This window comes from Amblyomma mixtum, chromosome 2 (assembly GCF_055824585.1).
Source record: "Amblyomma mixtum isolate Tamu chromosome 2, ASM5582458v1, whole genome shotgun sequence".
Lineage (NCBI taxonomy): Eukaryota > Metazoa > Arthropoda > Arachnida > Ixodida > Ixodidae > Amblyomma > Amblyomma mixtum.
In genome coordinates, this window is record NC_143013.1 from 100,678,332 (window position 1) to 100,750,420 (window position 72,089).

The following is a 72,089-nucleotide window of genomic DNA, read 5'->3' on the forward strand; positions in this document are numbered from 1 at the left end:
GCCTTTGGGACTGGGTTTCTGATAACAGCCTTACGTGTCCAAAATCTGGATCAGCCACTTACCTTTGCGCTCAGTCTAAATCTGCTTTAGATCTTACATTCGCCAGTCCTGGAATTGGCATAATGAATTGGTCGACTGTTGATTGCGGCTCCTCAAGTGACCATATACCTGTTCGTTTTGATATCTTATGTCGTGTAACTCCTGCGGCTCGTCCGTTGCGGACGCATGTTAATTATGACAAATTTGAGACGATGTTGCGCTCTGCCCTCGCGTCAGTTTCTAACATCGCCGAAGATCACCAGTCAACAAGCATATGCCTGGCTTTAGAGGATTGCCGGAAAAAATCGGAGTTCCTGGTGTGGCCCTCAAATGGGAATTCCTCTAATCATTGGTGGAACGCGGGCTGTACGAGGGATTACAGGCGGAGGAAGGCAGCATGGAAAAAGCTTCTTTATAACCAATGCCCAAATAACTGGAAAGATTATAAATTCATAGCAGCCACCTTTAAACGCACAGTTTCTCGTGCGTAAGAGAAATATGACTCTGAACATTTTGATTTTCTTTCAAAGTCAGGCAGCCGACGGGCATTATTTGGCTTTTTACGGTCCAGGAAACAGGTCCTGCCTTCTCGTGATTTACAGTCATTAGTTATGTCTCCAAAGGAAGCTATCGAGGTGGTTGAATCAATTGCCGCGGGCTTGCATAAGCGGTTCTCGTCTCTATTTCCTTTGCGTCCCATGTTGTTTGCGCACAGGACGCCAGATAATTATTTCACTAAAGTCACTCTTTCGGAGCTTTCTCAAGTTGTTCAAAGATTACCAGCTTCTGCTCCCGGTCCTGATGGTGTTACTTCAAAGATGCTCAAGATTCTATTTGAGGCGTCTCCGAACTCTTTGTTACACCTGGTCAACTATTCTATCAAACACGCTTGGATCCCTTCTGAGTGGAAGCTGGCCAAGGTGATCCCTTTACTTAAAAACCAGGGTGGAGGCTATGAATTGGAAAATATTAGGCCTATTTCTCTAACATCAAACGTGGTAAAATTCATAGAAAGGGTGTTACTTATGCGGGTTTCTGCCTTTGTGGACCGCAGAACTATTCTCAGCCCGTGTCAACCCGGCTTCCGGCCGCGATGTTCGATATGGCATGCACATGTAGATCTTGAGAGTCGTATTCTTCTAGCTCGTCGTCAACGCCTGTATGCTGCTTTGGTTACGCTCGACGTCTCTAAAGCTTATGACAGTGTAGAGCATTCCATCCTAATACACAGGCTACAGTCCCTCCAGTTTCCGGAATATTTAGTTGCTTGGATATCTGCGTTTCTCTATAACAGGGAATTCTTCTGCGTCCATAATGGGGTAAAATCCGAGAGGTACAAACAGACGAGAGGTGTTCCGCAGGTAGCTATCCTTTAGCCTGTGCTGTTCAATATTCTTCTGAGCTCCATTCTTCTCCACCACCATGTTCGCACTTACGTCTATGCGGACGACATAGCATTTTTTGCGGCTGCGCCAGATATACATTCCCTCTATGATCAGTTGCAATCATATTTGAGTTCTCTTGAGCACTGGTTGAGCAGTTTACACCTCACATTAAATGTTAACAAGTGTGCCGTCCTTGTTTTTCCTCTACGGAATCCTGTCGTGCTCTCTCTTTCATGCAAATTTCAACCAATTCCTCAAGTTCAATCCCTAAAATACCTGGGCGTTATTTATGACGACAAACTCACCTGGCGGCCTCACATTGACCATGTTGCTGTAAAAGGGACTCGTGCCGCAGGCATGTTACGGAGGTTATGTAGTCACAGGTACGGCATGCGCAGGGATACGCTCCTAATGATTTACGTATTGTATGTTAGGCCAATTTTAGACTTTGGATCTGTGTTGTTCTCAGGCTCGGTTTCATACAAACTTCGTCCTCTCATCCTTTTGGAGAGGGAGGTGCTTCGGATGTGCCTTGGCGTCCCCAAATTCGTGGCTACCAATGTGCTGTACCTTGAGATCGATACGCACCCCATCACTCCTCGCGCACATTTATCCAGATCTTTACAACCCAAATTGCAAACACTGTGGCCAACGTGCTACCTACGATCACATCCTGTGGGACTGCAAAATAGAGCCACCTCCGGGTGATCTAGTTACAGCTCCTTCTCTCGAGCGGTGGGAGACCGTGCTGGCTAGCTCTGACCCCAGAACGCAAGTTTTGGCGGTGGAGTGGGCTGACAAAGTCGTCGAGGGCTATGTACTCTCGACCACTTAACGCGACCTCTTGCCAAGCTCTTCCCGGCGAATAAAATGTTTTACAATCAATCAATGAGGCCCGCATTCCTCCTCTGTTAACCCGATTTCACTTTCTAACTGAGCAGACTTTCCTCAAAATCTTTGAATCCCATTTTCACCGTTCGCAAAGCATTTTCTGTTGCCAGCCGACCACCTTTTTTGGTGTCCACTGGCCTCGTTTTCATACCCCACAGGCTGTGTTCGTGCAAAGGCTGCTTGAGCCTTTAAACGTGCAGATTTGCAACATCCTTCCAGCATTAAGCAGTGGGTCCTCTGTCCACATTGTTTTCGACAACATTTTTCCTCAAAACACGAAACTTTTACCACCCCGTATTTTAAATGGTCTATTAGAGGATCATTTAAGGTCCCTACCTACAAAAATTGCAATAGCAACCGATGCCTCTCAGTGCAACGAAAAGGCAGGGGTGAAAATTTACTGTCCGAGTTTAGACTGGTCCTTTTCGCTGCGCCTTCCGGATTACACCCCTATTTTTCAAGCTGAGTTTCTGGCAGTAGTTCCTGCTCTGCGCAAGCTTGATCCTTCTATTTCTGCAGTGGCAGTCATTACCGATTCTTTATCTTTGTGTTCGTCCCTCGCGTCGCATGTTGACTGTCCCACTTTAAGCACTTTTTTATCGCTTCTTGCTTCGCATTTGAGCCTTGTTCACTTGATATGGGTACCCGGCCACAGCAGCGTGACTGTCAATGAGATCGCGGATAACCTTGCAAAGGCTTCCCTAGGCGGCCCTGTGTTGCCCATCATCCCGGCTACAGCGTATATCACAGCATCTAGGTTCCGGCGACAAGCGTTATTAAGCGTGCAAGACACAACACTTTTAACATCGGTGGAATATCAGCATCTGAAATATTCATGGAGCAGGAAAATTTGTCCATCTCGGCAGCTAGAAGTATCTCTGACGAGGTTGCGCTGCCGCATCCCCCCTCTAAATTTCTATCTGCACAGATCTGGTTTGGCGTTATCTCCCCTCTGTGCATTTTGCCGTGAGCCTGAATCTATCGATCATTTTTGGCTCCATTGTCGTCGTTTCACCTCTTTGAGAAGAAGACTGCTGGAGTTGCCCTTACAGCAACTTGGCCTCAGTTTGAGCAGCCCACACTTGCTATCATTTGGTGCCACCACACTTGGGTTCAGCCACAGGTCTGTTTGTGACGCTGTTCAAAATTTCTTGCTGGAATCTCATCGAGTACCTTGCTAAAGCTTTCAGTATTTTCTTTTTATGCTTCATTTCTTTTTTCGAATTATTCTCTTTTCTCTTTTTCTCTCTCTCTCTCCAATCCAAACTCCTTTATATAGATATATATATATTTTATGATTATTATTATTATTATTATTTGTTTTTAGTTTTGTTGATTTTTTTTCCATCCTCTCCGTGCTCTTCTTGTGGTAGACCCCCCGGTGTTCCTCTCCCGTGTGCTTTCCTTTTGCCTTTACTACGTACAGGTGAATACCAACCTTTACCATCCGATTCTTGGCCGATCCCCCAGAGTGGGTATGTGCCATTCTGTCGTAGGCTACAACAACAACAACAACAAAGACCAGGACCGACACGGTAGACCTAAAGGGGACGTCATCCCTCCTCTCGCGCCCTTTATGACGTCACACTCCTTTCCTCGACACGATGTTTACCCTGACAACACGGACATTCGTCTGCATATTGTGTAGGGAAAATCTTGTGTAGTTTGTGCAGGTGTGGGTAGGTACCGGTTTGTAGTCTGCGCCAGTCTACCGCCTCCTCTTTGGTGAGCCTTTTGTGTGGGGCTGGGTAGCGTTTCCGCTGACCCCTGTAACGATCGAGTATGTCTGAGTACGTGGGGGTAACTGGGTCAAAGATGCCTGTGGTGCAAAGTGTTGAGTCTGCTCGGTTGACGTACCCTCGAGCTAACTCGTCTGCTGCCACGTTGCCCCTCATCTCCTCATGTCCGGGAACGCACACTATACTATGTTTAGTGTTTTTGTGTCTTCTCGTCGTGTGTAGGATATGATTGGCGATGCTGCCTCTTGTGTAGTTTCTGCATGCTTGTTTGGAGTGCGTCACTATAGTGAGGTTGTGTCCTGCTGCGTTGCCGTGCGATATTGCCAGAGCAATGGCGGCTTCTTCAGCTGCTTCTATGTTTGGGTTGTTTATTCTTGCGCTGGTTATTTCTTGCTGCGCCGAGCCACGATGGCAGCAGTCAAGTGCGGCATCCTGAACCAAGGATCGACCACGGCGCCCAGTGACCCGTAAGGGTCAAGAACACCAATTTATTAAAAATAAAGTTTTTTCCATCCATCCATCCATCGACACAATGTACTTAAAGATGCAAGTCAACATCCCCCTGTAACCCCCGAAGAAGGAGCCGAGACGCTTCAAAACGCACGGATTTTTAAATTGTATGTTGGCGTTGTCTCGTAGTTCAGTGTCAGTTATCGAACCCAAGCAAACAGGCATTTTTGCGGAAATTTTTGCTTTCAACATATTCGTTGCTTTAAAATCTCCAATGTCGGAACGTATACCCTTGTGTTTGGCCGCCGACGAAGTTACTGTGAGGCCGCTTGACAATGTTGACGCTGTGGAGAGTGATTAGCGTTGTATTGTTGGACGAGAGTATTCGTATGAAACAATCACGTGACAGAAAATACACAATAATAAGGTACACAGAGCCGCCGTGGTTTCTAAGCGGTTATGGTGCACGGCTGCTGACTTGAAAGGCGTGGGTTCGATCCCGATCCCGACTTAATGTCGTCTCATTAAAGGGTGCTTTACGCTCTGTCAATTTCTCGGGCGCATAAAATGTCAGACATTGTCCTAACGCTACCGTGCTGGTGCCTGATGATAGTTCCTACATGGTACGCGTGAAACCACCGGTGAAGTAAACGAAAATTTTAAAAAATTCCCTCGCCGAGACGGCGAGGTCAGGCTATGGCTCTGAGCAGACGTGACGTACTACACGATGGCTCACCGCTGTTCCCACCAGGTGCTTACTGCTCACGTAACTAAACGAGTGCATGTTGGTTTGTTTAGTGGTCTCAGCTGCTGTGTATACGTACCAATGAACCCGGCAAAGCGCGAACGAATTCCTGCGGCGCGGTAATTTAGGTGTACCACCAACTACACGGCAATTTTTTTTGCAGGCTTTAATTTCCACGACAGACATTTTCATGAATATTTTTTCCACGTGCAGGAGTGCCAAGGAATCAATCGCATTAAGAGTAGGAAAGGTCACATAATACTCAAACATGTTAACACTTTGTGGTTTTCACTAGTATTTGCTGAGATTTTTTACCTATAATTTGCGACTGAAACTGCTGTTTTTAACGACCTGAAGGGTACGTTTTGATTTTCTTTGGACGTCGTTCTGTGACGCCATTTATTTGCATTTAGCAGGGTGCCAACGCTCTTTGTGTTTTCGGTTCAAAGCTAATAACATACATCCATACAACGCTACTAGGAAGCCTTCATCGATTATGCCAGTAGCTAAACTTGGCTTCCAAACCTGCATATCAGTAAGACCGTGTTATAATATCTAGCGCATCTTTACGCCATCAATGAGGAGGAATTGGCTGGGTGAATCCGAGGTCATTGTAAAACAGTAGCAGGTTCCGAGTTTGCTTTTTTGCCTGAAGGTGACACGATGATCGGCAAACACCCATTTTTGGCGTTATAGCGTTTCTTCTTTGATGCCTTGGCTTTGAGGGTAAACCGCGATGTGTTCTTACTCAAGAGTCATTTCCTTTCAACACGGCTGTGGATGCAAGGTGGCTCCTCGCGATCGCTGTGGCGTGGTGTCGGAATGTCTTTAAACACCGCTCACGCACCGGGTGGAGTCCTGGTCTTCACGGGCGAGTTGTGAGTACTATTTCCCCGTGTCTTATTGTGGCTGAGGAACCCAAGCCGCAGATTTTAAGTCTTAAAGATCCCGAAATCAGAATCGTACTGCGTGTAACAATGGCTCCTGCTCAATTGACCAATCTGCAGCTTGGCCCTTTAGAAAAACAAGAAATTATTTCTGTCTATGGCGCACACTAGCTCTTGCACCACGGATTCCGTGCTCAGTAGCCCTACCAGAGTTCATAACTCAGAAAGAAAGCAGAAATCAGCGTCGAACTAGGGTGTGTGATGTTGTTCTGTGTGCTGCTTTAATCTTCAAGATAGAGCCCCCTAACGATGTTACTGAAGGAGCCAGCTGGTACAAAAATTCCGCATCATTGCATTTCTTCGCCTCGCTAAAATGAGGGTCGTTACCTTCTTCCCACAGACATATCCACAACGAAAGCGAAAATAAAAGCACCCCTCTCAATAATGTACAATGGTTTAAAGAACAATAAAATAATAAAAACAACTGAACAAAAACAATAAAAAACAACTGTAGAAGAAGAAGCAGATGAAGGGGAGAGCTTCGCCAATCCCCCCACGTGGGTATGTGCCATTATAAAGAGGTGAAGAAGAAGAAGAAGAAGAATAAAGCCGTCAAACTCTGACCGATCCCCCACCATGGGTATGCGCCATAGCTTCAGAAGCAACAGCAGTAAACATCTTGAAGCAGCTGAGAACAATTTTTACTTCTCAAGCCGGAACCCGCAGGCCTGCAGAAAAAAAATTCAGGGGTCACTTCGACTGCTTAAAGTGCGTAGAGGAGAAAGCGTTTTCCGCACCATTTTGACTGCCTCTGTGGTACTCGTGACGTCACCACTGAATGACGCCACACATAATTAATGACTAATTACGAAGTAATGGCAAATTGCTAATTAATTACTAATGATTGATTAATGCCTAAATACTAATTAAATGTGGATTAAAGACGCTTAAGCTTCGCCTTTAGGAGTGGAACGCGACAGCGTGTTGTAGCGCTGCCGGGGAGACCACGGAACGCCGCCACCCGTTGAACGCGATGCCTTGCCCTTTGAACGCAACGCTTTTTGAGGAAAGGAAATGCCGCAGTAATTCTCCGTCATCTCGGTGGACACCTGAACTGCACTGTACAGGAAGGAAGAAAGTGGGAGTGAAAGAAGAAAGATAAAGAGGGGCCCTAATGAAGAAAATGAAAATTGTATTTGAAGAAAATAAATTACGCAGCAACTGTCTCGCATATCTCGGAGGACACCCGTCATTCGTTTGTAGAGGAAGGGAGGAAGTCCGAGTGTACGAAGAGAAAGAGGGACCGTAATGAAGAAAATGAAAATTGTATTTGAGGAAAGGAAATTACGCAGTTACTGTCTCACATATCTCGATGGACACCTATGATCGTCGATGAGTCACCCCAGGCGCTGGATGTAACGCCGACGGACGGACGGAAGTATGAGCCATTCAAGGCTTTCAGCTATCGAAAGGTGTCATGACCGCAGGTATTTGAACTCCGAGCTGATGAACACATCATGCAGCCTGATCCTGCGTATCTGTCCTCGCTTCGGCGAGCGCGGCTTCGGCCGCTTATGTTTTTTTTTTCAGCAGCGTCCGCTCCGGCGGACGCAGTTGTTGCTGCGACGCGCGTCTTTTCTTTCCTTTTTCCCTTTCCTCTGATCTCTATCTGCACGTGGCAGCGGTGGTGGCTCGGCTCGAGCCAGTAGGCAGGCCTGTGCAATTTTCTTTTCATCCTTCTCTCAGTCACAACAGTCACAACAAAAACACATCATGCATTCATAGCGGCATATCGCCCCATGGACGTTTCTTTACAATTGTGCAAAGTACCTGAGCTGATTCATTGCGAGCGACCCAAGGGTTTGAGGACAATAACCCTATCAGGGATGTCGTCAGTTCTTCCGCCTGTCTGACGCTGCGCTATTTTTCACTACTGAAAGGGCAACGGACTACCCTCTGGTCGAAATTATTTTCTGCCTCTCTGCTAGCGAGGCGTCGTCCCCGGAAGGCGCGGCCGTATATATTTTTTTAGAAGACTCTTTATTAGCCTATTTATAGCCATCGCAATCAAGCTACTTTGCCATGCTCCTTTCCTTCTGTTCCTTCCTCGAGATTTTTCTTTCTCGCGCCTCGTCGAGTTGGCTCCGCAAGAGCAAATCGCCCTTCCTCCTTCGATGTTAGCCGAAGGCGTGGTGTCTGTTGGAGTGCGTCACATGTCTCCGTCATGGCCCCGCCTTGAAAAGAATTCTTTTTTTGGTTTTTGCTACCCGGTCTATTTGAGGGGGAGGGGGCGGGGGAAGCGATGGGATGTGTCTCCCAAAACCCTATTTTGCTCTTTGAGTCTCCTCGCGGTGTTTCGTCGTGTTTTTTTGGTCTGTGTCCTTCTTCTGCCCAGTTTCTTGAGTCGTGGATTAGTCGTCTGGAGCGAAGTGTCTTCCGCAAACCATCATATTGTGTCAGGAAGCCCGATGCGTTGGAGCCAGACACGACTCAACTCATAATCTCCTGGCAATCTGTGCCGGATCGTGGTTCGACTCCAGTCGCAGCGTGCGGGTGTTGACCGTCGACGGGGTGAAGACACCGCATGAGTGCACACCGTCCTGTGCAGTCTGTGGGCAAGCCCACGCCACCAACTCCCGGGACTGCACGGGGAAATTCAGGCAGCTCAAGGTGCCCGGCCGCAAGACTAGGCGCCCAGAGCTCCCTGGAAAACAGCGACCTGGCCGGCAGGCAAGTCATCCCAATTCAGGTGTCGGTGGCGGAACGCCGCGTGGAGCTGACGGCATCGACAACAAAACGTCATCATCATCATCCTCGGTGAAGTCACCACCCGGGAACAAGACTACGCCCCCAAAGCCACCGCCCAGCGGCAGGGACGCTGGCCACTTCCCGGCGTTCAAGACAAATGGCGCTGCCGGCGCCCGGGCATCAGCGTCTCAACACGGCAAACAACAGGTGAGCAGCTGGGCTGAGATCGCCTCCTCCTCCTCCCATTCCCCCTCCTCCCCAGTTACCGTCTCCGCACTCGATGCGGAATACAAAAAACAGATCGACGTGCTCCGGGCACAGAATGAGCTTTTGCTCAACAAAATTCAAAATTTAGAATCAAAATTGGCGTCCGCCGCTCCGATCCCGCAGAACTCGGACGCAATGGAGAGCGACGCGGAGATCTCGCCTGCCCTCGTGACAGCCATCTCCGCGATGGAGGAGCGCTTAACCTCTAAATTACGATCTATGATCGAGACCGCCATGGACCAAATCTTGACCAAGGTCAAATCTGCCATCCCCGCGGTAGTATCAAAACACATATTGGACAACCCCCGCCTCCTCCGTCGGACGGGGCCCATTAGGGACGTATCCCGTCCTTCAAAATTCAACCGTCTGATTATTGATTAGGACAATGAGGACAGCTGCCCCGCTCCTTCCGTCATCACCCCCTTGATGGCGCAAGTAGCTGGCTCTGAGGCAGCCAATCCCTCCTCCTCCCCCCCCCCCCCCCAAGAATTTTAAATCATGGTGGGACACCTTAATCAAAGGAGTTCCGCCATATCCAATTCGGCCGTGTCAACTTCAATAACACAGTGGAACTGTAGAGGCTTTAAGGACCGCACTAAGCGGGCCAATTTCCGCCTCTACCTTGAAACTTTCGAGTCCTTACCAGCCGTGGTTGCCCTCCAAGAGCCAGGCCTGGGCGCCACAATTTCAAATTACACGACGTTCCAACAGGACCCCGCGTCTTGTCTTCTCGTTCACAAAGACTACACAGCCAACCTAGTGGATCTCGACCTCCAACTAGAGTACTCTTATGTAATGGTGACTCTCCTACCAGTCCGCCGCAGGGACCCACCGTTGCATATACTCAACGTGTACTGCTCTCCCAAACTAAAGCGAGTGATTTTTGCGGACCTCTTTAGCCGCGCGCTAAGAGTAGCGGGCCGCGATCCCCTGCTGATTGTGGGCGACTTTAACGCTCCCAGTCAGCAGTGGGGGTATCGCAAGGAGGAGTCGCGCGGGCGTAAGCTGGCGGAGCTTGCGTCCACGTTGGGCCTCACCCTCCACACGGACCCTGTCCACCACACCCGGCTAGGAAATTCCGTGACACGGGATACGTGTCCGGACTTAACCTTCACTCGCAACATACGACACGCAGACTGGCTCAACACAGAGGAGACCCTCCGTAGCGACCACTGCATCATTAACACTACACTACGCACACGCCCCCTCAAGCGTCCAAGAACACAAGCCCATATCCCAGATTGGACGAAATTCAGGCAAAATTTTAACTCACTTGATAATACACCCATTTCTGCGCAAGGCTACACAGCATGGTCCCAACAGCTGCTGGCACACCTTTCCTCGCATGAAACACAATCCAGCTCTCAGAGGCGGTCACGGACGTGGATAACCACCTTCTACACCTCTGGGAAGCCCGTCGCAGCCTCGTCCGCCGTTGGCGACGGCAGAAACACAATAGAAAGCTTAAAGCTCGAATTGCCGAGCTTACCCAGAAAGCGGCAGAGTACGTGGCCCAACTCGCCGACTCCAACTGGGTAGACAGATGCAACACGGCCGCGCGACAAATGTCCAGCCGAAACACGTGGCGTCTCTTTCGAGCCCTAATCGACCCAACCCAAACACGATCCGAAACACAAAAACATTTGCACCGAGCCCTGCACGCTTTTCCTGGCAACTCGACTCAACTGGCACAGAAACTTCGGGACCAGTATCTGTGTACAGCCCAAGACCCCCGTGGATCTGCGTACTCTTATGCAGGCAGAGAGAACACGGAGCTGGATCAACCTTTCCAGCTCCATGATCTGCGGGCGGCTCTCGCCAAAATGAAACGGGGCACTGCGCCAGGACGGGATAAGGTCACCGTCAAGCTTTTGACGAACCCGCCCGATTTTGGCATACCAGTCCCTCCTGGAATACGTAAATGCGATTTGGCGCGGGGACACCCCCCTGCCAATCGAATGGAAAACGGCTTTGGTCACATTTATTCCTAAAGCTGGCAAACCAATTGACACAGATAACCTCCGCCCCATCTCTCTCACCTCATGTGTGGGCAAACTAATGGAGACGATGGTGCGGGATCGGTTATCTACAAGTCTTTGCGAGCACCATGTTCGGATTCCGCCCACACAGATCCGCACAGGATGTACTCCTGCAACTCAATCGGGAAGTCCTTGACCCCGTCGAATGCCCCCATAATGACCGGGTAGTACTCGCCTTGGATCTTAAAGGGGCATTTGACAATGTAACACATGAGATCATACTCACTAACCTAAGTCACCCGACTGTGGCTTCAACACATTCCAATGCATAAGCCAATTTTTAATGGATCGTCAATCCTACATTCGAATTCAAGATAGAGACCATGGTCCTTACCTACTCGGCACGCGGGGAACCCCTCAAGGCGCGGTACTTTCCCCGCTGCTCTTCAATCTGGCCATGATGCACCTGCCGGCCCAGCTGAGTGGTGTCGCCGGCGTGCAGCACGCCCTGTACGCCGATGACATCACTCTGTGTGCCACGCAGGGCAGCACAGGAGACATTGAAACCAGCCTGCAAACAGCGGCGACGATAGTAGACCGCTACGCCCGCCGCTGCGGTCTTCAATGTTCCCCTCAAAAATCGGAATTTGTGCACCTCCGCCCCTCACAGAAGTGCACAACTAAAATATCTCTCTCTCTTGAGAGTGGTCCCATACGCGAAAGTGATGAGATACGGGTACTCGGACTCTACATCCACAAACACAGGCGGCCAGACACTACATTGGCCAAACTCCGTAAGGTGGGGGACCAGGTGGGCCGCATGGTCCGCCGGGTTTCCAACAAACGCGGAGGGTTACGAAGTAAGGATGCCTTGCGGCTGGCAAACGCCTTCGTAACTAGTCGAATTCTCTATTCGACTCCTTATCTCCACCTACGGAAACAAGAGGAGGACGCCCTTGAGGTCATCCTTCGCAAAATTGTTAAACGTGCCCTTGACCTCCCTATCACTACTTCAAACAGCCGGCTTATGGCTCTTGGGGTGGTGAATACTTTCCGGGAGCTCCGGGAGGCGCACCTTACAAACCAGTACACGCGCTTGTCGCTAACGGAGTCGGATCGCCGCCTTCTTGCTCGACTCCATATCCAACACACCCCTCCAATGGAAGACAGGTTTCGCATCCCGGAACTGTGGAGACGTGCCCTCCACGTGCGGCCTCTTCCGGCAAACATGTCACATGAAGACCATAATGGTCGGCGCCTGGCACGAGCGGAAGCGCTAGCCCGATATTATGGCAACAAAACAGGTGTATACTACGTGGACGCCTCCGGCCCTCACCACGGGGGATGGTACACGGCCGCGGTAGTTCACAACAGCAACACAGTTAACGGCCTAACTTTTAGAGCTCGCAGTGCAACACAAGCAGAAGAGGTCGCGATTGCTCTCGCGGCCTCACATTCCAATTCAAAATACATAATCACCGACTCGCGAGGGGCCTGTCGGAACGTCGAACAAGGCTGCACTCCCTTCCTAGCCTATCGAATATATCAAAATTGCATACGGGATACGGACCCCCCACACCGTTACCTCATATGGGCCCCTGCTCATCAGGGGTTGGCAGGAAACGAGGCAGCAGACGCAGCCGCCCGCGCGCTCTCTCACCGGGCTGTTTTCTCCTCCCCATCCGATCAGGAACCCGATTTTAATCCGGTCTATACATTCAAAGATATTACAACATATTATCAAAATTGTCATCGCCTTTACCCTAGCCCATGTAAAGGCCTGAAGAAGGCGGATGAGCGGCTCCTTCTCCGCCTTCTCACCAATACTTTGCTGTGCCCGGCAGCGCTAAAACATTTTGACCCCTCCTTTAGCGGCAGCTGCCCACACTGTAGTGCAGTGTCTTCCGACACCTATCACATGGTGTGGGCCTGCCCCTCCAACACCGCTATTCCCCCCATCCCCAACCCAACCCGGGAGGACTGGGAGGCGACCCTGCTCGGCTGCCACGACTTACAGGCCCAACAAGCCTTAGTCAGGCGCGCCCGGGCGGCGGCAACCGCCACTGGGGTCCCATACTAGGGACCTCCACCCAGTGTTTGTAAGGATCGGTCCCTTACGGGCTGATCCAAACATACCTCCAGTTCATTCGTAATAAATGTTTTCACCACCACCACCATCCAACGACGAAACAGCGTCGTTGCATTTTCTCCGCACACTGAACGATCGAGATGCGCGATCGGGTCGACCACCTAAACTTGTTAGCGAGCGCATCCTTTCATCTGTTCGTGAACCCCAGTTAGCGAGCCACATTTTCATAATTTTTTTTTAGGCCCTCCCATGGTTTCACGACCGGAGGGGCGGGAGTCGGTCTTGTTCGAAACACACGGCGAAGCGGCTCGCCTATGCCTTCGTGACCAGCCGGATCCTCTACGCCGTGCCGTACCTACGCACCACCAAACAACAAGACGAGCGCATTGACGCCATCATCAGGAAGGCAACAAAGCGAGCACTGGACCTCCCGGTGGCTACCTCCAACGCCAAACTGAAGGCTTTGGGAGTGGTAAACTCCTATGAGGAGTTGCGGGAGGCCCACCTCGTGAACCAATATACGCGGCTATCGCAGACGGTGCCTGGGCGCCGCCTGCTAAACCGCTTACACATCCAACACACATGCATACCAGAGGGGACGGAGAACATCCCGGTGCTGTGGCGCCACATGCTCTTGGTCGCTCCGCTCCCGCGTAACATGGACATGGCTTCACATGAAGGCAGACGACAAGCGCGGGTTCGCACGCTTGAGAGGCAATATGTCTATAAAGAGGGCGTCTATTACGTGGACATCACAGGGCCGTCGCCCGCGGGATTCTTCACGGCTGCCGTAGTTCACCGGGGAATGAATGTCGATGGGCTATCTTTTCGGGCCCCAAATTCAACACGAGCGGAGGAAGTCGCAATAGCTCTCGCAGCCTCCGATCCAAAATCGAAAACGGTTATCACAGACTCTCGCCGGGCCTGTGAACATTATCTTGCAGGCGAAATATCACCTCTTGCCTCGCAAATTCTAAGACGCGCTCTCGCCGATCCAACTCGCACAAAAGTGATCTGGGCTCCTGGCCACCAGGGTCTACGCGGCAATGAGGCCGCTGATGCGGCCGCCCGAGCGCTCACACACCGGGCTCCTCATCCTAGCTCTCCTGGCTCAGAAGCTCATAAACCGCTTCTGCGGTTCCGCGAAATCCTAATTTATTATTGCGACAGCCACCGTCTCTACCCGGCACCTGCCAAGGGGCTGAGTAAGGCGGAGGAGCGAACTCTGCGGCGCCTGCAGACAGGAACCCTTCTCTGTCCTGCAATAGCAAAACACTTCGATCCGAACACAGATGGGCGCTGCCCGCACTGTGGAGAGATCTGCGATATCTTTCACATGGTGTGGGCATGTACTCAGCATCCTCACCTTCCCCCCTCCCCCACCCCCACCCGAGAGGCATGGGAGACTGCCCTCCTCAACTGCTCCACACTGGAGTCCCAAAGGGCTCTGGTCAAGCGGGCGCGAGACGGGGCCTCGTCATGTGGTGTCCCGGACTAAGGATACCGACCATGCAGCAGGGTTTTTTTTTACCCTCGAGCTCTCTTTGATTAAAGTTTTTCACCACCACCACCACCCGTCTGCTTTTCTCCGTGTGTGCTTATGTGTTCTGGGTGTTTGTGTCTTTTCTCTGCTCCTAAGCTCATGTCGTTCAACAGAGTCAAGGTGTGGACAAGATGCACGAACGATAAGCGATGTGTGTGCGGAGCGGTCGAGTGTGTGAGCGAGGGAAATGCTCTACTACGCACGACACGGCATACGCACAGAACACGCTGAAGCATACATGAACTGGCACAAGTAACTGAAACCTTGTTGGGGGTTTGCATAGAGGATAAAAAAAACTGAGGAGAGCGCGCACGCAGAGGGCTCTCTAATGGTGTGATCACGGCGGAGGGAGAACCGACTCTCTCCGTTTTACTATTTTTTTTTACTTTTTATGACTAGGGTTCAAGGTTGTCGCCGGGCGCTTCCTCCGGTATTTTTTTCTTGCCTTTGTAGGCATGTGCCAGAATGGAAGGCGCTGCGGAAAGCCTGCGCGACGGCGCGACACCCCAGCTACGCCCACCCTTCGCCCGTCAGTCAGAACGACGGACCAATGGAATGCATTTAGCGAAAGTTTTCCGCATGACGTCAAACCAAAGGCTCAGGAGCCAGAGTAGAGGACGAGGACGTTTGCTTCTGGAAGGAAAGAACGAGCGGGCTTTGATTTCAATTTTTACAGCTTTTCGGGGCGCGCATGGGTCTAGTATTTAGCAGATGTTATCTTCGGTGCCTCATCTATGCAGTGGGCATGTTTTTCAAAATGTCCAGACCCTAGTCAGTTGCCCTTTAATACTTCAAATTGCGTGGGCGCATCATTTCAGATGCTCCTTAAACAATGCACTTCGCAGCCGTTGAAATAAGGTCTGCTAAACGCAAACAGATATTACCGCTGGTAGTGCAACTTGTTTCCGAGGCTTGCTTATCATCCCTTCCAGGGGATCTGATGGGATTTAAAAATCATAACACACTACAAGGCGTTATCAGGTACCTGCCAAACTTTATTTCTCAGCCTTCGGTCGGGAATTCTTGTAAGATAGCGTCGCATGTGGGGAAGAAAAATTTACAGTAGCACTGGCGAGATTTCGCTTTCGCTAGGCATACGTGGGGAAACAGGGTGCCAGCAACAGTAAGATAACAGATTGTTTGCTTGACCTACGTTCCGTACTATGCTTTCTGATACGGTCGCAGTTTCCCCTACAAGGATGTCATTCCTTCGTCTGCATGCAAATGGCTGTGCAATACGCGGAAGTGCATCGGCTACCTGCTTACGCTAGTTTTCCTTTTTCTTTTTCTTGCTGCACTGGGCAAGGAAGGCACGCTTCAGTCGACGTGCCTACAAGCAGCGGGTGGGCAAGGGTAAGCCCAAGTTTTTTTTTTTTTTTAAGCGAAAGCTTCACAACGGGACATTCTGCTTCGATCGCCGTGTGCCTAGTTTTGAAGCGAAAAGCTTCACTAGACTAGTCAACACCGCACTTCGCGTGAGCCGGAGCCCAGATTTGCCACTTCTGCGCATGCGCGAAACCGAGTGACGTCACACACGGCGCAGGTGACGCAGCCGTCGCCGCCGACTCGTCACTACTTAAAAAAAAGAAACTGCGTCGAGGCTGGGAAACCATGGCCTTCAGCATTTAAAGCGGAGACGCTACCACTTCGCCACGAAGGCTTTTCTTCATTGCCTGTCTAGAAATAGAAACAAAAACTTTTCACAGAAATGTTAAAACGCGACAGCGACACGTCGGCTATCGCGACAGGTTTAAAATTCATTCAGCAACACAAGTTAGTCAAGTGATGTAATCCACTCATGTGGATCGGGCAGTGCCCTGTAAGCTTCCCTAAGGAGCACCACACTCTCAATGAAGTTTTCACGCACAGGACGTTTATTGGGAACAGCATGTCGAACTTGAACCCTCGTTTTCCGCAGGCTGTGGAGGCCCAGGAGCATGATTAAATCCAAGGGAATGCCCTCACTCTCAACTGGTAGAAACCGTATCCCATATGGGTCTACAGGAAGTTCTTTTTTGAGTTTTCCCTGGAGGACGTCCCAACGAAAGATTGGGTCCCAGCAGTCCAGAAAGGCGTGCTGTATTGTTTCAGGTTTCTTGCAAAGAAGGCAGTTTGTTGTCCAAGGAACGAATATACCTTTTTATTGCAACCAAGTTTTAACTTCTAGTGTGTTGGAACGTAAGTGGAAGAAGAAAGTTTTAACCGAGGGCATAACTGGCATTTTTTTCACACGTTTTAAGACGTCTTGTCCAGGGCATCCACGGTGTGGTAAATGATACATTGGCAATGGTATTATCACAACTAAAAGGTCCTTATAGAGTTTCCTTTTACACACATTGCTCAAGTCGTCCATTGAAAAACGCACGTGCAACATTCTGTACGACAGGACAACTTCTCGCATGAACCTTGTCACTGCGCCACTCATTACCTCACTGGAGGACACTACAAACTGAAGGAGCATTTTGCGCGTCTGTCGTGTCTGGATGACAGTCCGCAAGAAGGCATCTCCCTGGTCGCGAAGAAAAAATTGCGCGAAACAACCTGTCGCAAAAATAAATGCACAAACCCCAACCCACCAGCCCTGACAGGAAGAAACAGATTTGTTCTGCGACATTTTTCCCACGTTGATGACCACATGAAAACTGCAAAGACGCGGTTGATTTTCTGGATGCTAACCCGAGCAGCAGAAAGCACATTCATAACATACCATATCTTGGCAAGAAGTAACACATTGCACACATAAGCACGCGAAAACATTGACAGTGGCTTGCCTTGCCACGCGTTTGCTTTCTCTCTCGCCCTCTCCGCTTCGCTGCCCAAGTAATGGGGGGATCACGGTATTAATCAAGTGGTACACCCAGATACTGAGTCGGCAAGTTTGACCATTGCGAACGAGACAAGTGCTGAGGTGTGACGTCCCAGTCGCTGTGCCAAAACCCAGTGCTCTTTTCCCAGTTCACTTTGCAGCCTGTCTGTTGACAGAATTTTTCCACAACGGTAATAAGCTCTCGAACAAAAGACCGCGATGTCATCTGCGTATGCTAGTATCGTCACGTGCGCTGACTGTAGCCTAAAACCACTTACACGGTCGTTGTTTATGATCGCCAAGCAGAGAGGCTCGAGGTAGGCCGCAAACAATAAGGATCATAGGGGCAGCCTTGCCTTACTGAAGATCTCACGCAAATACTGTCAGTGAGCTCCCCATTAACAATTATTCTCGTCGTGCTGTTCGCGTACGCCATTCGAACACCCTCCAAAATGACACGGCCAATGTTTGAGTGTTCCAATAATAAAAACAGGGCATCATGTGAAATCCGTTGAAAGGCTGTGGCGAGGACCAGTTGCATTATTGCCACACGGGCACCAAGCCCGTCACAGCATTCCAAAACTGTCCGTACAACGTGTACGTTTGTTGCGATGTCACGGCCTTTAATGCCACACGTGTCCGTGTCAAAGTGTTCTACCAACTCAGAAGCTGAAAAAATGGGAGTGTCCACCGCGATTCCAGTCTGTCTTGTCGCCGAATCTGACTACCCTGCTCCTTCGATACCTTCTTAACGGAAATATTGCGTAAGCCGTTATTGCCTTATTGCTCGCTTAGTACACTGACAGGCTTCTAAACGGCAACGACAGGTTCATAGCAAAAAGCATAGAGCCTTGTCACTAGTTGCCATAATGGCATCCATGTTTATTTGCATTTAAACTTTGGTAGGCACGGAGAATCACTATTGTTTACCATATTTCTTTATTCCTTTGTACTGACATAGTGCATGATTGCGTCTGCTATGAATGAGGCTGACTGATGCGTCCTCTCTCAAACTCAGAATCCTGCTTTACTGCGATGGCGTGGAGGTGACCTTTGAAGGAGCGGATGCGAAAAAGTTCCAGGGAACCACGAAAGGGCGCATCTACCTCACCACACACAGGGTGACCTACTTCACTGCCTATCTCTGTTTCTATTCGCATGTTCAAATTAGGGAAAACGCCACTGCTTTCCGTATTACTGGTTTTTCTGGGCAGAAGGCAGCCATGAGCCCCAACTGTGTGTCGAGCAACGGCATCTTTTTTTTGTGTGTGTATTATCACAGCGATAAGAGAGCTCTTTCTCGTGGTAAACGGGTCATGTAAAGGCCCGGTTTTTACCCATGGAATTCGGCAGAATGGAGAGATAGGCTTTTTAGGCCTAAGGCTCAGGTTGGGTAAGCAACACACCTGTTGGACTTACTTCTGGCGTGGAAACAAAGAACTGCTGCCCTGTGTTCTTTTCCACTCGAAGACTGCCAGAAGACCTATTGCATTGCTCTGCGTGGAATCTGCGCTTCTAAAGTCATGTCCGCACCAAATCATAGTTTAGAACATCAGGTAATGACTGCTGTTGGACGCAGGCTTCTCATAATTGGTTCTATAGGAGTGGCCGATATCCTCCTAAACAGATTTGGAACCCGACGAAAGATGGCGCAACTCAACTCGTTAGGGTGAAGCCTGAGGTAACGCCTTATGTACTATCGGGGACAAAAGTGGTATACTCCACGCGGCGGGAGCCGGAGCAAAGGAAAACTGCGTTGCAACGCCACCTACAGGCGCAATCTCGGACCCAGATAACCAATCTGTGACCTTTATTATCAGCAGGCATGTCGCTTGGCTCGTTTGTTTCAAAAATGCGCTGCTTCCACGGCAAGTTAGCCACGCGCGCGCGGGCGTTTGATCGCATCATGACGGTGCGAACGCCGGCTCAGGAGCCATATTTCGAACGCGCGTTGTTAAAAAGAAGACACAAAATGAAAAGACGGCCACCAGATTGCTACTGCTGCGGCGCGGCTCGACATTTTGGCGAGCAAAAGCACGAAACATTGAAACGAGTCGAAAAACATGCCTGCTGATAATAAAGGTCACAGATTGGCTGTCTGGGTCCGAGATGCCGCCTGCAGATGGCGTTGAAACGCAGTTTTCCGTTGGTCTGGCTCCGGTCGCGTGGAGTATACCACTTTTGTCGCCGATAGTACATTCAATGTCAAAAGCCTCTGGCCGCCCCTCCGTCCCGCAAAATCCGCTGCGTGCCGCACTGCATGCAGGCACCGCCTGACGGTGCACTCCTGATATCAACACCGGTGGAGCCCGTCAGTCTCAACACCAGGACTGCATCGTCACGTGGCGCCTGCATGCAGTGCGGCACGCACGCAACGGATTTTGTAGCGAAAGCTACATTGGCCACGAACTTACGATTTTGCTGTGGCTGTGCTCCGAGGAGGCACTGAGACCGACCTTGAGCCGTTGCATAGCAACCGCCGCAGCTGGCGGCCGCCGCGTGCTCGGCGCTGCATCTGGCATTACGTCACACCACGTGCCTCGCCGCCGAGCTTCTGCCGTTTGGTATGACGTCACAACGCTTGCCTCATCGTTGCGCTCGCCTCCGCTCGCTTCGCCAGCTGTGTCGCATGCCTGATAACATGTCAGAGGATTGATGAGCTGCGGGCTGTATGCGTTAGCGCTGACAACGTTGTGGCAATCACACTGCACCGCAGTAATAGGCCGTAGCATTCATTCTGTGAGCAAACTCACGCGATCAACCCTTAACTGTAACCTTCCTGGGTGAATCTGGAACGCACTCAACGTTACAGCCGCAAGGAAAGGGGTTCCGTTCAGCTAAGGCTGTGCACTAACCCTGTGTGAGACAATATTTATCACTAGCTAAGAAATTTCATTTAGTTTTCTAGCATTGTGGTGTTGACTAACTTCATGCAGCTTTGTACAGCATGGTTCGACTCAGCGAAGAAATTTGTGAAATGAAGTTTTATGTGTACACAATTAGCGGAGCGTATCATTATTTGACTTTCAAATTTCAATGTAATTGTTCTGCAAGACACTACCGAGCCTGCCAATCGAGAGGTAAAGTTTACCCCACGTGACCTAGCACTAAACACAGCTGTGTCTATTGCTAAAGGCTGGGGAATTTGTGCGAGTGACTGAAAGCAGGAAGTACGCAGTCTGCCTCCTTCTTAGCGCATCTGCTAAAATTCTCGATATTTCCTTCTCTTTAATCATCTTTTGCTCGCAGGTGGTATTTGTGAACAAAGACGGCAAGGAGTTCCTGCAGTCTTTCGGTTTCCCTTTCATGAACATCAGTGACCTCAAACTGGAACAGCCGTTTTTTGGTGCGAACTACATACAGGGAAAAGTCACAGCAGAGAAGAATGGTTAGGCAACCTTTTTTCACTCTCCGGTTTCGGCTGCTCATTTCCACTTAGCTCTACATATTAGAAGGCCATGTCTACGCAGAGGCATGGCATGATTACTAGGAGATGAAAACCACAGAAAACGAAAAAAAAAAAGAAATTGATTGCTCAGCTACCCGGTTATAGTACTTTTCAAGGCTATCTCTGTTTCATAAGGACAAAAACTCTCCAGGGCCTTCTCGTGTTCCTTTTTCCGCGTGCTAGGATACCATGTCCAGGCACTGAAAGCCATCGACTGGCCATATTTCATGATGTCCATTGTTACGGCTAGCCGTGAATATAATACACTGAATAAATATCCAGATATTCTAGCTCAGCTATAACTGCGGGTTTCCATGTACGGTATTTCGCTGGCAAATTCGAGAGGGTACTAACAACGCATGGGCAAGCTTTAGTGTAAGCAAGGGATATCCCGTGTGTAGTGAATAGAACATTTTAGGCTAGGGTATACAGTGTTCTGTACTGTTCTAAGTTCAGATTTTATAACCCACTGGGATCTTGCTTATAAGTGACGTATGCGCTATTTTTGGCCGAACTGTTCAGCAATGCACAGCAATTGTGGCTTTACTAGACTTATATGTCATTTATTTAGCTATATTATCAACTTGAAAGGCACTACCTTTCACTTTTCGGTAACACACTCCACTCAGTGCAGAGTGAACTGCAAAAGAAATGTTACTATGAATTTCAGCGTAGCGTATGAGTGGTATATTAATTTTGCAATCTATGATGAAATTTTGCAAGATGTGGAAACAATACTGTGCTATGCCGTCTGCCTAAGAAGATTGTAATCACTACTTGATGCGTCTAACCGCTAAACACATTACTATGTTTTATTTTATTATTTTGTTTGTTACCTACCTTCTTTGCTCTTATTTTATTGCCGTGCTTTCCTGTTTGTACAGAAGTATGCTGTACAATAAGAAAACTAAATACGTACGAATGTGAGAGAGAGGAAGAGAGTCAAAAGTCAATAAGTCAATAAGTTTATTGTCCGGTTTAAACTGGAGGGTTTCCTGGCTAAAAGCTGCCTGGGCAGCTTGACTGGGTCCAGGAAACCCCTACAAGCAGTAGCACACGAGCGGCACAAGAAATTTACAAAAACCAGTCACACATAAAGTAGTAAATTAAATACAGAAAACACTCGACACATATATACATTTACTCGATTAATAAAGATAGAAAAGAAAAAAAAAGATGAGAACATTGAAAATGGACATACATATGGTGAGGGGAAAACTAGATTAACACTCAATCAAACGTTCAAAAATCAAGAAGTGGAGGCATGGAATGGCACATGAACAAAATATTTCCGCAGCTCAGCTTTTTTATATCCCGTTGTGTGTTGATATGTGTTTAAAACATGGGGAAGATTATAAGACAACATTTGTAATTTATAATCGGTGCGAAAACGTGGTATGTTCCATGAGTTAGTACTTCTTGCATGTAAGTTAGCACGACGCGTGTCCAAAGATGATAAAGCCGAGTAAAAATTGACAATTGATGCCGTGGACAAATACATTTTTTGCAATCTTAAAATTATATAAAAAATCAACGCGAACAATGTTATGTGCTTGGAAGGCGTATTTATTTAATTTATTTATTTAACAATTTTCTTTTGCAATACTAAAAGCTTCTTTATGTTATTTTTAGTCATTGTGGCCCATACTAAGCTACAGTAGTTAAGGTGAGAAAAAAATAATGCATAATAAATTTGTAATTTACATTTTAAAGGTAAGTTGTCACGGCATCGCGAAAGGGCCCCGCAAACAGAAGAGAGTTTCTTGCAGAGGTGCTCGACGTGGGCATCCCAGTTTAAATGACATGAAAAATACACTCCAAGGATCTTGTGGTCTTCAACAATTTCTATTCGCTGGTTTTCAAAGTTGAGCATGCAGCTGGGTGCTATCGGTTTGTTTCTAGCGCGAAAAGCCTTGGACTTTGTAGGATTTATCTTTAATTTATTCATCATTGACCACCTAGGTAATTTATTGAGTGTGTCATTACATTTCACAATTAAATCGTTAAGGTTAGGGCCTGAAAGAAGTATTGTGCTATCATCGGCGTATATTACAAAATCAATGGAAGGGTCTATACTAACAATATCATTTATGTACGCATTAAACAAAAGAGGTCCCAGTACGCTTCCTTGTGGGACACCACAGCTGATAGGCAAAAGGGAAGAAAATTCATTATCTACAGACACCGACTAACGTCTGTTTTGGAGGTAGCTTTCAAGCAAACTGAGTGATTTACCACGGATACCGTACATTTGAAGTTTGCTAGCATGAATCGTATGGTTTAAGCAAACAAACGCCTTACTGAAATCAAGAAAAAGGCATATCGTATACAAGTTCTCATTAATGTTGCTCAAAATAATTTATTTCATTGTTAGTAAGGCTGTTTCTGTGTTTCTGTGCATGTGTCTTCGCGTGCGTGCGTGCGTCCGCAGGAATAGGTGACTCCTTTTGCAGGAAATCTCGACCAGACGTAGTTCAAGTGCGATCTCTTTGCTTTCCGGCAAATGGCGATGGCTTCGACAAACAAGCTCTGGTAATGCATATTTTTCTTCTTTTGGCAGGCAACTGGACGGGCAAGTGCACTTTCAAGCTGAAGTTCTTGAAGGGTGGTGCCATCGAGTTCGGCCAGGCCATGATGGCCGCCATCAAATGTGGTCAGTGGCGTTGCGCTTGCCTTCTGTTCTAATCTGATGTCGTGAGCATGTACAGTCTTTGTCGTCAAAAATATACAGCCCAGGGAGTTCGCTTCCAAGACGTGTAGCGGAGCTATTAAGCACATTTGACAATCCTAAGCTCGGGAGGATTGAGGACTTAAGTTCCTCCCGCCTTCGTGAGTTTAGGGTCCCTGAGTACGCAAGAGGAGACAAGCTGCAGGGCTCAGAAGTAGACCCCTTGGGCTGTGTGCTTTTGACAAAGACTCTACAGTGTCTGTCAAAAGTATACATCCCAAGGGGTCTGCTTCTGAGCCCTGCAGCTTGTCTCCTCTTGCATAGTCAGGGACCCTAATCTCACGAAGGCGGGAGGAACTTATGTCTCCCACTCTCCCAAGCTTATGACAGTCAAATGTGCTCAAGAGCCCCGCTACACAGACTGGAAGGAAAACCCTTGGTCTGTATATTTTTTACAAAGACTGTACATATAAGAGCAATGGTCGCCAAATTGCTAACGCGACTACTTTGACCTTCTTGTTTTTGTGATTTAAGATGCTTTTGTCCAACCTAAGTTACAGACACAAAAGGCGAAATTTTTGGTCATTTTTTGCACCGCAAGCAGTGAAAATATAGTGTATATTTGCTATATGTGAAGGCAATATTTATATACAGCAGCTGAATGACCTTCTCGTTGCAGTTACAGAACTTCCAGGGGTGCTGATCTTCTTTCCAGTTCACTGGTTTTGTCACTTTTTTCCACGTACAAGCCCTGCTCAAATGAGAACTTGCGCGTTGCGCTTCGGTATAGTTTCAGTTTGCTAACAGCATTCGTGACTGTGAACGTTCGAGTTTCGACAGAGAAAAGGCATCATGTTAGAGCACAAGGACTCGTGTGTTGAATTTCTGGACTGAATATAGTGCCCTCGCTTCCCGCCTCTGCACCTCCGTTCAAACCCGGCCGTGCCTCATAACGTAATTACGTGCAGAGCGGCATCTTCCGTAGACTGTCGTCCTCTCTGAAAACTCAGAGTTATGCTTCGCACAGCACGAGTGGGAGTGAACCCTAAGTTACTTTTGTAATAACTGTGCCCGCCATTGAGAAAAATCTTAGGCCTGTTTCCTACCTCTGCGTCGTTCTACAATTCTGCCACTCTCCTATCCGCGTTAAATCTGTCAGATCGCTCCCTCCAAAGGAATCTCCTTCTGTGTTTCTTTTGTCTCCAGCTGCACTGCTGGGTGGCGGGGCCGCACCTGGTTCGTACCAGCCACCTTCGGGGCCGTACGTGCCGCTCAGCCCTAACGACTATATGCCTGGCCAAGGCGTCAACTACGGCTTCCCTCTCCCGTACGCCGTGTTTCCGGACCAGCCACCTGGTGAGACCCGACGTCGCCTTCCCTCCTGGCGGCAGTCTTTTCTTTTATTTTCGATTTTTGGTGCGAGATTATTTAACACAAACTGTGTGGAGACGGAGTCAGTCGCTTCCTACCCACTATTTCCATGCGGTTGTCCCCGTACTTAGCCCTTTTTTAGCACCCCTAAGCATGCTATATGCTGGGGTTTATGCTGTTTTGGCGAGAAAAGAGTTATGCAGTCCCTACCGGCCGACTATACCGCGGTACCACAGGTCGTCGTCAGGTTTTGCGGGAATATCAGTACGGAAAAAGCGCAGTGGGGTGTAGCGACCACACGATGTCGAAAATTTGCTGCATGAAGACGCAGTCTCAAGTCGGCCGCTATAAAGGTGCTATTCTGGTGACGTTAGTGCTAAAGCACTCAAGAACATTTGTGTAGGAATTATGCAAAGGTGTTCTTTCATTAAGCAGTACGGCTAATCAGCTTCTCTATTGATTGTAGTCTCCAAGACGCCTTACACTTATGGTAAAATGTGGTGCATGATGGGAGTCCAATATTTTCCTTAGGAACACATATAACATTCCACTTTCAGCGTGAAGGTTCTTTGATACCTTTGCCTGCTTTCGCGAGCAGCAGCACGTGTTGGCAGAGTTCCGTGCCTTCCACTGTTTTTTTTTATTGTTCATTGAGCTTCATGAGTAACTTAGCCTACTATAGCGACTGCTTGGCATCATCTACATGGTCGAGATCGTCGAATTACTCTAGATACTGCTGTATTGTTTAACACCGCCCAATATTTCGCCAGCCTCGTGCGATGGGGCTGCTTACAGGCTCTTACCATGGGCTGGGCATTCTTTCCTGGTTTACGAATTTGGTGCCGCCTTTGTTAGGTCTCTATCGCGGTCAGGAGCGACACGACCCCGCTACCTCGAACTACAACTGTGGCCGCTATGAACAAGACCGAGTAATAGCCGACAGGAAGAGCTGTTTATTGGGGGCTCACTAAATCAATAGCCTCCTAGGTAGCACGGTCAGCTTGTCAGGTGAGCGTCGCAAATGAAAAAAGTCAGTTTGAGAGCTGTGGCTCCTAGCGTAGTCCCCGGTCTGTCCGTATGCAGTATCGTAGCTCCGTCGAACCCGGGACCTCATCCGCGTTCTCCGCTGCCGCTCTGAGGAGAGGCTTGGGTTGGAGGGGTTTGTGTGTTAGGCGTAGACCATGACAGAGGGTCGGAGGTGAGGTCTGCTACCTACAGTGGGCCGAGGGGAAAGCCGAATCCCCACACTGTGTCATTCGATCAAACACGTCGATATGATGGCCAGTAAAGTACACGTTACACGCACATTAGCTCATAAATCCACTCATACTTTTTAGTACACACCATATCGTCTACATATACCGGTCAGAGAGAATAGACCTCGGATAGTATCTTAACCCCGGATATGCCTGAATTGCTTTAGGGTAAGCAAGCAGACTGTAATCGTTCCCTAGAACCTAAGCTACCAGCTGCATTTGAAAGGGTGCGACGAGTTAAAAATGCTGCTCTGGGGCTCACGAATCCGCGACCAATTTTCCTGAGAGCTTAGGAGAAATGAGAAATAGTTTTTAGAGGAGGGTGGTGGGGCTTATATTAAATAAATCGGAGGGGACACTTAAGCTCCACCTTAAGGGTATGACGCAGTGGCGTAATACGTTAATTGCCGTATGTGCAGAAGGTCATTCCCTACTTTACATTCATAGATCCCTAAGAGTCCTCTCACCCTTCCTGGAGCAGTGATGCAACGGTTAAGCGATGCTCCACTACCCTGCGATGGCAGGTGTTTCCAGCGGTGGGCCTTGTGCGGCCGTGGTCGCTCTTCCCGAGCGACCAAGCATTAATTTAACAGTGACCTGACACGGTGTGCAGTTTGCTTACTATGCGGTGGGTAGGTTGTGATCACACCGCAAGGTCACATGACATACGTAGCCAACTTGCCTCCTAGGTTGCTCTCGGGGGACACCTGCCAGAGCCATGCCCGTGATTTCTCGCTCATTACGCAAAGCCGACAACGCCGACACTGGATTTTCATGACAACTGGCCGTTTAACGCTACGGCGTTAATAATGACGCGTCCTTTGAGAGGACATAAATATTAGGGCGCAGTTCTTCCAGACGTTGTTCCTGCTCTCGCTGTGGTCACAGATGCCGGCCTTCTCAACAGCTGAGATGGTTTCTTTTTTCAACGTGGTTGTCTCCTTGAAAAATACTCGATTCCAGCAACTGCAGAAAACTACGTCTACGAGAGAGCACATTCCAACGCACATAGGAGTCGAGCGTTTAATTCTTCTTTCTTGATTATTATATTTCTCATCTTAGTCATTTTGTTTTGTTTGTTTTTTCTCTGCTTTTACAACCCCTCCTATCGGCTAATTCTTTGCAGCCAACACGGTGTTCGCAACCAGTGCACCTCCCCCTTACCCGGGCGTCTACATCCCACCGCAGCAGAGCCAGGCTGGGATGCCATCCGCGCCTGTGGCATCCAGCTCCAGCGGTTCCAACTCTTCAGCTGCTGGTTCATCGGCACCGCCAGCGGGCTTCAAGCAAGAGTAGCAAAACCAAACAATGCGAGACACCGCCTAAGTGTCTGCAGATTTTTAGATTCGCCTGCTTGAGCCAAATCTCTTGACTACAGTATTTCCAAACAATAAGTAATAAATAAAATAAAGTTACGTTTAAAAAAAGCTAAAAATTATTTGCCACCTTAGGGAAGATTGCCAATCAACTCACGAATGTACAGCTGAAAAGTTACCTCACATTCATACTGACTGAAAGAATATACTAAAAAAATGAAACACTAGAATAATTCCGCTGGGCAAAAATGGAATAAAGTACATTTAAGAAGCACCCCTGTTGAAACAACGCAGTTCACAAAACAAGAAGACACGTAATTTGCTTATCATTAAGCAATTGCATTAGTTGTATTTTTACGCTTTGTTACCTTTAGGATCATTCCAAGATGCCTCCCACTGCTCCGTCGCCTACTCCAGTTTTTCAAAATACTGTTGTTTGCATGCCTGGAGTGCCCAGGCACCTCTTGGGAAATGGTTCGTCTTACGTAACCCATGCAAGCTGCACGTGCCTGATCTCTACCGTTTGCAAACTGACTCCTTTAGTGTCGCTGACCGGCCTGCATTGTCTTCCTTAACGTATCCTGTGCAGTTTCACGCCGCCGACACACGCTCAAGATGCGCGAAGAATTGTTCTTCGTACAGGCTTCTACTCCAGTCGGCACCGTCCAAAGCATCGTTATCCAACGACTTACTTTGCAGCAGCCTTTGCGCATGATATGGAATAAACACACGCTCTTTGACCTCATGCTGAGCCTTTCACAGTGTGCATTATGCGGCAGCATAAAAAGCACTTAGCGTATGATAAAACCTCTTCCCTGTATATATGATGGTCGCCGCCTAGCGCATGAATTTCATCTTCATTTAGAAGTATTTCCTGCACGGCGTGAACAACGGTTATAGCACTTGAAGCATTTAATTTTCGCGCGTTACACAGCCATCTGTTCAATTAAATTCCGATGGTGGGCCTCGTGAAAATAAGCCCAACACGTCTCTTTACTTGTGCAGTGGAGAATGAATTCTATTTAAAACCGAATTTCGTGGCGGCTTTCAAAGCATCCGAAAAAACTAACGTCACTAAGGACTAATGGTGCCTGGTCATAGTGTTCTAACGTTAGGCAAAAGTGAGGTTGTAATGTATTGGAGGGCTTATGCGAACCCCAGGTTCATAGGTGTCGATTCTGTTCACTCACGGCGCATTATAGCTACAAAATCTTTTCCTACTCTCGTGTATCTTTAAAAAAGAGCACAGTGCGATGTAAATTGTTAGTTTTTTTTTTGCAACTACAAGAGTATTATGGCTCGCACTTTCCGGATTTCGCTTCAGGCGCATTCACACAAAACAGCAATTCATAAGCAGTCATGGCGGGAACTTCACTGCAAGCAAGCAGGAAGCTTCCCTTTTTTTCTTACGCCCCTAGCGATCGCTTCGCCAATGACCTGGTCAGGGGAAGCGTGAGGATTTCCGCGACGGTTACGTTATCTTTTTTTTTCCTGACATCTAACTGCTCGTAACACCAAGCTTGTCGGAGCCGGAATTCCCGAGTAGGTAGTTTGCGGTTCGAGATGGAGAAGCTTTGCTAGGTCAAATAAGTGGCATATAAGTGAACATACCGAAGGAGGTCCCAGAGCACGCAGGCTGCATCAGGATCTCCTATCCATAAGCGTAAGCTGTACACTTAGTTATAAACAAACAGCACAGCTACAAAGCTGTTGACTGTAAAGGACCAATACCACTTAAGTGTGTTGAAAACCATAAGCGTAAGCTGTACACTTAGTTATCAACAAACAGCACAGCTACAAAGCTGTTGACTGTAAAGGACCAATACCACTTAGTGTGTTGAAAAGTAAAGAAAAAGCAATGCCAAAACAGATTCCCTTAAGCATTCTCAAAAACATATCGCATATGTAAGCTCAGAATGTACCGGCAGCCATTAGAGGGAGGTAGCGGTCCAACCAAGTCAAGATGAACGTGGTCAAAACGACAACCACGGGGCAGAAAAGACTGGGGTGGAGACTTTTTATGGCGGGTCACTTTGGCGGACTGGCTGGCAAGGCACGAGCGGGGCCACTGGCGAACGTCGGTGTCAATGTTCGGCCAGACGCAGGGCTTGGTAACGAGGCGCTGTGTGGCCCTGATGCTGGGATGGCAGATGCCATGAAGGGATGGAAAATGGCACGACGAAAGGCGTCCGGGATGAAGGACGCTGTAGAGCCGATCACATGTCGCACCAGAGCAGTCCTGGCACAAGCAGATGAGGGATGGACTGCAGACGGAGGGCACAGAGTGGTCGCAGGGCTTGAAGCGCAGGGTCTTCTAGCTGCACCCAGGCCAGACATTCCCAGTCCACAGCAGATGCAGACACGCCGATGGAGGTAATGCATGAAAGTACGTCAGCTGCCACATTGTCGATGCCTTTTATGTGCCGGACGTCTGTTGTGAACTCCGATATGTAGGCCAGCTGACGAAATTCGCGGGCGACGTTTTTGGAAGAGTTCGTACGAAACACATACACCAGAAGCTTATGATGCGTTAGAGCGTAAAATGGCTGGCCCTCCAAGAAGTGGCGGCAATGCTGGGTGGTGGAGTACATGACAAGCACCTCACGGCCAAATACGCTATAGCGAGTGTCGGCAGGTTGGAGCTTCCGAGAGAAGAAACCCAGTGGGTGCCACTCGGAGTCGATTTTCTGCTTGAGAACAGCACTAATGGCCACGCTGGAAGCATCCACTACCATACGAGTGGGCGCCGAAGTCCTAGGGTGGATGAGAAGGATCGAATCGGCGAGAGCTTGTTTTGAAGCCGTGAAAGCGGCCTGAGCTTCGGGAGCCCAGGAAAATTCGGAGGAGGAGGATTTGGTTGTGCGAAGAAGATCGGTCAGGGGGTGAGGACGCTCGGCGCAGTGCGGAATAAAACACCGGGAAAAATTTACTAGGCCCAGGAACTCGCAGAGCTTGCGTAGGGTAGTGGGTACTGGGAAGTCTTGAACAACTTTGACCTGAGAAGGCAATGGACGAATTCCCTGCGCCGAGACGTGGTGGCCCAGGAACTCGAGCTCAGAAGAGCCAAAGACGCATTTCTGGGCGTTACAACAAAGCCAAGTTCTTGAAGGCATTGAAAGAGTTCGCGGCGGTGCCGCTCGTGATCTTGGGGAGTACGACTCGCGACGAGGATGTCGTCGATATAGGCAAATACAGCCGACAGTGCGCGCGCCACTTCAGCAATGAATCTGAGAAGTTTGACCTGCGTTGCCAGCCCAAAGGGCATGCGCACGAACTCAAACAGGCCAAAGGGTGTAGTGATGGTCGTCTTCGGGATATCGGCCCGTTCAACGGGGATTTGATGGTACGCTTTGAGAAGGTCCACTTTACTAAAGATCTTGCATCGGAAAAGATCGGAAGGTTGCCTGAGGGCGGTAGGTTGCTCGGGTCGGTCATCTCATAGGCCAGAGTCACCACTGTTAAGAATTTACGGAGTCGCAGCGGAGCATCAAAACAAGAGGTCCAGCGTGGCAGGCTTCTCGACCCGAACAACTCGTGCCATGCTTCTGCACCGAGCACACGCCGTCCAACTTTATTTTCTTCTTTAGCCGGCTGGGAACACCGATTTAGCGCTCCGCTTTGCTGCGTCGCTATGCGCTGCAAAACTAAATGAACAAAACTGGTGCAGGAGATGCGACGATATGGAGAAGGGCATGAGCCTTTGTAAAACCAGTAATATTCTCAGACACCGGCTTGACCCGGAAAAGCAAAAAACACAGGCAAAGGTAAACAAAATTAAAGCTAGACAGACCTTCGAAGGGACAGACAGGCAACTAATAGAGAAATGAATTAAAACGTACGTAGGCCAGGCAGACACCAAACTGCACCCAAAATAGACAGGCAAACGAAATACAGAGCTAGACGCACCCATCATGGAAGCTGAGGTGCAAGCAGAGATTATTGGCCTAAAAATAAATAGGCTCCGGGACCAAATGGGATTACATACCAAATAATCAAAAAGCTCGCCGACGCATCAATTTCGGCCTTAATAGAATACATGAACAAAGTATAGGACACCGGTAGCCTATCGCAAACGTGGAAAAATGCGAACGTGGTTCTCATTCCCAAACCAGGCAAACCGCCCAAGCTAGAAAACTTAAAACCCATCTCACTAACCTCGTGCGTAGGTAAACTTATGGAGCACGTAGTGTCGACAAGATTAACTAATACATGGAGAAAGAGGACCTCTGGCCGCACGAAATGGTCAGTTTCAGACCGGGCCTTACTACGCAAGATGTCATGCTTAGACTCAAACCCGACATCATCGACCATAAAACCAGAGACACAGAGGCCATACTAATAGTGGCTTAGACCTAACCAAAGCCTTTGATAATGACGCAATTCTCGCCGGACTCCAAGACATCGGACTAAGCGAGAAAACATATACTACATCAAAGACTTCCTCTCAAATAGAGAGATACTCATAAAATTCCAAGACATCGAATCAACCATGACCGAACTAGAGAGCAAGGGCTCCCCTCAGGGCTCCGTCCTATCCCCGTTTCTATTTATCTTAGCTATGAGAGCACTCCCCCCCCCCCCTTACTAAATAGAATTCAAGACAAAGTTCAGCATGTTCGCGGACGATATAAATGTCTGGATGAACAACGGAAGCGACGCGGAGATAGAACAAAAGCTGCAAGCTACCGCAGACACAGTAGTGAGGTACGCTGCGGACAGAGGCCTATCAACTCCCCGGAAAAATCGGAATTTATCATCTATAGCCCAGGAAAAAAGAAAAACGTAAACATAAAAATCGAGGTAGAAAGCAAGACCGCCCCGAAGGTGAAAGAAATTAGAATTTTGGGAATGTTCATTCAAGGGAACGGACAAAATACAAACACCATTAGAAAATTAGAAGAATACGCGGCACAAGTAACTGGTATATTCAGGAGAATCGCTCAAAAAGACCACGGTCTCAAAGAGCGTAGCCTCTTGAAAATGACTGAAGCCTACATCATCCGCCAAACATGTTACGCCACAACCTTTCTAAACATCAAAAATGCGGTACGCGACAGAATCGACGCCATAATTAGGAAATGCGCAAAGCGAGCACTAGGACTCTCCGTATGCGCGCCTCAACGGAGAAACTGGAAGCAATGGGGGCCTACAATAGATGGCAGGAACTATGCGAAGCGGTTAGAACCGCGCGACTAGAGAGATTGAGTCAAACGAGGACGGGAATAGCATTCTAGGATGGATAGGCCTCCGTCTAGACAGAGGCCCGCGTGAAAAAACAGACATCCCCCAGACGTGAGCAGGAATCTACTAATCACACCTCTACCGAGAAACATGCACCCAATACCAACAAAGAACGAAGAGAACACAGGGCCAAGGCCATAGCTAAAAATATGAAAAGCAAGAAAGGATGTAGCCTGTGTGGACGCAACAAGCGGGAAGCATGGAGAGGCAGTATCGGCAGTGGTAGACGGATAAGGCACACCAAAAATCACGGCCTCGTCGCGCTCCCGAGACGTAACGACGGCCGAAGAAGTTGCAATAGCGCTCGCTTGCGTCGGTACCTGAGGGCGTGTAATTATTTGCGACAGCAAAACAGCCGTACGAAGTTTTGCAAAAAGGTAGAATTTCAGGTGAAGCTAAGCGCACCCTGAAAATGAACCCAGTTAATAGAAGAATATCCATAATATAGAAATGTGCGCACGAATCTGCCCCTGGTAACAAAGCTGCGCACGAGCTTGCTCGAGATCTCTACTAGCGAGCGGCCGTAGTGCAACCCGATTGGAGAGGATTAAAAGATAGCATAACCACTTATATCGAGTTTACTTTACACTATAAATCACAAAGAAGGATATTTCCACCCCCGGATCGGTCTCTCCTCAAAAATGAGGCGCGTATCTGGAGGAGGTTAAAATTACATCTGCCCAGTCTGGATCTACTTGACACACACCGGAGATGAGAAAGACGCGAAATTCAAGAATTGCGGACAAAGGGGCACTCTTGATCACGTAATTTGGGAATGCGCCGATTCCCCGGGCGCCGGCATAAACATTAACAGTAGAGAAGCCTGGGAAGTTTTGCTGCGGAGCGAGGACCCGCCATCCAGTAGCAAGTCACCCGCCTGGTGGATGAGGCCGTGAAGCAGCAATGTAACTTCATCCTTCCTTAGTCTGCGAAGCATCCCTACCCGCGTCCCAGGCCTGTTTCCGGGACCGGGGATCGGGGGGCTCTTTCTCGGTAGATCAATAAAAGTTTTTATTGCGAAAGCAATACTACTTGCACTTTCACGCCTTTGCCGTTCCGCGGCCGGTGACCACCATCGTGCCGCGGCGGTGACCACCATTGACCTTTATTTGACCTTGATTGCATTAGATTGTATTAGATTAGATTGGATTGGACTAGATTGGATTAGATTAGATTACATTATATTAGATTACATTCATTGGATTGGACAGGATAGGAGTGGATTTGATTTGATTGGATTGGATTAGATTAGATTTTGGATTGGATTGGATTGGAGTGGATTGGGTATGATTGGAATGGATATGATTGGATTGCATGGGATTGGATTGGTTTGGATTGGATTGGAGCTGTACCATGGCGTACGTACGGATATTGCTTTCGCAATTACCGGGCTTAACCAAGCTAAGCCACAGCGAATTTTATTCTTTCATTCCTCGAACTTTTTACTCTAATACATGGCTTCGAGCTCGCAAAACAGACGTCTCTCTAAGACTAACAAAAGTCACACCTGTAAATCAGCTCTAGAGTTCCTGAGTCCACACGCCCAGGTGTGCAGTATCTTGGGGCTCTTTGTTGTAAATTTTTTTTCTTTTTTTCTAATTCTGTGCTCAATTGTTTTTCTCGCAGGACTGCCGCGAGCCTCTCGTCATAACCCAACACCGTTCCCACACTCTCCTGTTCATGCCGGCTTCATTCTGCAAGTCAGAGCCCCCAAAGCCTTAATTAGATTCAAATCCAGCCACTGAACATGAGTGGTCTGAAGAAGCCCCCCATACGAGCCCCGTAGGTCTGCAAGCAGTTGCACAGGAGTTCCATAGCGACAACTGCGCGCATTGCACACTATGGAATATCCCATTATGTCCGAGACTACGACACGCAGCCGATCAGATCCACGCTCAAGCGACTGCGGAAGGACCCTGTCGCCCTGGCGTTTGGCATCCGCAGTATTTGACCCTCTAGACGGTCAAGAGTTCATAACACTCGGAATTCACCGCCAACATGGACGTCAGCAATCCTGCGGGTGGTTCTCTCGCAACAACCGTTATTGCTGAGGGACCACCTTCCACACAGCGGCCGAGTGACCGAATGATCCGGCCGCAGTGTGGTGTTCTTGCATAAATCGTAAGGAAACTTATATTGCGGCATGGTGGGGTGCATCCGCACCGTTTGCGGGAGGCTCTGTCTTCCAATCCCAATGAGGTTGCAACCGAGAGCCCCTCAGAGCGCCAGGAGAAGATGTGGAGGAAAGAAAGAAAACACATATATAAGGCGCTTGTGTATGTGTTTACTTTCTTTCCCCCACGTCTATCTCAGCCGCGCCATTCCTCCCAAAGCACGTCCCACCAACTTGCCCACATATTTACGCTGCTGACCGAGTTGCCAGGCAGAACATTCGGACTCCGCACCAGTAGCAGTCAGTAGCAGTAGCACCAGTAGCACAAATTTGTGCCCCCGCCGCGGTGGCTCAGTGGTTACGGCGCTCGGCTGCTGACCCCAAAGACGCGGGTTCGATCCCGGCCGCGGCGGCCGAATTTTGATGGAGGCGAAATTCTAGAGGCCTGTGTGCTGTGCGATTCAGTGCACGTTAAAGAACCCCAGGTGGTCGAAATTTCCGGAGCCCTTCACTACGGCGTTTCTTATAGCCTGTGTCGCTTCGGGATGTTAAATTCCAATAAACCAAACCAAACCTCTCTTACGGAATCAACGATACAAGACGCTTGCTCTGAAAGGGCATGGTATCGACGTTCCGACGCTTCGAATAGCTTCAAGAAAGACACAAGGCCCAGTATGCTCAGTCTGGATGCTCCACTCATGTTCTAATAACGCGAATGACTCCATCTTCGTCGTGTTTGCGCCAGAAATCTTCGAAGTGCTCAGTTTCGCTGCGACCTAGACGAAGGTATTGTGTGCCGCAATTTTTGCGCGAACTCGGTATTTTGGTAGGCATGGCTCTCAGCAATTACAGAGACCGCCACTCTCTTTCGGCCCGGCAAGGACAATGTAAATAATAAAAAAATGTCGGTCGATTTGGGTAATTAGGCCAAATGGGGATATGTGCGCCAGCATGACGACAGTTGGCTGTTGGAGCTACGACCTACTATGTGGCTTCAGGCTACCAGCTAATTGCAACATCAACTTTTTCCGTTTAGCAGCTATGCAATCGTCATTCTAATCCCGTTCTCCTCCTAACCGCTGCTTCTAGCTCGGCGCGGTTAGGGGCGGAGTCGCCTGATTAGCGCCCCGGGTTCACCATGGCAAGTAAGCTACCCGGTGGGAAGGTGAGCGGTGGTGCAGTGGCACAAAGACTATGGCAGGTGCTGCCATCGTTGGGACTTGGGTTGGGTTGCGACCCAGGTTGCTCTTCCCGAGCAGCCTCTCGCGATTAAATAGGCTCCCACATGTCACGGACGGCAGGTGAGCAGCTTACTATAAAACTGGCTTCAGCCAAACAGGCAAACACGCAACGCCAAAATGCGGAGAATGGCCACTATAAGTGTTAGCACACTAAAACTAACAATCCAATCTGCATTGTAAAAAGCATGTTACAGGAAGCACTGACAGAGCCATATGTAACGTTCGGCACCGTAAAAACAAATGAAAAATTAGCGGTCCAATTCGTGCTACGTCTATATTACCTCTCTGAAGGAATGCATGTAAGCTGTTCATTGAGTTCATCAAATGCATGCACAAGGAGCAGCACAAAGAAGGTTGTCACTAAAGGAACTTTTATGCACTTATTCCTTTACATGACTACTAAGCAACCAGCATGGCGCAGCGTATACGACATGTCTACTTATAATCGCCGCTTGTTATCGCCATTTCGGCTCAAGCGTTTGTTTTTAATTTCGTTTACTTTCGTGTTGTGCAACGCGTTCCAGGTGGTCGTGATGGCGGTGATGAAAAAATCTTTAAACAGTTAACGATAATATCATCGCTATCATTATGGAGTGCGCAGTAGAAGCAGGAGGTACGAAGGTTCGACAGGATACCGGCAAAGCTATCTCAGGAAACGAAAAATCGTACTAAAAAACACCAAAGCATGAAGCCTCTAGCCCTACGGACAGAATAGAACTGTCAGAGCTATCAAAGTTCATAAATAAACGCAAGGCAGCCGATATAAGGAAGTTTAATATGGAGAAAATGAAAAATACTCTAAAGAACGGAGCTAGCTACAAAGCAGTGAAGAGGAAACTAGGCATACGTAAAAACCAGATGTATGCTCTGAGAGACAAATACGGCAATGTCATTAGCAATATGGATAAGATAGTTAAACTAGCCGAAGAGCTCTACACGAATCTACACAGTAGGCAGTGCAATCAGAATGTTAATGAAAGTGGCAGTAGTGCACAGCAATGGGACATCCTGCCATTAAAGAAAGAGGAAGTAAAGAAAACCTTGGGAGCAATGCAAAAGGGCAAAGGAGGATCAGGTAACAGCGGATCTCTTGAAGGACGGAAGGGAGATTGTGCTAGAAAAATTAGCTACCCTATATACGCAATTCCTTATCACCTCAAGCGTACCAGAAGCTTGGAAGAACGCTAACATTATCTTAGTTCATAAGAAAAGAGACGTCAAGGACTTGAAAAAATACAGATCGATCAGCTTACTGTATTTTGCCCTCAAGGTATTTACTAAGGCAATCGCAAATAGAAGCAGGACAACCTTAGACTTGAATCAGCAAAATGACCAGGCAGGCTTTCGTGAAGAATACTCGACTATAGACCATATTCACATTATCAGTCAGGTGATAGAGAAATGCGCTCGTTTTAATCAACCCCTATATAAAGCGTTGTAATACACAGCTTTTGTTCATACGGGAAGCTTTAGCGTCGATCATGAGTAATACCTAAACCAAAGCTTCCATATACTTACATATTCTGATTGCCATACATTCGATGACCACTGAATTCTGGTCCAACATGCAGTGCCACACTGAACGGCGTGTCACAAAATCATTCGCAATGCGTGGCCTCTACTCCAGACTTCTGCCCAAAAATCTCAGAAGTGACAGCATCTGCACTGATGTTTCTTTAGATATAAGCAATCGTAAACGGAAAATCAAGCAAAAGACTAGCTTCCTGCCAAGTTTCAACAGAAGCACTCACCGAGGGAGTATAACGCCACAGATAATAGGAAGCGCCAATAAAAGCAAGCTATTAAGCCACTTAAAAGAAACAGTGAATGCATTGCGACAAAAGAACATCTATTCTTGTTTTCTTCCATGGAGTGGGTGGCCCTCTGAGCAGTACCCAGTAAAGTACAGTTGCAGCTTTTTTAAACCACAATTTAAAGCCGTTGACTCTTCTAAAATACCTAGGACACTTCATTTCTGCTGTTCAATACCAGGCCATGCATTCGCCTTCGATTGCAAACTTTTTACAATCACTGAACTCCGCATCACAAGCAGTTGTTTTCAGCAGCTCCAGTGGGCACTCTCTTGACGCGGGTTCCAATGCTGAGTAAGGATCCTGCTTCCAAAGGAAGCAACCTGCAAAAATTTTTCACTCAAAGTCATGCATTTCAAAAATAACCGCGCATAACCCTACAATTTTTATTCAGCTATGCACTTCAAGAGTTTGAGTCCTTTGCCTCTGCTCGTGCAAAAAGCTTAATCATTTCCCATTCAAAAGACAGCGTCATTCGAAATGACTTGCACCAAATGACGTTTTCCTCACAGATCTCACCTTGTTACCTTTTTTTTTTTTTCGCTGTAGAACCTAAGGCACGTATAATATTTCAAGCAGACTCACCTTCACCACTCAGGGACCACAGAACAAAGCAGGTTTTGTAATCGGTGTAGTAAACATCGTACACGCTTTCATAATCTAAGAACGATAAAGAACAAGGATACATGTTAGAGCTTTTGTTACAGGCCACTATTATTTGGATTCGACAGTAATCAGGCCCGTCAAAATAACCGACACACAACATGCAATGTTGCCTCAGCGGAAATCTTTCCTGGGAAATATCAGTGCACGTTAAAGAACCCCATGTGGTCTAAATTAAACCAGACCTCTCCACTACGACCACCTTTAAAGGCGCTGTGTCGCTTCGGAACGTTAAATCCCACAATTTACAACTTACCCACAATGAATTCGTCGTATCTGGCTATGAAGGTTATTCTATTCTTCACACTCCCACCATCAGAACTTGAAGTAGTTGGCCTATAAAATAATATGCGCTCCTCCCTGCAGGAGAACACAAACGTTAAATTATCAGTACGTCTTCAACTTGATAAATCTGGCTGAGCTTGGAAAAATTGGCAGCCTTCTTCGCCTATCCCGCTAAGCAGCCGTAGCAGCCTCCGCCGACAGCAGACTTCTACGCCATGTCCATACTGACACCATAAATGCTAGGCATGTTCCAGCTGCGTGGCCCGTCGGACACAGCGCCGTTCATGAATGGCGGGCAGTCTCAGCTGTTCGACATGCTCATCTCATTAACCCCGATTAGAGGCTTCAAACAGGGTCGGTCGGAGCGCTCTTTATTCAGGCTGTACCAGGCGCACTTCAAAAGGATATATTCGATACAGCCCACCAGTGCTATCAAGTGTGCGCGTCTACTTTTCGAACGCTTCTAACGTGCGCGAAATGTATCCGCTGGATAAGCTTAAGACTGAGTTCTGGTATCGTTATGACCGAGCCTTGAGACCAATGCCAGAGTGGCCACCGGCATGCTCTAAGCGGGGACACGGAAAGAGGTTCCCTGAAACGAACAGTGCACATTGCAGGCGAGAGATAGACTATTTGTTCACACCGCTAAAAGGCAAGGGAGCGTTTATCGATTTTCGGCGTTCCGGCGTGTTCGCCGCTAAGCAGAACGACTTGAAAAGGAGCTCACAATGTCCGTCGCACCCGTTAGTTTGCACAATTGTAAAAGGCTTCTGAAGGAAGCGTAAAAATTGAGGAAGCTCACGTGTTCCCGATATAAAGGGTGTAAAACTGTCAGCAATTTTTATTAGGATTTGGAGTTATAAGAGCTCATTTTTCGGCACAGTATTCTCAGAAGCGTAGTGCATCGAAATACAGCTGAGACGTGACAACTAGCAGGCTGCTTATGTTGAAGGTTTATTGCACAAACATTAGCATAAGCTCATAACAATAAACACAGATTGTCCCAAAGTCACACTGATGGGGCCTCTTATAAATGGTAGCACAATGTAATGTAATAAAAATCAAAATAAAGCAGCTGTTGTTGCACAATACGCACTGAGTATCAACAAAGGAGAGCAAACAATTAACAAGTACAGCAGTTAATATCGTTGCGGATAATTTTTACCCAGTTATATTTGGCTGTACAAAGAAGCAAGTAAAAACAAAACAAAAACATTTTTAAAAAACATACGCCAGAAAACATGTTTAATAATGCGCATTAGGCTCAACTCAGTATCATAACGATTGAAAATTAGACATATAAAAAAAGAAAAATGATTGGTTAATTAGTAGCAACTATTTAAACTTACGTTTAAATGAATGAACTGATGACACCCTCTTTATTTTAAATGGTAATGGTTCCAAACTAATGAATCATGATAGTTCGCTATGATTTTTCCTTTTAGTTTCAATATAGATTGCATAACTAAATAGTTCTGAAGTTCCTGAGAAAATAACTTGTGAACCCGCATTGCTAGACTCCTTATTTATTAAGACAATTGTAGCCCGCCGTAAGTAATACTTATACCCCTTTCAAAAATTTCGAACACTGCATTGTCGTCGTCCCTGCGGCGGAAGCACTCTCAGGGCTACACACGTAGGAAAGCGAGTTCGCGCGACCAGAAAGAGCGCGCAGAAAAAAAAACAAAAGTCTTTTTACATTTGCATTGCGTCTGTCTCCCAGTGATGTTCCCTACTAATCACGCCTTTTGCATGATTACAACCCCGCAATATACTGACATCAAAATAGAGGAAATCATGCCGCGTGGGAGATGCCCAGTCCGCACATTTCTCAAATACCCAATGCGTGGGTAGAAAGTTGCAAAAATATTTTAAAAATTTACGCTCACAGTAGCCTCCAATCGCAGAAACCGCCGCGGTGACTCAGTAGCTTTGATTTTCGCCTACTAATCTCAAGGTCTTGGGCTCGATCCGAGCAGCAGCAACCGTATTTCGAAAGAAGTGAAGTAGAAAAAAAAAACGCGGTTTCGCTGAGTGAGTGATGCCAGTCCCCGTTAAAGAACCCTAGGTGATATATATCAACCCGGAGCTCTTTATTACGGCGTCCTTCATGGTCCATGTGCCGCTTCAGGACTTTAAACACCGCAACTGACAATTTCAGTCGAGGAGTTCAGGTCGGAGTTTGCAATATTAGGACTGAAATTACAATGGCCCTTTTATAGGCTCGGCTTGCGAATATGTATTGTGCTTATTTATACCGAATCCACGCGCATTATTTTATTGCTTGTTTCTTTGCTGAATATTTAATAATTATTTGAAGTTTGAAGTTTTATTCATTGTTCTGTTATAAAGGCGTAGCCACACAGGGGCTCCTGCCCTATCGAGCAGTAACGGCAGACAGGATGCAATTCCAAACAAAACTGCCAGACATATACCATACATCTTGTGCGGACAGCAAACGTTGAAACTGAACAGAAAGGAAAACTGTAAAGCACTAACAAGCATATAAAATACATCTAATACACATATAGCATAGCACTTGTGGCTGTTCAGTCCTTGATGAACGTTACGCATACAGAGTTTACTGGTGGCTCTCTGATTTTTCTTTTCGCGGTTTTTGTATCACAAACTTTCGGTGGATCCAAGTGGCGTTATGGCAATCTATGAAACATCCTTCGGTGTGCTTTTCCTGCTCGCACATACTCTCGATAGCAGATAGACTGCGCATCATTTCTCTCTCGGTCACTTTCGGTTTGGTTTGGTTTGGTTTATGGGGTTTAACGTCCCAAAGCGACTAAGGCTATGAGAGACGCCGTAGTGAAGTGCTCCGGAAATTTCGACCACCTGGGGTTCTTTAACGTGCACTGACATCGCACAGTACACGGGCCTCTAGAATTTCTCCTCCAAAGAAATTCCAGCCGCCGCGGCCGGGATCGAACCCGCGTCTTTTGGGTCAGCAGCCGAGCACCGTAACCACTAAGCCACCGCGGCGGCTCTCGGTCACTTTCGTCTTTTCATCAACTGTGCACAGGACCATCAGATGAGTAGCTTGACACAATATTTAGCAAAGCTGCCAGTGCTATGCTGACCACTTTTTCTTTGCTGATTTTTTTTCTTGCAATCTGCCAACAGCAGCTAGGCCGTGGAGTCACTGACCTTCTCAAAATTACATGTACACCTCAAAGACAACCTGTTTAAGCTTTGACGGAGCTTCCGAGGGTTCTCCAGGTAGGTAGAACCTTCCATTCATGCAATATTGAGGAACAAGTTACACCCATATACTCACCGTTCCGATTTCCTTATACTCACCATTTAGTTTCGTTGGTATGATCAATCACAACCAAAGTGTCCATTGTGTGTAGGATTTCCAACGTGATGCATAGCGCGTTCACTGCCAAGAACTGCGCTGTAGTTTTTGTGTCCAGGCCATACGCGGCTCTCTTTGACATGTTTAACAACTGAAAAGAGGAAACAAGGGAGTTAAGCACGCTTATAATGCTCGTTTGATCAGAATTGAGCAGTATTGTTTTCCACGCAAATTCTGGGCTGGCACCCCTCTGATACATAACTCAGAACAAAATTTATAGATTAAACAAATGGGGGGGGACACTTAAGTTCCGCCTTTAACGGCAGGACGCCTGAACTTTAATTAGTCTCGTCAACAGCTCCATTTCCACAAGCAGCCATGGACACTGTTTCTATATGTGAAAGATAACACGGCACACACATAAATTGCACCAATTCTCTTTTATCCGCAATTTATTTGCTTCATGTACCTACGTGTCGTAATGACGTTTGTACCGTACTGCAACCTTCTAAACGGCAGTTTTCTGATATTTTGATCACATTTCTTTTCCCAGCTGCACATGCGTCGTCATGATTCTCTTCACCAGACCGGCTTTTCCCTACACACCGGGTACAACGCCTAAAACGCCAGGTGCTATGGTGAAGTGGGCCCTTAACTCTGCCGCACTAAAAATATGCGTTTAGGAATTGCGTTCAAAATATACATTAACAAATTTTCAGCCAGCAATCACTCAAGCAAAGAAGCAAACGGGGGCTAGTTGGGTGTAGATTTTTGATGGATGTAAGGCACTACACTAAGAATTGCATATAAAATTGCATTAGGAATTGGACTAGCAACTGGACTGAGAATTCCAAGTGTAGCGCGTTATTTCCATAAAAAAAAAAAGTTCGCAATGGCTTAGCTCTGCTATGCCATGATATACGTAGCGTGAGCAGTGACGTCATGTGGATCTGCGCCGGCGGCGGCACCGGAAGCAGCGGTAGTGGCGCGCGTCAGCTGTGCGCAGTTACGTCACTCGATGCTCGCGCATGCGCAGTATGGTTGACGGAGGGAGCACGCGCAACGGCGAGACTGTGGCCAATGTAGCTCACGGCGTCACGCTACAAAAGTCGGATCAAGCGGATCCATTGTACCATGACAGGAAAAGTTAAATTTTTTCACTGCCTCCCCTCCTAAGACTGAAATTTTGTGTTTATGGCAGTACTGAAATTTTATATATTTCTTAATGTATAAAGACTACACACGTGTAAAAGTATGTATTAGGAGGGGTGTCAAGATTTTTTCTATTCTGATTTGTCCTCGCTATCTTTGTGCGTCCTTGTTTTTGTGGGTGTGTGTATGCGCGAATACAAGTGGCACCAGAAGCAAAAGGCCACAGTTTTCTATTTGAAGCGCGCAAGCATCATTTTCATACAGGCATCATTTTCAAAAAGCTCATCATTTTCATTTAGCCAGGGACTTTTACTGTTACTATTGTTACGTTGCTAATGATCTCAATCTGCGCTGCAGAACGTGTTCAACCTTCCTTTTTTTCAAATATTTTCTACGTGCCAGGCCAGCAGGACGCGCGGGGTCATCAAGCGTGTGGTTATATTGTCACGTTGGTAATAAGCGGCGTAGGGTCAACAGCGGCGTAGTCAGGGACGTGCGCTTCTAGAACACTTCCACACACACACTTCTTCCTCTTCTTGAAAGGCGCTTTGGTCTGTACGAGCGCTGGCGTCAATATTTCAAATTTTTCTTGTCTTGCGGGAATACGAAAGTGCGGTTGTAATGTCGCAACTATCGCGTCGCCAAATCTCGTCGCAGTGAACCCGCTTCAGTGCGCGCCGCTCCCAACCACGTCGCAGCTACAATGCGGGAGGAGCGGAGATTGTAGCGTGGCACATGCGCCACGGAGTGGCAAGATTTGAGGGACGTCGCTGTTCGCTCTCTGCAGGCGCGCGGTTATCGAAAGCCACGAGAAGCGGACAAAGTTTGTTGAGCTACGGTGGCACAGGTAACTGGTTTTTCGAAATTCTAAAAACTCATATGTATATTATTTACGGCGGGCTACACGCCCCTCAGTGAATAAGGAGCCTAACAGTTATAGTTTGAAAGTTATCTATTCGATATTCATAAATTAATGTTAATTCCCTTTCTAATACAAGGGCAAGCAACTCCAGACGAAAAGCTGCAATTCGGCAACATGAATGTGTCTGAGGCCCCAAACACAGGCATGGCATACAGCACGTGGTCCAGAACAATACAAAATAACGCATAGGCGGGATGAAACATATAATGAAAGCACACACTCTAAAAATCTGACAGATTGCACAAAACTATTCTTGCGCTTGCAATAGAGAGAAAACAAAAATTTACCGATAAGGACTTCTACACATTTGTCTGCACAAAATGCATTTTTAAATGTTTTAGACGTAAGGTACATACATTAGTATCGTATAGGTTCTATTGGTTTAAATTGGTAGGCCTAAGAAAGTGTAGTGTCTGATATCCACAGATTGTCCTGCTACGAGAGACCACCCACTATTCTCTAAACCTTGCAAAGCTACTTTCTCTTTCAGTGTATTTAGTTAATCAGCCTGCTAGTTGTCAACTCTCGGTTGTATTCTGATGCGCACCGCTGAGAATGCCAGAGCGAAAAAAATCGCTATTCTAACTCAAAAATCCTGTCCTGAAAAATTGCATAAAGTCTTAGGCGAAACACCCTGCACATCTATAGCGCGTCTGTGGAGGAGACTTCTCCTTTTTTTTAAATTGTATTCTAGCAAATTATTTGGCCCTGGCTCTAATAATCTAAATGATAAGGTCAGGGAGAAGCGTAACAACAAGCCCGCTAGGGTGAACAATGGAGTATAAAATGACGCAAACAAATAAATAAAATATTATTTCTGCATGCGCACTAGTGGTACCTGCTTCGTTGGGTTCCCTGGCACACTTTTCGCTTCAAGAATCAGCTTACCCTGTCTGCGTCGTAGACGGGGAAATCGGCCGCGCATATTGCAACAATGCCGCTTACTAATATCAACCAGCAGGGTCCGTAATGTAGTGGCATCTCGTTTCTGCTTCCGAAAGCGGACAACTTGCGGATAGTGGTCGAGGTATACTGCAGGAATAAGAGTCGAAAGTTATACACACCACGCTATTACATGAAATTGTTGAATATACATACGCCTACTTCACAAGTGCCGTCCCTAAATGCTTCTCTTCGCGATACGAGTGAGCCTATCAGCAGGCGCTGCGCCACGCTTCCTAAATGTGAATAATTAACGAATTAACATTACAACCTGTATCGAAAAGCTCCTCATCTGTCTTTCAGTGGCATGGTGAACTTTGAACTTTTGTCTAATATAGTGCTAAGCTCGGCAAAGAGCACTGTCTAGGCATATTATGAAGCAGAAGCAGATTTATGAGTATGCGGCGTCCAAGCATAATGAAGGCGCCTTTCTGCCTTGTTGAAGTCTGGAGCATTTCAGCGGCGCTCAGTTGCTAGAGCGGCGAAATACGCACTCCGATCTTTTCTCCTGGACCAACATCACGCTGACTTCCCACCTACAAGTATTAGATCAAGTGGTTGTGTTGTAAAAGGAAAAGATTGAATTACTTTTCACTATTTGCCGTACCTTCGTTACGCTTAAGCCTATTAATGCACAAATGCAGTGTAGGGGTATATCGTGCGCAAGATTACCTAAAGAAGAAAAGAAGGAATAACTGTGTTATTCACTGAACTTCAACGTTCTAAGAAGCAGTGGCATGTGATCGCTGATACAGAAAATGAAAAGCATCCTCTAGATAGTGTCAGTGGCATTATCTATAGACGTTCCCGACCTCGTGGCCGATATCTGAAGCTTACTAACTCTAGCTACATTGAACTCCAGTGGCACGTAGTCGACGAGCCAACTACACCCGCCATCGGTCTTTGTCCATAAATTTGAAGGCTTTTGCCATAAGTTTCAAGACTTAATTGGTAGCTAAAAAAATATTTTCCTGAAGCTCATTTGTAAATCCCATGTTCAAAACAGACATTTCGCCTTTGACTTCACGTAAACATGTTCCTGACTGCATAAATGAACATATTCATGATATCTCTTGAGTTTGTTCTGAGGGGTAAATAGCGAAGTGAGGGTACTGCCGATTAGTGACACAAATATTTGCTACGAAGAACACAAGCCCATTTTTGCAAGCTCACAAACTGCGATATGGAGGCTAAGAGTACACTTCTGTCTTAATAAGGTGAGACCTTTAATAATGAGAGCAATAGCATAACTTCGCCCTTTCAAACATTATTGGGCCCTCTAAAAAGGACTGATTGTTAACCAGGATTTTGTTACCAGTTAAAGCCAGTGCTAATTGACAGTCTTTTTTTCCGTTCACGAGGATTGCGAAATCGAGCCGAAGAACGCTTTTCAGCATTAAGAATCAAATAATCAATCAATATTCAATGAATCACGAACGTGCCCAACATCAGTGCAACGATTTATTATAGCGCGTCATTTCGGAAGGATGTAATAACTCTTAGGAGCCGCGGTACGGCGTATCGCCGGCTTTGTTAGTAAGACCCTGCTTAAATACACCTCCAGCAACTTTCATTCCTACTATGACCAAGAACGTAATATCTGAAAACCACGTAAGGCACCCGAATTGTGGAGCAGTACCTCGAGTAGGGTGCATTAAAAACGTAGAGGCCCCCTTTGTTGGTTACTGGAGAAATTAACCTACCATTCTGCCAGCCAAAAGAAACCGTTTGCAGTCTACCTCGTCGCCGAGAGTATGTGCAAACATTAAACACAATTCAGTACCGGTGTAGCTTATCCAGGACACATTCCAGATGTACGGAGGCAAGCGTACTCTTTCAAAGTTTTTGATTCGTCCTTTTTACATGCTTAATCCGCTGATTTTCAATACCAACCTCCTTAAAACGCGCAATTCTTACCGAGATCAGACAGTGAAAGTCATGCTTTCTATACGGAAACTACGGAAAACTATGGCTCCGAAAAGAACAAGAAAATTGTCATCGGGGCTCACACAATGCCTCTCCGCTTCCTTTAGAGAATGCGAACGGTACTTTTAATCGATGATTTCCGCTGCCTATTAGCTCGCACTACGTCGCAGCGACCTTTCAGCTGCTGCAACACGATCGAAGATGTCATGTAGGCAAATGTCAGCCTAAAACAACCGCTTATCTTTAGTTCCACGCGTAGTGTGACATTTTGTCTGTGGGCGCTTTTTGCTCACTTTGTTTTTTTTAATATTAAAAGGCGAGATCTACCGTGCGGGCTCGACTCTGACGCTCCCACTAAGTTTAGGTCGATATCTGTGAAACATAGCGCTTGGTAAAAGCCACGTTACCTGCCTTCGATTGTCATTCCATAATCTACGAGCAGACACAATATGTTTCATTGCATTCGGCAGCGTCGGCCTTGGCACCATTTTAGCGAGCAGGCACAGTAGAATGTCAAAAGATGCATTTCCGTATATTTAAACTACCCGTGCAAGTCCCACGTCGGTAGAAGTCCCACAATCATATGAGCTTAAGTGCACCGTACTTTAAGAAACATTGAAGATTGAGGGAGGCCATAAAAGGACTGCGAAAGTGTCGCAGTGCGTCATCTTTATAGAAAGTAACCACATTTATAATCTTGGAGTTGCTTGGTAGCATCATCAAAAAGGTGCAGTTTGATGGATTACAATGCCCAGTGCATTTATCACTTCTTCAAGAAATAGTTTCTATTGAAGCGATAGTTCCACTTCGGGACATCGTGCTTCAATCGGAGACCATGTAAATTTGACTTTCAGCTGAGTTAGAGGTCAAACTATGAAAAATAGAAAAAGAAATCGATCAATATCCATGACTGGATATTGATCGATTGAAAAGCAGAGCTTCAGCAGTTCGAAACCGAAAGATACAAAGGGGCCTTCATAAGGCCTCTAGGCTACCTCCGCAGCAAACGCACCTCGTGTTAAACTGCACCACACTCTCGCGCTGTGCACTGGAGAGCGTCGTCTTCCATCTGCTCCTCCCAGCGGCACTGCCGGCTAACCGTCGTCTTCTACGTAGCACAAACCCGTGCTTTCGCTCCGATTTGAATGTAGTAAACATTTTCTGTAGTTTTTTTTTTATGACAGCACTCAAAGTTGGTCAATTTTTGGAGGTAGCGAAAGAGTTAACTTGGAGGCGTGGTCAAATTCCATCTTTATTGGTAGTACTCAAAGCCATGCCAAACACTGGTCGTCTTCTGCGGGAGCTGTTTTACAAGACTGAAACTTTGCGTAGCAAGGCGTACGTTGTTCTATCTTAAACGGGCATTGTTTATCCTCCGACTTATTAACCAGTTTGTCGAGCGCCTTCCAAAAGTAGCAATCTGAAAAGCAATGTTTTCAAGCTCGTAATCAAATTATTGATAAAAATGTCGCATTTGATAGCAGAAACATTTATCGTTTATTGTGAACGAGTAGCTCATGTCTATCCAATTCACAAAGCACCCTCGCCTCTACTGATTTAGGTGAAGAAGGATAAGACAGTTAATTTTATTTGAGCGCTACCTGTTTGTGTTTTTTTTTTTACCTGGAAAGTTAACACAATGACTGCAAATATTCCAAACCTTAGCGCGACCCCGAGGATATAGAAGAAAAAATTGCGGAAAAATCCCGAATAATTGGTCACCCAATATAGACAGAAAAATAAGGAAGCAATAGGAGGCAAGCTACCTTATTTTGCGCCATGGCAATGTAAGGCCTTTAAAGTATAGCCTCTCGCTGTGGGTTTTTCAGTGAAACTCGTCTTTCTGTCGTACATCACCATGCCTCTTCAGATCTGTGCTTAGTGGACCGCTCGTCGAATAAGAATCCTCCGACCATTCAGAGCTGCGCGTTTTTGTTACTTATTAACCAGTATTTCACCCAGATCAGTCAGAAACGAATTGCACTGTTCGAGCTAATACTGTAAGACTCACAGTCATGCTGCTGACTTTCCGCTAAATGTACTGTGAATGCTTCAACGTTTGAATTGACTGGTTCTTCTCTTCGTTGCTCGATACTCCCATCAATATTCGAAGCGAACTATTCGCAGTCAACTAATGTTTAAAAAATTCCATTCCAATATGACATCATTTTTTTTCTTTAAATTTAGGGTAAGGACTTTCAATTCCTGCTATTTCTGTCGTCGAAATCTGGTAGAAATTGTGGTATTCCGAGAAAGTGGTCTAAGAATCCGGGTACTGTGAGCGTTGTTTTTTGAAAGGGGAAAAATTTGCTAGGTTATTGTTAGGTGTATAAATTACCTCACTTTCACAAACAAACTATATTTTATGCGCTGGGTGTTCCTCACCTGCTTCCATGTTTTCTTCCGTCTTCTATTCTACCACTCTTCTTCTCTTGCACTCCCGTCCCCGTTCGAAGCATTTCTGTGCCCATGCTAGACGTTTCGTGTCTTCATCCACAATAGAATTACGATATGCTAGCGCCGTAGCTTTTATTCAAAATGAACAATAAAAGGTTAAAGACGCATTGGCAGTAAGAAGATGTTGCGCCTCATTCAATTTTTGGAGGTAGCGAAAGAGTAAACTTGGAGGCGTGGTCAAATTCCATCTTTATTGGTAGTACTCAAAGCCATGCCAAACACTGGTCGTCTTCTGCGGTAACTGTTATACAAGACTGAATGTGTGCGAATATTTGCAAATATATGTTACCCGTCGTCTGTTCGTGTTGTCAAGGCAGTAATCTTAACTACATAATATACAGCTCATCTCGGACTGATATCTGACCTCCGATGGCAAGACGAGGCTTGCAGTACCTAAAATCGATTCAGGAAGCATTTCTCGCGTTGTTTTAGGACACCACACGCTCTCTCTGTTAGCACTCTGACGTGCTGGCACTGTCAAACTGCATTTACAAAAATCTGGATTTTTAGTGTAAAAACCAGTTTTTCCCCATTTCTCTTTAATGGCGTCGTTTCGGTGCAAAAACTAGGACTTATTGAGCTGTATTTCTCAACGAATCGTCCCGAAGTATATTTATTGCCGCAGTCGACCTCACTCAGACTGCCTTTGCATGATTTCATAAAGAAGCGTATCCCGAAAGACACGGAGCAGCCTGAAATATTCAATCTGAAATTAAGCAAACGACTAATTCTCCTATTTGACCGCCGCGGTGGCTCAGTGGTTATGGTGCTCGGCTGCTGACCCGAAAGACGCGGGTTCGACCCCGCCGCGGCGGCTAGAATTTCTTTGGAGGCGAAATTCTAGAGGCCCGTGTACTGTGCGATGTCAGTGCACGTTAAATAACCCCAGGTGGTCGAAATTTCCGGAGCCCTCCACTACGGCGTCTCTCATAGCCTTAGTCGCTTTGGAACGTCAAACCCCATAAAACCAAAACCAACCTAATTCTCCTGTTCAGTCTCCGGTAAGTTAATCGATTAAAATAAAGCGCTCTTCTGCGTTCAAGAGGCGAAGGAAAACATTTTCTGACATATCCTTCAACAACTATGCTGCTTTCTGGCGCTGGCGCCGTTCTCTGTACCGGGAACAAATTAGCGGGTGAGAACTAACAGAGAAATCTAAACCGATGTGTCCTACTCTCTAACGTGAATCCCTCGTGAGCCATAACGCTTGTTGTAACGCTATTTTACACCGCAGCTGTTAACCGTTCTGGTTTCAAAAAGCGATGTTAAAAAACTGTTTCGATCCCGTTCTGATATCATGTTGTGTCAGATAGGCTCACGCACATGTATCCGCACCCTGCGCATGTAACACATGCCCGTGTCCGCCCACGAACGCACCCACACATCACGCTCACAAACGCATACCTGCGCACAGATTAATGAGCACCTACTAACGAGCATACACTGACTTGTGTATACATGCTTCGCTTTGGTTTCAGCAGTACGCACGGCAGCACCTCGGCGCCGCTTGAGCGGCCCTTTTAGCGGCGGCCGAAAAGGACACCCGAAACCATAGAGTTTCTTACTATTACCTAGAGGGAAAGCTGGCACCCCGTCTATGGGAGTTTACATGGAACTCCCTCAAGACCACTTCAGCCACCATGGGCGCTCAAAGCATCATGGGGCGGTGAGCTACCCACTGCAGAACTACAACTTTTTGCAAGCATAATAATGCAAAAATGAACGCTGTTCGATAACCAAGAATGTCCTAACATTCAATATCCAGTCTAATGATTCCAACAAAGAAGCAGAAAAGCATGTAAGTGCAAAGTTTGCCCAAAATAAGAGATGGCTAGCTCTCCTATTGGCCAAGTATTGCATAATGTTTCGTGCTTAACAGGCGCAATATTAAAAGGAAATATCTTTTCAAAAAAAATGTTGTTGCTTAAGGACTTTAAGAGGTTTTTTAATTGCATTTCGGAAAAAGAAACCTTTTATTGGTGTCGTATGCTGCTGCGGTTTCGCTACTATGGCTTTTGTACACTGCGTTCGCGCCGAATTCGTCTGCGCGCACACAAACAGCGTTTTCGCAATGAAGCATCTGAGTAGTGACACTCCATGTTCCCGAAAAAATACGACCGTCCCGCAACAAGTAGCTCACCGCCCCATGATGCTTTGAGCGTCCATGGCGGCTGAAGTGCAGCGCCGCCAGCTTTCCCTCTAGGTAACAGTAGGAAACTCTATGCCCGAAACACCTGCGCTTGTCCAAAATGCCGCCACGATATCACTGGTGCCGCCTCAACCGCTTTCACAATGCCCTCACCCCTGACGTCACTATGTCTGGCCTCTCATCGAAGCTCATTCGCCGCCTTCGACGCTCTCATTAATTTGCCTTTCTCCTTCACGTCCTTACTGTGAAACCACCACCATCAATCGCTGCTCTACCCAGGAATGGGCGCTGAATAGCTGCGCTGCAAAGTAGCACAAAGTACTTCTCAAACGAAGTAAAGATTGATGTGTTTTCAAAATCTCAGATCAGTAAGGCTCACCACCAAAATAACCGCAGACAGCAGTGCACAAAACCTACGCTAAAGCAGATAAATACCTTTGGTAGCATTCTAGAGAATTCTAGAGGCTTCAAATCGACAAGGGCAGAAAATACCAAGAAGCATTCCGAATCCACAAATTTAAAACACTGCAACCAACAGGGATTAACATGTCCAGAGGAAACCTGGAATCTCTCAGGTACATTCCATGGTTAGCATAATTTTAAATTAACAAATGTCTTGCACGTGGTCAGACCATTTCCTAGAACCTCGCATAAGTATATTATCGCTCTTCGCACCCTTCCCACGTCATATCTTCCACCCCATTTCCGGCCTTCTCACCCTCTCCCTTTGTTCACCTTTTTTTTCTCTCTTTTTTTTCTTCTTTTCCCTTAATCCCCTACTATCTGTTCTCGGAAACCATGACATTCCTGTTACCCCCTCCGCCCCCACCTTCTGGTTTTCTCTGAACTCGAGCCATACCCCCCCCCCCCCCCCCCCCTGCCCTGTCCTTCCTTAGAAATGCCCCCCCTTTCTTTCTCCTTCCAGTGCCAGCCTATTTTGTTTGCCTTGTTCTCATTTCCCTGTGCCACGCTGACTAATCCTCTTATCTGAGTTTTCCAGGTCCACCCAGCGCCTACCCCCCGTCGCAGCCCCTTCAAAGCCTTTGTTCATTACACACCCCCCGGATATAAGTTTTTTCACTATAGCAGCTTAACGAATCAAGATTCACCTCCCTCCCCTTCCTGACACGCATCCTCTCTCACACCACTTTCCTTCCCCCACCCGGGGCCTTCCTCCTCGGAGCGAAGGCCCTATTTCATCCCTGCCAATGATGAACGCTTTGCCCAGACGAAGACAAGTCCTCTTGTCGAAACGTTGGCTCAAGCAACCTGAGGTTTTCCCCTCCCTTGTTCATTTTGTGATCGCCAAGGACCATCTACCACACCCTCTCTCTACCATGGACTCTAGCAAAAGATAGGTAAGGTGGTTTGTAGCAGATGGGGTGGGGATGGTGAGGGGAGATGGGGTGGGATGCAGGATGGGTAGGGGCAGAGTAGGGAATGGAGAGAGGGTGGTATTTTAATAATTTATCCTGATTGAGTCAAGCTAATTTTCAGGCCACAATAGTGGGCAAGCACTCACTACCCAGTGTATGCTATGTAGACGTACCAGGGCCATCGCCCACGGGATTTTACACGGCCGCTGTCGTTCACCAGGAAATGCACGTTGATGGACTCTCCTTTCGAGCCCCGAATTCAATGCGAGCCGAGGAAGTAGTGATAGCGCTTGCTGCCGCCCACGCCAATTCGAGAATAATCATCACGGACTCCCGAAAAGCATGTGATCATTACTTGGCAGGGGAGATCTCCGCCTTAGCTGCTTGTATTCTAGGACGGACTGCCACTGATCCAACACCCAAAAGAATCATTTGGGCTCCTGGCCACCAGGGCTTACGAGGTAATGAGGCCGCTGACGCGGCTGCCCGAGCGCATACTCACCGGGCTCCTCAACCCAGCTCTTCTGGCTCGGAGACTAACCAGCCGCTGCTGCGATTCAGGGAAATAATAACGCATTATAGTGACAACCACCGCCTTTTGCCGGCCCCTGCAAAGGGGCTGAGTAAGACGGAGGAGCGAACTTTAAGGCGCCTGCAGACAGGTACTCCACTCTGTCCTGCAATCATAAAACATTACGATCCTAACACGGATGGGCGATGCCGGCACTGTGGGGAGACCTGTGATATGTTCCACATGGTGTGGGCATGTACTAAAAATCCCCACCTTCCCCCTTCCCCTACCCCTTCTAGAGAGGCATGGGAGACTGCCCTCCTCAACTGTTCCTCGCTTGAGTACCAAGGGGCTCTGGTGAAACGGGCGAGAGACGGGGCCTCGTCATGCGGTGTCAAGGACTAGGGACGCCGACTATGTAGCGGGGCCACTCTGTGGCTCCCAAACTCTTTCACCATATAAAAGTTTTCACCACCACCACTACTTGCCAAATGTGTGGTGCTCGTCCTCCAAGCACACGCCCATCCCCTCTGAACATTTGCGGGCTCTACAACCCGTCGAGACAAAGACATCCAACCGAGACCACTATCCAGTCTCCTCTCCCTAAACAAGACGTCCCCACCCCCGACCTTTCTCGCCTACTAAAGGGCTCTGTGTTCGTGTGATGCGGGGGTGCTTCGGCGTTTACTCCAAGGGACTAGTGTCGCGACGGAAGCCCTTTCACGGTGTTCAAATCCGGTGTAAAATGTTCGACGGTCTTTTACAGCACAGACATTTAACCTGCTAACCGTCGCTCTCTATTGTCACTATACACAGCTGCAGGTGCCCGTAGCCACAACTGTAGTAGGAAAAGGGCGAGATTTCTGCTGGGCTTAAAGGGACACTGAGGAGAAATTGAAGAATATCGACAGAATTACAAAAACGCCACTCATACTGACAACAAAGCTCTTGTAACGTAGAAAAGAACAAGAACCAAAATACAGGTATCGCCGCCACAGGCCAAACTCGCAAGTACAAGCGTGATGACGTCATAGGACAAAACAGTGTTGCTAGAACCAATGCTTCTAGTAACGCTGGGATACGAGAAGCCACGAATCACTGAGGCGCAGCCAATGCATGCGCAAATCTCCTTGACGTCGCCAGATGGCGCCACGTACCCGGCAGCTACGCGCGCGCCTGCTGACCGGCGGTAGGCGGGCTCCCGGTATTCCGCTAACGGTAACAAGGTACACGGTATGCTAAAGGGTATGCGGTATGCGAGAACTTCGTTGACGACTTCGAGAACGGGATCCATCGTAACGCTGGCAAAACGCCGGTGCAAACGTAAACGAAGCGACGGTAGCGACGGCCGCAATAGCCGATAGATGCCTTCAACGTGCGGCCGGCGGTAGCTTTCTTTTCGGCTGCTTCTAGGATGCTCCGCTGGCTGTCAGAAATCACGGAGTCTGCGTTACGTCATGTACACGTCATGTTTCATGTCACTTAGTCCTGTGTCGTCATAGGAGAATCCCAAGTTTGAATCAAAGCGGCGGGAAAAACTTTTTCAACTTCGAATCCAAATTTCTTAGAAATAAATGCATCTTTCGCTGCCGGCCAAGTGGCAACAAAGCCATGAAATGCCGAACTATCGGATTTTGCTATTAAAAAAATATTAATAGAGTTCTCCTCACTGTCCCTTTAATGGTTCTTACTCGGTATAACCGCCGGCCGTTCATGTAGCTTCGCCGCTTACTGGCACCCTAAAGCTACTAACACAGACCTTTTTTTTTTTTTTTCGCCTATTTCAGCCAAAGGATAGTCCCCCGAAACCAGACTTGGGTCGCGCAGCGGCTTGGCTGTACAGTCATGAGCAGTTCAGAGGGAGCTAAGTTTGAGCATTCATCTATTGATCGCTCCGTAATTATTTGTGACAAGCAGATTTTTTCTGTTTATAACTACTTTTCTTCTTGGCGTGTAATATCCAAAAGGTATCCTCAAATTTAGTATCGAAATAAACAGAAAATTCGCAGTTTTGCGCAAAAAGTTTGTTCCATAGCTCTCTATTGCTCACGACTGTACATCCTTCTCGCGGCAAAAATATCTTTTAGGCTTCTGGTTTTACGCCGCTTCTTGAAAGCCGGATTTGCACGAAGACCAGCCTAGACCCCTCCAGACCTGTCACCGCATCTAACAACGTGTTTCACGGGGAGCGGTTTGATCACAAAGCCGTGGAGAGCAGGCTGATAACTCTGCTGGGGTTTTGCAACCCCTGCGGGGTGGCCCCAGCAAACTCGCTCCCACCGCTGGCATTGATACATGGACGCGGAAGGGCAGCCAAAACTGCCCCAATGCCTCCGGCAGGCAGAAGGCATGAACGAGCACGTGCAGGATTTGCGCCCTCAAGAAATTCAGATATTAGTGAGGTGCGGCGGGCCAAGAAAAAATAAAAATAAAAATGCCCTACCCGCACTTAAATGAAAAGACAGAATGAAATAGATTACCTCATTACCTATTAGCGTGTCCATCTCGAAGGTTTTGAGGTAGGAAAGGAAGCTAGACTCTACAATGCGCGATATGGATTCATGCTCGCAAAAACGCTTGTTGCATTCTCCCTTCGCGTCAATCATTTTTCTAGATCGCCTACGATGAGAACAATGCCGACTATTTTGAAGGAGATAACGTCAGTGATTATCACAGCGTTCACATAATTTGAAATAAACTGTCCATTTGATGTGCAGTCTTTGTCAAAAGTTTACAGCCCAGGGTGTTCACTTCCAAGCTTTATACTGGGACTCCAGGAGCATTCATGGAAGTCCTACCTATTGCAGGAGGCAGCACCAGAAATCTTCTCATGTCTAGGAAATTTGGAGCGCTAGAGATCCATAAAGAACAACACAATGTGGCTCAAAAGAAAACCCCTTGGGCTCCAATCTTTTGACAAAGGCTATACCTTTCAGCACCTATAATTTGACAAAAAAAAATAAAGTGTCGGCTACGATATAAAATATATTAGTTTAGTTTAGTTTATGGGGTTTAACGTCCCAAAGCGACTGAGGCTATGAGAGACGCCGTAGTGAAGGGCTCCGGAAATTTCGACCACCTGGGGTTCTTTAACGTGCACTGACATCGCACAGTACACGGGGCTCTAGAATTTCTCCTCCAAAGAAATTCCGATATAAAATATATGTATACCTCAGAGTGAAGAGAAGGACCGGCAGCTTTCTTAAATACTTTTGCGCAGGAATCGATTTCAAAAACATTTTGGCTTCAACAGAGCAATCTTTACCGACATCCCCTCACAAAAAAAAGTTTTAGACAGTCTATAGAGAGTCTATAGACTTCTGCCTATAAGGTCGATAGACTGTCTATGGACAAACCCTAGAGAACAGTCTATAGGCAATACAAATGCCATTGACAGTCTATCGACAATCTAGGGATTTATGGCCATACACTTTTAGTAGACTTTTGTCTACAGTCTATGAATAGACAAAAAACAATATATATAGGAAGTCAATAGAGGCAATAAGAAGTCTATAGACTGTCATAGACCATTTTTATAAGCGTCAAGCGGTAGCTGGAAAAGTGTCGTTCGAACACAACGTTAAGGAAGCTTCAGGGCGTCTGTCGGACAGTCTTCCGGTGCCCTTTCTATAATGTGAAAGGTCCCTTGAATAACAAAGAATTTCTCGCCGCCTAACAGTTCGTATTGCGTCGCAGCGAGTCTTCAGCATGCTGTGCAGCACGATCAAAATTATTATGGAGGCAAATGTCAAAACCGCACGATCGCTACTCATTATGTCTACGCGTACACTGACATTTTGTGGGCGCTCTTTTGCCCGCTTGGCTAACGCTTCGTTTTTATTCCTGCTTCTTTTGCTTCATTTTATTCCTCCCGTTGAGTCGCGACGCAGTTCTGTCTCGAGCCCAGGTTTGCATGGGCGCCCTGCACAACATACTGCAGCTCAGCCCCACTGAGCCTATTTAATGAATCGGCCTTTCGCTTTCATCTTTGAGTGTTTCTAAGCGCACTGTTCGGTGCTAACTGCGAATTAATTACTACTTGGGCAGACGAACCGAAAACACATACAGCTGGTACCAATAAGTATAAAATCGACGGTTCTCGAGCGTCGGGAATTAAGCTAGCGCCGCCGTGCAAAGTTCGGTCGACTGTTCGTCGCTTTCCATGCTGTTGTGCCGGCGCCCACATTTCGCTGGCTGGCCTGTCTAAACCAGCGCTGCGCGCCCGCCGTCGCTCAAAGCAGGCCCAGACTCTCGCGGACATGTCGCGGCTTGCAGCGTGAATCATCCCGCCACGCCGGCGCCGACACGGACCCTTCCTCCTCCCCTCCTCTCCGTCGGTGCGGGCTCCTCCGACGCGTCGCCGGCCGTCGCCTCTCGACCATTGGTCTAATTTGAACGGTGGCCAGTGCCGTGACCTGATTGGAGGATTTGAACTGCTGGCTGCCGCAACCGACAGCGGTGGCTTTAAAAATGGAGCCGCGCTGAGCCCGCGCAGCAGACGGGCAGCAGAAAAGCCATCACGCCGGAGCTACGCTCGCCGCCGGGGCGCCCTTCTTCTTTGTGCTAGCCCGTGGTGCTCTTGGCCCTTGTATCATGTAAAAGCCCTTGTACATACTGTACATAAAAGTCATTTTACTCACCGTCGCCTCGACCGTTTCCTGGGGCCGGATGCCTGAGTCCCAACAATGCATGCATTTCTGTATCTGATTCACGGAAGCACGGGATTAAGTTGGAGGGATAACGCTCATCATCCGCAGAGACCACAATCTCAGTCGACGCGGACCCTCAATTCTCCCAAGTCGTTGCACAACCAACTCCAATGCCAAAAGCTGCGGTCCCTAAGGGCGAGCAAAGAGAGAATTTACCGACGACCAGTTTTCAACTACCTCACGCAGTTGTCCAGCTATCGGTCGCTGCCTTCCTAGAAATTAAAGGGGCTCAGGAGGGGTTCCCAGTAAAGTTGCGGTATGCCTAGGATGTTAAAGGACGCCGCTTGACAAATATCCACCAGCAAGAATTTCCTTAATGCGTTTTGTGGAAGCTGAGTTATCTCCCCTCAAAATTTGAATTTACGCGTCTCCGCGCCTTTCGCTCTCTCCTCTCGTCAGTTTTTGCGCGCTGACCTGTGGAAGGCCTGCTGGCTGTTCCTTCCGCCCCTGAGCTACGTCACGCGAAAGAGGCCCACATAGAAGTTCCGTGCAGCACGCCTCGAAGCTACGAGCGGCGCACTCGTGTTGAAAAAGAGGCCTGGAAGGTACACAATGGTTAACCCCACCTGTACCGAGAACTCAGAGTGGGGGACGAAGGAGACGACAATGCGATCGGTTCTGGAAACACGTGACACTCCTTTCACTGCCTCGGGGAAAGTCACGGCATGTCGCGACATGCTTCCGAACGCACATTGCGGCCGCTGCCATGGGAGCTGCGTCACGGCGAACCAATGGCAGCCCTTCGCTGGTGGTGTAAAGAGCGCGGCATGACGCGTTGCGCACGGATTCGGGCGAAAGCTCGGTACTGCAGGTCGCCGCGAAGCACGGATGCGCGAATTTTTAAAATTATATTGTAAATGATCGGTTCGCTTTTGAGGTCCAGTACGCGGCATGAACACTCGGCGGCCTGTTCCCTACGTAATGCAAGCGTATTGTAGGCAGCCTCGAACACCCTTTTCAGGGACCCTTTAACTCGCGACCGCCTCGGGCGAGTTGCTGTTACTCTCGGAAGCACATGTATAGTTCGGAACGCGTCGTCCACTTGTCAATCGTTTGGCCTGCCTCTAGGCTGTCCAATCGGCCACTGCATCCGCTGCCTTCTACATGCACACCCTGTTTTCGAGCAGCCCAGCGCCACTCAAAAAAATTACCAAAGCCACTTTGGTAATTCTAAAGTGTGCTTGGCGAAAGCATTGTGGTCAACTCACAGCCGCTTCCCCGAACCGTTTTGTGCGTGGCGGGCTTCCTGCATGTGCCGTTTTTATTGTCTTCGGTGACCGCGGTCGCTTTTTTGATTGTGCCCTCAATAAACTAAAAGTACCGACATCTCGTCCCTCCTCCTCCTATGCCGGCGCTCCTTCTCTCGGCTCGTTGAAGCTAGCAGACGCTCCCAACGCTATAGTCCTTTGGCGCGCAGTAGACCGCGCGTGCGTTTTCTGCCTTGGCTTCGCTAGAAATGAGATCATGGCATGGGAGATTAAGAAATTAGTTACTCAAATAACTTGCCCTAGCAGCGTTGGATTCATTTATCGAAACTTGTTGTACTGCGATCGATTTGATTTGGTGCAAGCGGTGGAGGTGGCGTGCGCAGCCGAGGATGTCCTCAGTGGTGTCTCTCGACGCTCGCGCTTTGGCGCGCAGTGGACCGCGCGCTCGAATCAATTGTTTGCATTTTCTGCCTCCGATTCAGCCGCAGTGCGATCATGGCATGGGAGATTTAAAAAATTATAGGTATACTCAAACAACTGCCCCGACCGATGTTGCACAGCTTTATCGGAACTTTTTGAACTGCGATCGCTTTGATTGCGGTGCGCACGGTGGAAATAGCAGGCGCGAGCGAGCTCGCGGCACAGCAGTGAACATCCACTTCCACACCTCAGTACCCAAACTGTCCACACACATATGCAGACATAGAACACTGCCTTACACAGTGCCACGCAGCCTTCCAGTCCCCCGCCTATCCTTTCCCTACCGCGACCGTGGCCCATCTGGCTCGCCTCCCGTGACCTGAACCTGCAACGCGCCCTCGTCACCTTGGCCCAGGACCTATTGAACGCCTAAATCAAAGGCTGCTTTAATAAAAGTGTCACACCACCACCACCACTTCGGAATGTTGTTTTCCGACCGGCGTCTTTTGCCCAATCTTAATCCAAAATTCACTCCGCCAACAGGAAGTGGTACGACATACGACTATAGACGTGCGGCCTGGGCTTTATATGAATGGATGGCGGTGTAATGCTGCCATAATACATTCTTCTCTCCAAAGCGCGTTTGCTCGTGCAGTCGGCTCTGCGTAGGTGCCTACTATTCTGTTTTATTTTTATTTTTTTAGTGCAGGAAAGCTTAGTGATTATTTCGGAGTTACTATATACCTCGGACACCTCGCAGGCTAACGTTAAAAGGAACCGACTGACGGTAGTCCCACACTGTTTGTATTCCCTGTTTGTATTCATCGTATCCACCTAGGTGAATACGATGCCCTAGTTGCGCACTGTAACACGGTTGTGAAGAGAATTTTGATGTAGGGTTAATTGTTTGGGTTGAGTGAGCAACAGCAATCAAAAGCGGCTTTTAACTACTGCATCGCGCGCAGCTACAGCGCTGCACGACTCACTAGAATGTTGTTTGTTTAAGTGATTGTCATCTTGGGTTAGCATACGCAATAATGGCTTACAAGAGGTCATTGTCTTCAATCGTGTAATTGCGCAGCAATCTGGACCGCCGCAGTTCATTAATGGCTTTCGGTCGAAGCAGCGCGAAAGAAATTCCAGCTGGAAAAAAAAACTCCAATTCACTCAGTCTTGCTCGAAGCAAAACGTTGTTCGTTTAGGAAGTTGCTTCACGCGAAAATTGAAACACAAAAAAGTGTACGCAACTATACGTTTGACGGAGGACCTCGCATGCAAGTATTATCCACGCAGATATCGAGTACTGAAGCGATAGTTCGGTTACTATGACTAAGCACAGTAACGACCGATCTTGGTATAAACCCTGCCAGAATATATATGGTCAGCAGTGCGCGCAGCATAAATGCTAGTCCTGCACCACGAGCACCATGAACTGCGGGGGCTTCAAGAGCGAGAAGCGCCCCTTTGGTATCGAGTTCGAGAGGAGTCCAACTGCAGCAAAACAAATACGTCCGATGCGCGCAACATGAAAGCTAGACCTGCCCCGCGAGCAGCGTAAACAGCAGAGTTCAAACAACATGAAGCGCAAGTTTTGAGTCGAGCCTGCGAACGAGTCCGACATCAACCACGAATACGCCACGTAACGCGCGCTACATAAAAGCTACGCCTGCAGAGCCTAGCAGAGCCAGCAGCGTGAACGGCGGGTCTAAGACAATGAAAAGCAAGGCTTTCGTAGCCCGCGAGCGACCGAATCCATCTACAACCATGCTAAACGGCATTAACTGCGAAGAAAGACTGCAGTCGCGCGCGCTTCACACCAAATCCTCCGAAAAAAAAAAAAAAAACGCGACTAACAACTGAAGAGCGGCACTCGCACCGTAAAGACGGGGATCCAGCTCATTATCAATGCTTTAATTCGAGCCGATCCTATGCAGCCAAACCTTTCGGCGAGCCGCACTGCTTTTTGCGGACGGAATGACGAAAAACCTTTCCCACTGCCTCCTCGGTTGCTGCGCCAGCAAGCGCGACAAAAGCTCGGCGTCGCCGCAGCGCGCAGACGCCATCAAAGCCGGGAAAACGCTCCCGCCAACACTATGGCGCCGGCGTCTGCTGCGGAGCCAAAAAGCGCGCGCTAACACGTGACCACGGCGCCTCAGCCAATGAGAGGTTCGATTATCAGGCGGAGCGCTAGGAGAGGAGGAGTGGCGGAAAGTTCAAAGCTTTTCGCAGACGGAGTGAGGAGGACTGCATACGCGACTCAATTTCTGAAGCTTAGTGAACAAGACGAGGAGAAAAAAAAATAGAAGTCACTTTGGCGACTAAAGTGGTGCAAGGCGAAAGCCTTAGTACAGCATTCTGTCACGAATGTGGTTGTGAATGATGATTCAAGTGCTGCCAGCGAATGACGCGTCCATTGGCTGTCTGCGTGTGTTACTGATGTCTGGTTAACATGTTAAGCTTCGCCTGTAAGAGTGGAACGCGACAGCGTCTTGAAACGCTGCCAGGGAGTCCACAGAACGCCATCGCCAATTCGGCTGTACGCCTTGCTGGACGGTAAATTTATTTTTTGAGGAAAGGAAATGTATCTATCGCGCATATCTGGGTGGACACCTGCACGTCGCCGTAAGGGAAAGGGGGAAGATGGGAGTGAACGATGACGCCGTATTAGGTAGACGCGCCTTTGTTCATTCCAAACCATTCAGCTGGCATTACGGAGTGGCTAGCGTGCTCGTATCGCACTCCGGAGACCCTGGTTCGATTCCCCAACTAGACCAATTTCGTTCTCGGTTTTATTGATTTATTCGGTCTAACTAGAAAGGTTAATTAGGCTATTTCATATTTATATTATTGTATTTCTATCCATCGTGTTCTGTCATTCACCTGTCAATTGTTGGAACTGTCTAGGATGTTCGACACAACGTATATGATACGAGCAACGTCGAACTGAGTGGGGAAGTGCGTGGTGGTGGAGCGAACGCGGTTTCGTACTTATCTGTTTTTTTTCAGCAGCGTCTTCCGCGGACGTTGTTGTCGCTGCGGCGCGCGTCTTTCTTTTCTTTTCCTCTTTCTTCTGACCTCTTCATTCTCCTCTATTTTAATTAGGCTAATTGATTAATTAAGCAATTAACTAAACTCAGTCCAACTTAGTTGGAGCATCAATATACGATCCCTTTGATTGGTTGCATGGTTACTAGCCAAAGTACAATTGGCCCCATTTGAAATTCGCGCACTGTGACGTCACGAGCATTTCGACCAATTGAAAAGCGTGACATTTTCTGTCGACAACTCCTGCTTACAACGATGAGGCATTAAAGGCTTCCGCCTTAATAGACAAGTTAATACGAAATGCATACAAAAAAGCTCTCGACATCCCACCGAACTCCTCAACGGAGAAACTCCTTGGCATGGGAGTCCACAAATTACAATACCTGTGCGGATATCACCAGGGCAGTAAGAGAAGCGATAATTTTGAGGCTTAGCTCCTCAATAGCAGGCAGGCAGATCCTCAATGACCTAGGGGAGAGCGAGAGGAAGCCCCTGTATACTGCAGAGCTAATCCCCTTGGACATACGGAAGCATCTCAAAATGGCCAGTACACCTAAGAACATGCACCCGGAGCATGATAAAGAAAGGAGAAGACACAGAGCTCGAACAATAATGAACAATCTTGCCCGGGACCCGCCGCGTAACATAGCCTCCTGCGACGCAGCCTGTGGGTCCGATGGCGCCTCCGTCATTGCTGTCGTTGATGGGAATGCCAAGGGAGAAAACCAGCCAAAAAAGACGGAAACACAAGAAGAGAACAACACAGGACAACGGCTGGACTAACAACTGAATATTTCATTGAGTACAGACCGCCAAGTAATCACCACGCATGCGCCAAGGCAACACTCAAACATGATCACTCAAATAATCAAATTCTTTTGCCGTTAATGCTATCGATGGTGAGCTGACGCAAGCATCACCATGTTTGGCAATCTGGAAGGCCTCAAAGATTTCACGAGCCTTCCGTGTTTTTCCGCAGCCCAGGATGGTGACATCTGCGAAACGTGGAGAACATTTTCCGGGACATCTACTGCAATGCAGAGCAAGATTACCATCTTCACCAGCGCCGACTTTTGTTCTGTGCTTGCGCAACCTCTCGTTCACACAGTCCCCTGTCTGACCTATGTAAAATTTTCCACAGGTCAGCGGAATCTTGTAGATCACTTCGGTCCGGCACTTTGTGTACATAGTTCGATGTTTGGTCGTGCAACGCTTCTTATTTCCGCCAGGCATAATTCGTGCGCAAAGACCTGAAAGCTTAACTGGCGCAGAAAACACCAAATTGACCCCCTGGCGCTCGGCGACTTTCTTAACATTGTGCGCCACTTTGTGCAAATAAGGCATGACTTGCACTTTTTTCCTTTTATCAGGTGCATCATTGTTTCCCTTCCTGGCCATGCCATTCATCTCCTTTAATACGGATTCAGCGACCGCTCTCAACATTTCTCCTGGGAAGCCTGCATCAGATAGACGTTGGGCTTGCGTAGTGACACTGGTTGACACGGTGTGGCAGCAACTTTTTTTTTTCACGGCGTTATGGAAACAAGCCTTGGCAATACCTCGCTTGACTAGTTTAGAGTGGTTTAGAATGTCATGGGAATGGGGACAAAGTGATGCAGCATCGATTAATACTAGGAGTGCATTAGTGGCAGAGGAGGCTGCTATTGCCCTTGCGTGCGTCAGTACCAAAGCCAAGATCATTTTGTCTGACAGTAAGGCAGCTGTTCACAACTTTTGTAAGGGGGTGGTCTCCAGTCAAGCCACTAAACTACTAAGAAGATACCCCTCAAGCAGAGAGGTCTCCCTTATATGGGTCCCTGCTCATGAGGGCATTCCGGGGAATGAGGCTGCTCACAGCCTCGCTCGAGAATTATACATCCGAGCTGCTCTGGAAGTGCCCCTGAGTGGGAATAAAGACCCTCTCATAACGTAAAAGAAATAACTAACACCTAGACTGGATAGGAGAACACTCTCACTTCTGGATAGGTCACTCACTCCAAAGGAGTGCAGGGCCTGGAGGAGGCTTCAGGTCAACAGATTCTTTCTCTACTTTATACTACACGATGAAGACACTGGGGAGCCTGAGCTCTGCAGTGGCTGCCACAGAATCACTTCGCAAAATCACTTAATTTCGGAGTGTCAGGATTCTCCTGGGGCTAAATCACAAATCATCCCAGAACTTGCCACCTGGGAAGCGCTGATCCGAAGCCACGACCCGGATCAGCAGAGACTCATCATCCGTCAGGAGGAGACAGCTTACCACAAGACTCTCTCCGCGGTCTCCGGTGCTCAGAGCCGGCTGGGAGGCACCCCCTCCTAATTGCTGCGCCCCGACCGTGAGGCCCCATGATGACGGAAATAAAGTTCATTCATTCATTCATTCATTAATTCATTCATTCATTCGCTTATTAAGTCGAAAGCCTTTAGTGCCTCATACTGCCGTTAGCAGCCGTGTCGGCAGATGTATCCGCGTTTCGGCGTCACTACCACTCGCGAAAGCTCCGGATTTGAGCATGAATAAAGGCGCACCTTGTGAATGCATAGGTTTCATAAATGAAAGAAATAAAAAATAAAAATAACAAAATAAACAAAAATTAGAAAATAAGAAATGATACAAAAATAAAAACAAATAAAATTAAAATATAAAAAATAACAAATATAAAATAACTGTGCGCCAGGGAACGCTTTCGCCTTGAAGCACTTTAGAGAGCCAAAGTGCCCCTGAATTTTTTTTTGCTTCATTGAGGGGCTTAAGTTGCGCTAAAGTCCCTCGATGAGAAGAAAGTACCGCCACGCTTTGTACTTTGCCGCCGCCGCATCACCTCCTCGTCACCTCCTCGCCACCTACTCGGATTCAGAATTCAGAGCTCCGCGCAGACGCGCGCCGGGTTCCGCTTCGCGCTGATTCGTCACCCTGTCTGTCCCCGCGGTCGGGTCGCCGTGGTTACGCGCGCGCTTTCTGTTGTCTTTGTGAAGTTCTTTGCTCTCCGCACGCCATATTTCACGCACTCAAGCAAAGGAGACCTTGCGCACGTTGTTTCTCGTTGCGGCGAGCTCGCCAAATGCCACAGTGTTGTGCATGTAACTGTTCAAACCGGCCTGAGGATGGCTACGCAGTTTCTTGGTGCCTCAAGGAAAGCGGGATCGCTTGAGGACGAAGCAATGCCTTCATTATATCGGGCGACCGTGCCGACAAGAAGCAGCGCTGTGTGCGAGTTAAGGCGCCTCTCTCATTTTCCCGCTCTAGCGCATCACTCTGATGCTTCAGTTTGCTCTTCGTAATCCTCCTTATTCTTTCTGCTTAATTGAACAAGGCTGACGCTCTAAGTTGAATATTTTGCTCGTTATTACTTGCCTCGCCTTTTGGCTACTGGTCTGCAGTAGCTACCACTGCAGGTTCTGCTTTCTGGTGTGAAGTATGCGGGTAGGAGCACGTGCTTAATTCTCACCAGCTGTAATTAGCAGCCTAAAAATTTGTCTTTAATGTGCACTTGAATTTATAGGATCATGATGGGAAAGGTGTCCACAGAAAGGTAACAAAGCTTTTTGTCGATTTTTCTTCAGTACGATCTCATCTTCCTGAATTGCTTGCTAAACAAGGGTGTAGCTATCCCCACCCTTTTAAGGTCCTTTCGTTTTCTCTGTCCATATTTTTTTCCATCTTAGCATCACTAGTGCGTAGCGTATCAACCTTTAGCCGTACTACTTATGTTGATTTGCATTCTGCAGATTAATCTCATGAAGCCGGAGGAGCGCCATGCTGTTATTATGCTTGACGAAATGCAAATCGCGTCAGGTCTTGTGTATGATCATACGGTTCGCGAAGTAATGGGTGCACATACACTGCTGTTATCCGATGGATCGTTACCTGATGATTGCTTGGCTACACACGGTTTGGTATTCATGATAGGTGGTTTATCAACTAGACGGAAGCAAACAAAAGGATATCATCTAACTGGGAACTATATTCATGCTGCTAGCTTGAAACGTGAAATAGTTGACTTGATTACACAATGCGAGTCTATCGGACTCAGCATTCATGTTGTGGCGTCTGATATAGGCAGTTCGAATCAGGCACTTTGGAAACTTTTCGGAATTGTTTCAGGAAATCACAGCAGGGCGCGAACTAGCCCAGTCAAAAAAAAACCATTGGAACCAATTGGACATTCCAAATGGAACCAAGTGGACATTCCCATTGGTTCCAATTGGATTTCCCAATTGGTTCCAGTGGTGTTTTTGGACACCCGACCAATTGGACCCGACTGGACTAGCCCATTGGACCCATTAGGCCAGGCAGTTATTTCACCCAGAAAAAATTCACAAAATATGTTATGTTCATTGAGAAAGGTAGCTAAATGTTTGTGAATAATATGCTCTAGAATCTTGGACAAATATTTCTACAACTGACCATATTATAATATGCAAAAGGAAAACTCATTTATGAGGACTGCAGGGAGATGTGGTGCCTAGTGCCAATCAACATTGTTCTACGGAATTTAGATTAACATGTTTTTATGGAAATCAAAGTCAACAGGCACAAATACATCACACGTAAGCAACATTCAGGCACTAGTAGCATATATTAGCTCAATATGTACATCCAGAGAACATAATTCTGCTCCAACTTATATACCCCATTTTTGAGGCTCTCATGCTGGGGCCAGTGGCGCTTGCCCACTGAGCGCAGTTATTTAATTTCAGCTGCAGTGGTGGTGCAGATGATGAGTACAATTTAGTAGGTTAAGCTGCCGATAGCTCTTATTGTAGGAACCATATTGGTTCTACCTTGTTTTTCAAAAATGCAAATATTCATTGGAAAAATTGGGTGCAGTTGGGTGGTCCAATTGGATGTAATGGGTAAGACCAATTGGGCCCACCAATTGGAAACCCAAATGGTCCAATTGGATAGTCCAATCGGACCATCCAATTGGAACGCCATTCCAATTGGAACCAGTTGGAAACTCAACTAGTCCAATTGAAACCATTTGGAACCAGTTGGAAATCCAAATGGTTCCAATTGTTTTTTTCGACTGGGAGCTGTCGTCACCCATGTGAGGCGCAGAGAAATCTTTGCGTTCATGGCCGATGTACAGCCCCGGTCAAGAGTATACAGCCCAAGGGGTTTGCTTCTAAGCTGTTTAGCGGGGCCCCCTAGCAAGTCTAAAAGTCCAAAGCTTGGGAGAATTGAGAACGCGGCGCGGCGGGGGCGAGCAGATGCCCGACGGCTGCACTGTGCGCCGATTATGTTCATCGGTGGGCAGTTTTACTGATGACCGAAGTGGCGTGAAAGCGCCTTGCTAGTCTCGTGGACTTCCATCAAATGACGCATTCACTAACAGACGTGCTGTCAACAGAAATCTACGCAGGTGGCAGGAATCGTTTAACGCAGGTGAAGTATCGGTGCAGAATAGGGTACTGCAGTAGTGATAAAAAAATAATTCTTATGGTCCATCGGCTGCAGCAACAGGAGAGGGCTCACTTGTGGGCCCTCAATACATGTGCGCTTCATTACTCGGCTGACGCCGTGTAAATTGGAACCGCGCACAGCATCGAAGGCGAGTTCATTCCTGACGCCTGAAACATGGAAGCCACTGATCAGACCCTTGACGTACTCCATATCAAAGCACACGACTAGTCATTCCGACCACAGCCATCCTCAAGCGCCACAACCATGTCAACGAGGCTACTCTTGTCTAAATTTGAATAGCCCAAAGCCTCCTCAAATAAACTTTACACACATATCAGATCACACCAATCACATGAAACCTTTTAGCCATTAACACTCAGTGTGCATCAGCTAGACAGGAAACTCTCAGGATCAGCACATACTGCCCAATCCGTGCCAACATAGCAAACAACCCTAATGAACCATGCGGTGTCATCTACAAGTTCATCATTGATATCTATCCAAAAACCCTGCTGCAGACAATACATCCCCTGCCTTGGCCCAACAATTCCCACTAGGCACAGATGCAAATACCATCAAGAATATATTCCCATCAATGCATTTACTGCAATATGGTAAGCAGTTCTCAACCATCTGAAATTGCGCCATCATCAAGGAAGCCAACAAAGACAAGGCTGAATAAAACAAAGTAAACAGCCATCAACAAATCAGCCATCTCTACTCCAAGCCACCACATGACACCACCAACCTACCTGAAGCCTGGCACAGCCTTCCAACCAGAAATAGTTCCAGCCTTCTAGCACAAAATAAAGATGATGAACAGCTGATAAGCTGGAGCAAGACTCAGACCTTGAGCTGAGGCCGGACCACAGCCCAACACATCTTGACACCGAGCCACATTAAACTAAGAGTGCAGCTGTAACTTCCAAACAGAAGACCTGAAAATGTCAAGGATCAACAGGCAACTGCAGAGCCAACCACCCACACTACATGTGACGCCAGTGGGAACCAAGCAAGACCACCGGCAACTCAAACCACACAGGTTAGTGGCTCTCCTCAAACATTCTCCATCATCCTATGCTCCTCCTCTCCTTTTCCTTCTCAAACTACACAAACTGCATATTCAAACCCATTACAGTTGGATACGATTCAAGAACAAAGCAACAAACACTCTTCAACAAAGACCCTCCAGCCAATGGTGCCGGCCGATTGTAATAACTTTTGCATTAATTCTATTTCTCGAAGGAATCATACCTACCAGGCACCTACAATGTCATGCTAAGGGACTGTCTGTGATGTCATGACAAACGGCCAAAGCTATTGGCTGGAGGACGTCTTTTTAGGGGTGTATGCCATTTCGTTGTCAGGTTGTATCCGACGATAGTCTCACATGCATACGCAAGAACACTCCCCCCAACCCCACTCATGAAGAGATTCATGGAATGGCAGCAAACCCCTTTCAAACGACATTCAAACCTATCCTACACCAACTGGCGAACCAAATCACTGGCCACTGAAATGCCTTTGTCAAACTCAATGAAAGAGGCACCTAGAATCACAAAGATGTCCCCCGAAAAGACATGTCATTTTCTGTGGGGGAAAAGAATAATCTCAATGAACTGCTCGAACTCCAAACTCATTGACAGTCCAAAAAATGACAACATGGCAGTGGAATCCCAAAAGCCCTCAATAGAGCACTGAGGAAAAATATAAGTTAGCATATATCACTTCGTCACCAACTTTTAATGACAAAGAAGTTACTCTCACCGAAAATAGCGCTGGCCATTTTCACGAGCAAACTGTGATGTCACTATGTGCTTTTTGTTTACAGAACTCTGAGGCTAAACCACGCAGCTATCCATCTCGAATCAGCAGTCATGGAGCCCACATTTCTCACGATACCACTGTCAACACCATGAGTTTGAACAGACTGCATGGTGGAAAAAATATATTCAATTTTCAACTCCCAATTTCTCATCCACAAATACATATTTTACACATTCAATGAACATTAGCACAGCCACAAAATGCAAAAAAATAAAACCATATTAGAATAAAAATTGGACAGAGCAGTCGTCCGTGTTTCTTTAAGATATGAAAAAATACCTTTTGTAATACTCGAAACAGGGGACGCCAAACCAGACACACTGTGACATAAGAATCCCATTAGGGGCTATGACCTGTACACTTGATCGAGTACCAAACAAAAAGTTCATGACAGACAAGAAAGTTGCACCTATAACAGCTACATACATTATGAAATATTTATCAGTAATAAAAAACGACACCAAACATGTTCTACGAAATTCAAGAACATGTATACACTGTCACAACCACAGGCGAAGTTGTCAACTTGCATATATAACAAACACCAACTGGACACAAACGAGACCTTGCCCTATCGAACCTCAACCACATCTTCAAATCAATCCCCTGCAAGGACACCCTACTATAGCTTGACAAGCTACACACTATAGCTGCATACACCACATGGGGCTACAACCACAACTCCTAGACAGCCAGAAAACTTGTCAATTTCACGTCCTCTACCAGTCTATAAGCAATCGGTGAACTGCCCACTCTAACTAGAACTGGAAATCAAAAGCAGAAGGACGCAACTCTGGATATTATTTGGACTACATAAAACTAACACTGCATCTGGAAAGCCTCTGACCACCCTCTAGGCAGTGGTCACGACATCACCAAACTCAACGTCCTGCCTTAAGACTCAAAACAGAAACAAATGGGCAGCTATCGAATAGCGCCTACCACAGACTGGGGCCAAGTTCACCTCTGGCTACAAGAACCAATAGAACAAGAGCCAGATCAAACCTCTTGGTTTCAATATATCAGAACCTGCAATGCAGCAACCACCAAAATGCCAAAACCACAAAAAGACCACCCAAGCACCAATAAACGCTGTCTCGCACTTCTGGAGAGAAGACTCTGATAGCCAGAAAACTTGAAACCAACAAAACCAGCACAACCGTTCAAAGAAACTGAGGAAAATGAACCTGGAATGCCAACACTATGCCGACACCCTTGTCACGCAGAAATGGAATTACATATGTGACCAACTCAGTGGTTGGAGAAACCAAAGAACCCAAGAAGCGGCAAATGAAAACCAAAAGAGAAAACGAGCAGCTAATATCAAGCACAAATAATACCATTTGTAATAAGATTTGGTTTGGTTTGGTTTTGTGGGGTTTAACGTCCCAAAGCGACTAAGGCTATGAGAGACGCCGTAGTGAAGGGCTCCGGAAATTTCGACCACCTGGGGTTCTTTAACGTGCACTGACATCGCACAGCACACGGGCCTCTAGAATTTCTCCTCCAAAGAAATTCTAGCCGCCGCGGCCGGGATCGAACCCGCGTCTTTTGGGCCAGCAGCCGAGCACCATAGCCACTGAGCCACCCCATTTGTAATAAGAGTAGTACCAAATAATACCAAATAATAACAGTATGCCCAATAACATAAAACCTAAAAGACAACTCACAGCAATACAAAGAAGGCACTCAATCTTGACTTTAGCTACCAAGAACTTACAGCTGTCCTCAACCATCTTAAAACAAAAAT

At 47.4% G+C, this 72,089-nt stretch overlaps 2 protein-coding genes across 2 annotated transcripts; one reads left to right on the plus strand and one right to left on the minus strand.

Annotated features, from left to right (window-relative positions):
- The first annotated feature begins 8,650 nt into the window (after positions 1 to 8,650).
- On the plus strand, positions 8,651 to 27,683 carry LOC149360301 (WW domain-binding protein 2-like). The gene is made up of 6 exons (XM_089569232.1): positions 8,651 to 9,091; positions 18,587 to 18,689; positions 20,818 to 20,956; positions 23,577 to 23,669; positions 24,891 to 25,040; positions 27,438 to 27,683. The coding sequence occupies exons 1-6, from the start codon at positions 9,042 to 9,044 to the stop codon at positions 27,605 to 27,607; spliced, it is 705 nt and encodes a 234-aa protein (XP_089425358.1). The 5' UTR covers positions 8,651 to 9,041; the 3' UTR covers positions 27,608 to 27,683.
- A 10,371-nt stretch (positions 27,684 to 38,054) lies between these two features.
- LOC149360302 (uncharacterized) lies at positions 38,055 to 45,584 on the minus strand. The gene is made up of 6 exons (XM_089569233.1): positions 45,461 to 45,584; positions 45,251 to 45,394; positions 42,291 to 42,439; positions 38,953 to 39,056; positions 38,619 to 38,693; positions 38,055 to 38,356 (listed from the first exon to the last, which is right to left on the minus strand). Exons 2-6 carry the CDS (start codon positions 45,341 to 45,343, stop codon positions 38,205 to 38,207), a joined length of 573 nt encoding a protein of 190 aa, XP_089425359.1. The 5' UTR covers positions 45,344 to 45,394; positions 45,461 to 45,584; the 3' UTR covers positions 38,055 to 38,204.
- Between the last annotated feature and the right edge of the window lie 26,505 nt (positions 45,585 to 72,089).

Excerpts from the sequence above, each read along its gene's own strand:
- LOC149360301 (XM_089569232.1), top strand. The coding sequence starts at position 9,042 with ATGGCGCTGCCGGCGCCCGGGCATCAGCGTCTCAACACGGCAAACAAC. Across the intron at positions 18,690-20,817 it reads TCTACCTCACCACACACAGG|GTGGTATTTGTGAACAAAGA; the intron begins GTGACCTACTTC and ends TTTTGCTCGCAG. Across the intron at positions 25,041-27,437 it reads GTTTCCGGACCAGCCACCTG|CCAACACGGTGTTCGCAACC; the intron begins GTGAGACCCGAC and ends AATTCTTTGCAG.
- LOC149360302 (XM_089569233.1), bottom strand. The coding sequence starts at position 45,343 with ATGCCACTACATTACGGACCCTGCTGGTTGATATTAGTAAGCGGCATT. Across the intron at positions 39,057-42,290 it reads CATACCAACGAAACTAAATG|GGAGGAGCGCATATTATTTT; the intron begins GTGAGTATAAGG and ends GTTCTCCTGCAG. Across the intron at positions 38,357-38,618 it reads GTGGTCCCTGAGTGGTGAAG|GTTGCTTCCTTTGGAAGCAG; the intron begins GTGAGTCTGCTT and ends AAATTTTTGCAG.